Raw genomic sequence first — 72,089 nt, forward strand, 5'->3', positions numbered from 1 at the left:
TTAACTTAAAATTCAATGTATTAAAACCATTAGCCAAACTCATCAAGAAAAAAAGGGAGAGGACTCAAATCAACAGAATTAGAAATGAAAAAGGGGAAGTAACAACTGACACTGCAGAAATACAGAGGATCATGAGAGATTACTAAAAGCAACTATATGCTAATAAAATGGACAACCTGGAAGAAATGGACAAATTCTTAGAAATGCACAACCTTCCGAGACTGAATGAGGAAGAGGTAGAAAATATGAACAGGCCAATCGCAAGTAATGAAATTGAAACTGTGATTAAAAATCTTCCAACAAACAAAAGCCCAGGACCAGATGGCTTCACAGGCTAATTCTATCAAACATTTAGAGAAGAGCTAACACCTATCCTTCTCAAACTCTTCCAAAATATAGCAGAGAGAGGAACACTCCCAAACTCATTCTATGTGGCCACCATCACCCTGAAACCAAAACCAGACACAGATGTCACAAAAAAAGAAAACTACAGACCAATATCACTGATGAATATAGACGCAAAAATCCTCAACAAAATACTAGCAAACAGAATCCAACAGCACATTTAAAGGATCATACACCATGATCAAGTGGAGTTTATCCCAGGAATGCAAGGATTCTTCAATATATACAAATCAATCAATGTGATACACCATATTAACAAATTGAAGGAGAAATACCATATGATCATCTTAATAGATTCAGAGAAAGCTTTTGACAAATTTCAACACCGATTTATGATAAAAACCCTCCAGAAAGTAGGCATAGAAGGAACTTGCCTCAACACAATAAAGGCCATATATGACAAACACATAGCCAACATCGTCCTCAATGGTGAAAAACTGAAACCATTTCTACTAAGATCAGGAACAAGACAAGGTTTCCCACTCTCACCACTCTTATTCAACATACTTTTGGAAGTTTTAGCCATAGCAATCAAGAGAAGAAAAAGAAATAAAAAGGAATCCAAATCGGAAAAGAAGAAGTAAAGCTGTCACTGTTTGCAAATAACATGATCCTATACACAGAGAATCCTAAAGATGCTACCAGAAAACTACTAGAGCTAATCAATGGATTTGGTAAAGTAGCAGGATACAAAATTAATGCACAGAAATCTCTTGCAGTCCTATACACTAATGATGAAAAATTTGAAAGTGAAATTAAGAAAACACTCCCATTTACCACTGCAACAAAAAGAATAAAATACCTAGGAATAAACCTACCTAAGGAGACAAAAGACCTGTATGCAGAAAACTATAAGACACTGATGAAAGAAATCAGGGATGATACAAACAGATGGAGAGATATACCATGTTCTTGGAATGGAAGAATAAACATTGTGGAAATGACTCTATTACCCAAAGCAATCTACAGATTCAATGCAATCCCTATCAAACTACCACTGGCATTTTTCACAGAGCTAGAACAAAAAAGTTCACAATTTGTGTGGAAACACAAAAGACCCCGAATAGCCAAAGCAATTTTGAGAACGAAAAACGGAGCTGGAGGAATCAGGCTCCCAGACTTCAGACTATACTACAAAGCTACAGTAATCAAGGCAGCATGGTACTGGCACAAAAACAGAAATATAGGTCAATGGAACAGGATAGAAAGCCCAGAGATAAACCCACACACATATGGACACCTTATCTTTTATAAATGAACAAGAATATACAGTGGAGAAAAGGAAGCCTCTTCAATAAGTGGTGCTGGGAAAACTGGACGGCTACATGTAAAACAATGAAATTAGAACACTCCCTAACACCATACACAAAAATAAACTCAGAGTGGATTAAAGACCTAAATATAAGGCCAGACACTATAAAACTCTTGGAGGAAAACATAGGCAGGACACCCTATGACATAAATCACAGCAAGATCCTTTTTGACCCACCTCCTAGAGAAATGGAAATAAAAACAAAAATAAACCAATGGGACCTAATGAAACTTCAAAGCTTTTGCACAGCAAAAGAAACCATAAACAAGATGAAAAGACAACCCTTAGAATGGGGGAAAATATTTGCAAATGACGCAACTGACAAATGATTAATCTCCAAAACATACAAGCAACTCATGCAGCTCAATATCATAAAAACAAACAACCTAATATAAAAATGGGCAGAAGACCTAAATAGACATTTCTCCAAAGAAGATATACAGATTGCCAACAAACACATGAAAGAATGCTCAACATCATTAATCATTAGAGAAATGCAAATCAAAACTACAATGAGATATCATCTCACACCAGTCAGAATGGCCATCATCAAAAAGTCTACAAACAATAAATGCTGGAGAGGGTGTGGAGAAAAGGGAACCCTCTTGCACTGTTGGTGGGAATGTAAATTGATACAGCCACTATGGAGAACAGTATGGAGGTTCATTAAAAACTAAATATAGAACCACCATATGACCCAGCAATCCCACTACTGGGCATATACCCTGAGAAAACCATAATTCAAAAAGAGTCATGTCCACAATGTTCATTGCAGCTCTATTTACAATTACCAGGACATGGAAGCAACCTAAGTGTCCATCAATAGATGAATGGATAAAGAAGATGTGGCACATATATGTGGAATATTACTCAGCCATAAAAAGGAACGAAATTAAACTATTTGTAGTGAGGTGGATGGACCTAGAGTCTGTCATACAGAGTGAAGTAAGTCAGAAAGAGAAAAACAAATACCGTATGCTAACACATGTATATGGAATCTAAAAAAAAAAGATCATGAAGAACCGAGCAGCAAGACAGGAATAAAGATGCAGGCCTACTAGAGAATGGACTTGAGGACATGGGTAGGGCGAAGGGTAATCTGGGACAAAGAGAGTGGTAGTGTATATATGTCTATATATACACTACCAAATGTAAATTAGATAGATAATGGGAAGCAGTCGCATAGCACCGGGAGATCATCTTGGTGCTTTGTGACCAGCTAGAAAGGTGGGATAGGGAGTGTGGGAGGGAGGGAGATGCAAGAGGGAAGAGATGTGGGGATATATGTATATGTATAACTGATTCAGTTTGTTATAAAGCAGAAAGTAACACACCATTGTAAAGCAATTTTACTCCAATTAGAACGTTAAAAGAAAAAATAAGAAGAAAGATCGTACCGAAGTCCAAAAAAAAAAAAACTTTCATTGCAAAAGGGACCACATCTCCCAAGGTAATCAAACTTAAAACCTCGAAGCAATCCTTGATTTTTCATTCTCCCTCATATTCCGCATCTAATCATTCATGAAATTGTTTTTCCTACCTCAGAAATATGTCTAGAATATTAAAATTGCTTCTTTTGTCATCATTGAAATTCAAATAATTATCACTGTAGAAGTTTCCTAATCACTCTCTTCATGTCCGTGTTTGCCCTTTCTAATTCATTCTTGGCCCGGAAACCAGAGGAATCTTTTTTTGAAAATATAACTGTCGTTGCATTCTTAGAACTGTGTGGTAACTTCACATTGTTTTAAAATATACAAAATCCTTACAAAACTATCCACAGTCTGGTCCGTATAGCTCTAGCCTTATCTCACTTTACCTTTGTCCTTTATGCTATTTAAATCTTCTGAGATTCTTTCCGATTTCAAGCATTACAGCAAGTCCCCTACATATGAACCTTCAAATTGTGAACTTTCAAATATGTGAACATGCTTTCACATGTCCAGTTACGTAAGTTAGTTTGTACATTGTCATGTGTGTGCATCCTCTACAAGTGGTTGTGCTTTTGTGTACTTTACAGTACTGTATAGAGTATGGTAGTATAGTATCTTTATTTCAAGCCCAGGATGTCCGGAAGAAAGCGTAAAAGCAGCGATGATGTAGCTGGTACTACTGTACTTTTCAAGGTACTGTACTGTAAGATTAAAAATGTTTTCTTTATTTTTGTGTTTGTTTTTTATGTATTATTTGTGTGAAAAGTATTATAAACCTATTACAGTACAGCACTATATAGCCGATTGTGTTAGCTGGGCACCTAGGCTAACTTTGTTGGACTTAATGAACAAACTGGACCTACGTACGAACGCACTCTCAGAATGGAACTCGTTCGTATGCAGGGGACTTAAACTGTATTTACAGAATCTATTGGTTCTGGGATTTTGCGTGTGTGTGTGTGTTGGGAAGGGGGCATATATTTATATGAGATGCTATTACTCCTTCATTTTCACCCTATTCCTGTTCATCCTTTCCTGTCAGTTTAAGAGTTAGTTCTTTAAGGAAACCTTCCTCATTCCTAGACAAGTATAAATCCCCACATTTTGACCCAATGCTTTGTGCCCTGAACCTCTTCACACTTCAATTTCCACCTCAATGTTCATACCTGACTTTAAGCCCCAAGTCTTCAGGGGCTTTTTCTATCTTGTTCATACTTGGCCTCCTTATTTCTACTATAAATCCTGAGAGGTAGTAGAAGCATGATAAATATTGATTTATACAAATTGAAAGAAATGCATTAGGATGATAAAATCATGTATCAGCTTCCTTTCAAATGCTGAAGACTAGAGATTTCAAAGTATTATACCTATATCATGATCCACATTTTACTTCTCCTGGTTTGCCCATTAGCATTGTTTGTGAGTGTATATGCATGTGTGCTATGTATAGGTGTGTGTTAAAGGGTGGAGAGCGGAAAGAAGGAAAGTATGAGTGCCAAGAACCCCTCCCCCACCCAATTTTTTTGGCCAACAGTGTGAAAAGCACTGTGTGGGACAATTTGCCTTCCTTTTATCAAAGGCCTGCCATGTTCTAAAGTCTTTTCTAGGCTTCTTGGTAGAACATATGCCAAAACAAAAATGCTTATAAAATGCAAATAGGAATCCTCTGGAGAATAAATCACAGCCTACCCTGATACCTTTGTCTGCCTTTAAAGATGTGAAGATCTGAGAGAATATATAAAATCTAATCCCTTCCTGTGGTTTTAAGAAAACATTGAGAACAAAATACATGTAACCCTCAGCACATACTTGCAGTCACTCCAAGTAAATGTTTCCTTTATACCTTGTGGAAAAAGTGATTTTGTGACTTTCTGCTTTTGAAACTGAGCTAGATTTTTTTTTTTTTCAAAAAACCACTTTATTGAGAAGTCTATATACTTTGGAAGCAGCACCTTTCTCAAATTCTGTACCTTGGAGTAGTATTTCTCTTGAGATGTTTATAAGTTAAACAAGGAAACCCTACATCTTTGGGGGGTGGATGGGTTACATTGCACTGTATCATACTATTAAAATTTTGAGAAGTATTGCTGTGAAGAAATTTGAGCAACATAGATTAACCTAGATTTTCCAAATATTATATCATGCAGCCAAACTCTTTTTTGTTGTTTGTTGGGTTTGAATTCTTGTTAAAATCCAAGTCACTCAGAAAAAAATTGACGAAATTCTAGTGTGATGGGAAAGAAAATGAGTTCCACTCTAGCAACCTTATCAGTCTCTCTTACCCTTCAGATAACCTAACGTATCCTAGTTTCAGTCACAATTTGTAAAATGACAATAATCACACCTACTCCCTAGTAGTGTAATGAGAAAATGAGAAACATTTACTAGAATTCCTACTCAAAGATCTCATTTTCTCTTCTAAGTTCCATACCAGAGAAGAAAAATTGTGACAAAGCATTTTATACAAAATATATATAGCAGCATTTATTGTAACATATTATAATTGTGACATTTGTGTAAATCCTTAAACAGCAATGCTTTTTGCACTGGGGTAACTTTAAAAATGGAGGTTCTGTACAAATTCTGGTTGTTGCCATCAAAAGTCATATAGCGGAATGGCAGTACCACACGTGCACAGGGAGAACCTGATTGGCACTGCAATCAAAATGCAGGGAGATGCACTTTACAGATTAGCAAAGCAACTGCAGAAACAATGACTCTGAATGCTCTTTTATATTCATATCACTCTTGGCATGCCTGCAAATCATAAACAAACTTCAAAGAGTGAAAAGTCAGAAATTGGAGCACATAGCATACAGGTTTCTAGAGAAGTGTAGGTGATGAATTGGAAACGACTGAATTTGAATTCCTTGTCAAATTTGTGCCATCAAGGGAACCTGACCTTTATCCCCTTACCACTCCCTTCCCCACACCCAGGACCCATCACTTAAGTAAAGGCAAATTCAAGCTAAGACGAAAACTCAGACACCACAGAGTAAACACATTATCCTCTGCCTAAAGAGTCATACTTCAGAGACAACAAATGATTTTTTTCCCCCAGGAGAATTGCTGTTAGCAAATATATGACAGTTCACAGACTTTCATTCTAGTGAAGCTAACTGGAAATGGAAATTACTGAATCAGACTGGAAATGGAAATTATCTGCAGGAGTCTCAGTTATTTCAGCTTTCAATGATTTCCCCCACGTGCACTTTTACTGAATTCATGTATAAGAAATAGGAAAATCAAACCATGATTTCTCTCTTAAAAAGACAAGAAAGTAATACTAAATTTTAAGACTTTGGAATCATTCATTGCTTTGTCTGGGTAATTTCCAAGAACAGAATAGCAAATTAGCAAATAGCAAAAGTCATGGATAGATTTTCAGAATGGATTAAGAACATTTTATTTGATATTAAGGTGAGAGGAAACATGAGGCATAGGAAACATACTAGTACAAGGTGTGCTGGAGAAGAAGTTCAACTGGGCGATGAAATGCTTCAGCTTCTGAAGCTAACATTTTTCTTTTAGGAAGAATCACAAGTTCATTTATCTAAATTACCTTTCATTTTATATATTGATTTTTGGTATATGAGAACTATCATCATTGGTCCAAGTATAAGATTCTTTTTATTACTTTTTGATTTCTTCACATTTTTAGTTACTCATTTAATAACATAATGAACCCCTGGGAAACTACCTCCCAAAACAAACACAAAAGCCTTACAAATAAGTCACTTCTAAGGGCTCCTCCACTATACCATTCCTCTGTCTTCCCCACTCCCAGAGCTAAACATTATTTTGCGTTTTGAATTTATCATTTGTCGTGGATGCTGAAGTTAGCTGCCTGGATCATCTGTTTAAGATTGAGGAGCTTATCCAGCCAAGCGCCGGGAATGTCGGTGATTGGCAAGTCTTCCTGCAGCTCCCTCTTGGAATTACCTGAGACTCTTCCCATCCAAGGTCACTTCCTTTCGGAGACAGCACACATCCAATCAGTGTGAGTGAGTGAGTGAGTGAGTGTGTATGTGCGCATGCGCGCGCATGTGCTGTGTGGGAGGAGACTGGGATGGGTGTATAGGTCCAGGTCCCTCGCTCCAATGCAGGACAACTCTCTGGAACCATTCCACCTCGAGAGCTTGCGAGGGCTGCTGAGGCTCTTTTCTGAGACTGCATCTCACTTAGTCCAGCCTTTCCTCTTCCTTCCTTTTATACACACAAATTTCCCTCTCAGTTTCTGTTTTCCAGAGAACCCAATCTTTGACATTATTCCTATGCTGTTTCCAACAAATGATGCAGAAGCACTTGTACATCCATAAGTAAAGAAATAAATCATGACTTAAACCTCTTTCCTCATACAAAAATTAACTCACAGCGGGTAATGGACTTCAGTATAAAACTTTTAGGAAAAATGCATAGAAAACATTTGGCAGATAAAAAGATTTTCAGCATCATTAGCCATTAGGAAAATGCAAATTAAAACCACAGTGAGAGATCCTAACCACACCTATCAGAATGGCTAAAATAAGAAATAAGGACAATAACAAATACTGACAAGAATGCGGAGAAACAATCACTTGAACATTGCTGGTGGGAATGTGAAATGATACAGCCGCGTTGGAAAACAGTTTGACACTTTTGTATAATACTAAACATACAATTATCATACAGCAGAGCTATGGAAAACTCAGGCATTTATTCCAGAGAAATAGAAACTCATGTTCATTAAAACAAACAAAAATCTGTACATGAAGAGAAATAGCAGCTTTATTCATAATAGCTACAAACTGAAATCAGCACAGATGTCCTTCACAGGTGAATGGTTAAACTAACTGTGGTACATCCATACCATGAAAAACTACTCAGCAATAAGATGGAAAAATGACTAATAGAGGCAACGACATGGATGAATCAACAGGGAGTAACAGAGAAAAAATTCAGTCCCCAAGGTTGCATACTGTATGATTTCATTTACAGAAGATTCTTGAAATAACAAAACTATAGCAACATAGAACAGATCAGTAGTTATCAGAAGTAAGGGATAAGGTTGGGGAGGTGTGGTTATAAAGAAGAAATAGGAGGGATTCTTGAGATAGATTGTTCTATATCTTGACTATAGTGCTCCATATACAAATGTATACATGTGATAAAACTGCATAGAACTAATACATCCACAAAAATGAGTACAAGTTAAATTTGGGAAATACGAATAAGGTTGATGGTGTGTATCAGTGTGAATATCCTTGTGATATTGTGGTATGGTTTTGCAAGATGTTACTAATGGGGGAAACTGCATAAAGAGTACAAGATTTCTCTGTATGACTTCTTGCAATGGTATGTGAATCTATAATTATCTCAAAATAAAAAGTTTAAAAATGTAATGCTTGTTTTTAAAGTGTATAATAGTATACACTGCATACTATCTTGGGGGACTTTTTCTTTCTTTCAGATACTTTCCAATTCATTCTACATGACAGGTTAATACCAAGATGTATCCAATCTCTTGCATGCAGATTTCTTTCATTCCTTTTTTCTACTGTTTAATATTCCAATGTGATTATAACAAAATGTATGTGTATATTCCACTAGTGATTAGCATATGTGCTTTTTCCAGTTTTTGTTATTATGTATCGTCTTGCCCTGGTACACATGCTACTCATGTGCAAGTGTTTCTAGTTCATTGATCTGCTCCCATCATTCCTTCAAATTTGGAATTTAATCTGTGTTCCTTTTATGACTAATTTTCAACCGTATTTCTTTCCTAGTATAAAGATTTAAGGCTATACATTTCCTTTAAAATATTGTTTCTGCATTTTCCCACAGGGTTTAATGTACAATGTAGTTATCCTTAGTTAATTATTTTTAAAAATTTACATTGCCAAATTTTCCCACAAGTTGTTTAGATAAGTTTTTTAAAAACTTCCAAACATATGGGGGTTTATTTATTCATCTTTTGTTGTTGTTCTTTTGCATGTTTAACTGAATTGAATAATCCTGAGAGAACATGAGCTGCATGATATCTATGCTTTGAAATTTATTGTTTTCTGATTCATGACCTAGTAAATAATTTTGTGAATTGTGCCATATGCACTCAAGAAAAATTTGTTTACTCTAATTTGAGGGCCCAGAAATCTGTGTAACTCCATTAGAATAAAGTTGTTATTTTTACTGTTCATATCTTCAGTTACTTCTTGGCTATTTGTCTTTTCAACGATTAATAGAAGGATGTTGAATTCACCCTCTATATTAGTAGATTTACCTTAACCTCCCAGTAATTGTATCCATTTAAAAAAATTTATACAATTTGAGGCTAGCTTATTAGAGGCAAATGCAGTTAAAATTGTTACATCTTTTGGGTGAATTTAAACTTTGATCACTTTTGTAGAAATCCTAAAAATGTGTTTTGCTTTAATGTCTGAAATCATTATAGCTAAATCAGCTTCATTTTGTTTCCTAACCTAAAAAGTGAGCTAATTACTATGAATGTAGATTTTTATTTCATTCCTTCTGAGAATAAAAAACAATCAACAACCAGTACCTTGGATTATACTAGGATTATCACTTGTGGCTCAAGATGCAACATGACTTACTAAAGATTTACAGTAAAGTTACTTTACGTTAAACTTTATTATTTCTATATATTTGCTTGTAAGGACAGTGCATTAAAAATGTAGTTGGTTTTTATGTATTTCTTCAATCAATTATTTATAAATCATCTATGAAGCAGTGTTAAGTCCCCTTTTTTATTCCTCTCTAAGCAATTTTTTTTATTACATGTGTGAAAGCAAGCAACCCCCTCTTTTAAAAAAGTAAAGGAAATGTATAGCTTAAATCTTTAAAATCTTCAGAGATTTTGACTCTTAGAATGAAGAATCTCCTGAATAGGGAAAGTAAGATAGATTTATGTACAGTATCACATTCTACATTCTAATAAGTTTGATAACATCTTTATAATGTCTCTTAAGCAGGTCTTACCCTGTCCTATATTGCTGTGTACATTTTAGACAGATAAATATAGAAATAAAGATATATTTAAGGTCATTTAGAAGAAGAAACAAAAAATGGAATAAACATTTAAGCAGATAAGTAACTAATGCATTGAAAAATAAGGAAATAAAATGGTCATCTTTTCTGTTAGCATTCAAAAACAATGTTTAGGGCACTGTAAAATATTTAGCTGATGTCATTAGGACCTATCCCAGCTGTAGAATACTGATCCTTTTAGGAGTAACAAATTTGAGCCTCTTGACAAATGATCAGGATATTCTGAAGCTTTCCACTTTGGCAAGCTTTCAGGAAGGTCTCAGCAGAAAGTAAGGTCATTGCTTTCCGCATTTAGTGGATGTTTAAGGAGTCAATAAAATTTCTGTCCTTGTTTTATTTGGGACATTTTTTTCATTTGTTTAAACTATTGCATTTTAAAAGAAACCTAATGGAAAAAGAACTGACCATGGATATGTGTCTAGTTTAACCTCCTTTTCCAAAGCAAGATCTTTCACAAGGTTGACAACCGTTGCTAGTCACAGCCCTTCAACTTTGTCTCCCAGGCACGTAGCTGCCTCATCTACCTTTCAGAAGCGTGGTTCTAATCATGTAATACCTCCCACCTTAAAAAACATCAATGGCTATCCGTTAATTTCAGATCTATGCTGGCAGTGTTTGACCTGTATCTCTAAGCTAGATCACTTCCTAACCCAGTCTGAATTTACATTTACAATTTCATTTCACTATTTTCCTTTCATGTACCTATGATTCAGCCAAAGTCAGGGATGGTATATATTCTGTCCTTTAATCATGTTGGTTTCTTTCCTTATCTGGTCCTTTACCTCAGCCTCTACCAAGGATGGCTAACATCCTTTACTGTTCTGCTCAGATGGGATTTTACCTCTTTAATGAACCTACCTTAGACCCCCTCTGACCTAAAAATGCTCTCCTCCTTCTGAATTACATATTAGCACATTATGTGTGGAAAACAGAAAATATGACTTATATTGTATATCTGCATCTTCAATGTCCCAGAAACCTTTCAACAACAGTTGATGGAGTGAGTACTATGCTAAGAAATGGAATAGAATGGTGAGCTTAACAGCATTCCATGTGGACAAAAAAGTTCATGCAGGAAGTGTGGGAAGTCTAAATCTTCTCTAGGACAATAAAGAATAGTTCAAAATAATGAACGGTAAAATAGTAGGCTGGATCACAACAAACTGGAGAATAGAACCTCCAGTAAAAAACCGTTAACCACCATGGTCCAAAAGAACAAAGAAAGTTAAGGATGTGTATTCCCTAGGTATACTCTCTTCCAGTTTAGACTTTGGCTAAAGACTATTACAATGTTGACAAAAGCTTTTTAATGAGAGAGACTTTGTTTCTAAAGAAAAAAAAATGATGAAGAGTTATATACATATTTAAGAAACTGGCCTCATGAGTTCAAGAAGTCAAGATTACAAATTTGGACTTCATTTTGTAGACTTTTATTTATCAAACTGAGTGGGCTGATACATTTTCAGGTGTTCATGACTCTGAAAGGTTTTTAAAAATTAATTTTAAAATTTTGATAATGATCTAAAATAAATGAATATTCTGGCACATTTGATGACCACTTTAAATGCTGACAACAGTTGCAGCCTCCTTCTATCCTACAGTTTTTCTTCCCTCTTGATATAGTTAAGGAGTTTTTCCTGCTTCTATCATGGGCTAAATTCTTCCTGTGTGCCTGGAATATCATCCTCTTTTGCTCCCCAAGGACTTCTTTGCTGCCAGTAACTCTTTTCTTTCTGATTCATCAGTTTCTTCCTTTCTGTTTATTCATCTCCACATGTACACAAATAGTCTTTTGTCTCCTGTCTTAGAAAATGCCACCTGTGGTCCAACATATCCCTCTACATATTATTCTATCTCTCTGGTTCCATTCTATGAAAAAAAAACCCAAAAAACTAACCTCTAATGATACCTAGTTCCTGTCTCCACTTTATAGCCTTTCATTCTGTCCTAAATCTATTACAGTTGGACTTCCATACTCATAAGTCTACCACAACTGCTCTTTGGAAATCACCAATTACCTCCACATTACTAAGTCAGTGCTCTGTTCTTCACCGTATACAAACTTTTAACAGCATACAGTAGAGATGAGAAATCACTTCCTATTGGAACACTTTCTTCTCCTTGTTTCTATGAGGTTGTACTCTCCAGCCTTTTCTCTTATGGTAGAGACACCCTAATCTGTAAGAATTTAAATGCTGGTATTCCCTAGGGCTCAGTCTTTCTTGTCCTCTCTTCCCTGACCCTCTCTCTCTTCTCCTCTCCCTTCTCTCCTCTCTCCTCTTCTCCTATTCTTGTCTCTGTATTCTCTGACATTGATTTAACCCAGTCTCATTTCTTTAACATCATCTACATGCTGATAAGTCCCAAGTATATGCTTTTAGTCCTGACCTCTTCAATGAGCATTTACTTCATTTATGTAAATGTCAATATGTCACTTTTACTTGAATAGCTAATAGTATTTTTTGTTTTGTTATGTTTTTGTTTTGCGGTACGCGGGCCTCTCACCGCTGTGGCCTCTCCCGCTGCGGAGCACAGGCTCCGGACGCGCAGGCCCAGCGGCCATGGCTCACAGGACCAGCGCTCTGCAGCATGCGGGATCCTCCCGGACCGGGGCACGAACCTGCGTCCCCTGCATCAGCAGGCAGACTCTCAACTACTGCACCACCAGGGAAGCCCTTGAATAGCTAGTAGTATTTTAAACTTCACATTTCCAAAGCAGAACTCCTAATTTTCTCCCCTACAAACCTATTACCTTTTTTTCTACCTTCAAAAGGATGACCTCATTCATCCAGATTTGTAAGGCCCATTCTCCTTTTCCCCACTTTCTAAATCCAGTCCAACAAAAGGTTCTGCTAGTTGTACTTCCATAATATGACATTCATCCTTCCAGTTCTTTCCACTTTTTCCTCCTAGTCTGAGATTGAAACTCATTTCTGTACTTCCTCTTGATGCCCATTCCTCTTTTCCCCACTTCCTGCATACAGTCCAACAAAAGGTTCTGCTATTTGTACCTCCATAATATGACATTCATCCTTACAGTCCTTTCCACATTTTCCTCCTAGTCTGAGATTCAAACTCATTTCTGCACTTCCTCTTAATGCCCTCAATAAGGAATTTAAATTAATTTTTCACAAAAGTGTGATTTTATTTTTATAAAGGAAATCACATCATATCACTCTCCTACTTAAAACCTACTAATGATTGTGCCTTGTACCTAGACTAACATCTACAGTCTCCATCAGTGCCTACAAGACTGTCCAGAATCTGGCCCCATACACCTTTCTTTTCAAATCTCCCACACTCTCCATCTAAAATGTTATTCTCTCACTTTGCTTGAGTGGCTGCTTCATTTTAACCATTTCCTGCTTAAGAGTCATCTCCTCAATGAGGAGTTTCCTGACCATCCATTTGAAAGTAGAAGTGTTTGGCATTCTGTTAGCACTCTATCCCATGAGCCTATGTTTTATTCATAGTCGTTATGAGTATCTATAATTATCTTACTCAGTCTTCCCATGGATATATAAATTTCAAAAGAGTGGAGATTGTACCAATCACATTTCTGATGTGCTCCTAGACTACAACAATGTCTGGTGCATAGGAAATACTCATTGAATGCAAAACCAGATGGTGACAAGAATTTGCAATATTTCTCAAAATGGGGTCCATGGATCCCAGGGGCCTATAGAAATAGTCTTAAAGGTTTACGAGTTCTTAAGTTTGAGAAACACAGTTTTAGATCATGGAGATATAAGAAGAATTTATAGATTGAGAAGTATATTCATTTCATAGTGCTGTTATAACAAATTATCATAAACTTTGTGGTCTAAAACAACAGAAATTTATTTTCCCACAATTCTGGAGTTCAGAAGTTTGACATAAATGTGTTGGCATTTTGTCTCTGTCTTTTGGATGCAAACTCTAGAAGAGAATGCTTCCTTGCTTCTTTCAGCTTCTGGTGGCTCCTAGCATTCCTTTACTCGTGGTTGCATAATTCCGATCTCTGCCTCCATCTTCACATGGCCTTCTCCTCTTCTCTTTCTCCACTCTGTGTCTCTTATAAGGATACTCGTCTTTGGATTTAGGGCCCACAGGGATGATCCAAGATAATTTCATCTTAAGATTCTTAATTACATTAGCAAAAGACCGTCTTTTTTTTCATATAAGGTTATATTCATGGGTTTTGGGATGTAATCATATCTTTTCAGGGGCCCACCATTCAACCTACTACAGAAAGTGACATTATATGTTGGGATTTAGGCAGTTCAACCTGACCATAATGTGTAGTTGTCCCAACTGGGCAGTAAGTAGTGAAAGAGGCTACCAGGCTATTGCAAAGTGTCAGGCAATGATGGCCTGAAATAATCCTGTGGCATAAAACATGATAAAGGGAGGGACTGAATTTAAAACACATTTATTAAGTAAAAAGCAACATGATTTTTAGATCAATCTTACTAAGGAAATTTTCATGTCTTTTGGAAATTTTTATTCTTTCATTTATTCTATAATTAGTACCTAGTATCCCTCACCCTGCTACAAATGACAGCAGTGAAAACAAACCTAGGCAACTGGACAGAATGTAAAAAAGTGCAGCAAAGAGGATCAGGGAACCAGCACCACCAAAGCCAGTTCCTGTTTTTAGTAACAGAAAAAGACTTTAAATATTGAAGCTATTTCTCTATTATATTCAGGCCACACTTCCATTAGTGGATGTATCTCGGATAAACCCATTGCTTTGTTTTGTTTTACATACCATCCTTTTTTGTTGTTATGAAAGCTACACATGCAGATTGAAGAAAATTCTGTGAATACCAAGATTTTTAAAAAATTTGAATCACCAATATTACAACTACCCAGAATGAATCAATATTTTTATCTGTAAAAACAAAAATAAAGTCACTTTCCATCCATTTTCCTGTTCATTATCACACCATGCAAAATGGCTGTAAAAATGGGACCAAGTTTTAACTATCAAGGCATAAATGTAATATACTGTGGAGCACCTCAAGTGGAACATCTCAACTAAGTTCATCATCCATATTAGCTAAAACTTAGTTCAGATTTTAACCAAAATTGGAGGATATGTTTAAAATTGTCTGCATTAATACAATAATCAAGTGGGGTGTGTAACCTTGACTTGAAATCTCTGTGGCACTTTAAAAGCTAGGCCACCACCCCCCAGAAGCAAAACTGATATACAATGAGCAGGCTACCCATTGTCAATCAGGGGACACCACCATTTACAATAGCATCAAAAAATACTTAGGAATAAATTTAACAAAATAAGTACAAAACTTACTTATACTCTGAAAACTATAAAACTAAACTAAAATAACCAAAATAAATTGAAAGACATCCCATGTTCATGGATTGGAACAATTAATATTGTTAAGATGGCAGTTCTCAAACTGACCTACAAATTTAACACAATCTCTATCAAAATTCCACCTGGCTTCTTTATAGAGATTGATAAGCTGACTGATTACATTCATGTGGAAATTCAATGGAGTAAGAATAGAAAAAAAAAAAAAAGGCAACTTTAAAAAGAAGAACAAAATTGGAGAACTCAGAGTTCCCAATTTCAAAACTTACTAATCAAATTATAGCAATCCAGACAGTGTGGTATTGAAATAAAGATAGACATATAGATCAATAGAAAGGAATTGATAGTCCAGAAAGAAACCTTCATGTTTACAGCCAATTGAATTTTTTTTTTGGCTGGTGTATCCAGACAAATAAATGGGAAAATAACGTCTTTTCAGCAAATGGTACTGGAAAAATGGATATCCACATGGATCTCTACTTTATCCATAGGCAAAAAATAATTTCAAAATGAATTGAAAGCCTAAATGTAAGGGCTAAAACTTTAAAACTCTTAGAAAAAATATAGGCATAAATCTCTGTAACCTTAGATTAGGCATTTTCTTAGATATGACACTAAAAGCACAAGCAACACAAGAAACAATAGATAAACAGGATTATTATAAAAATAAAATTTTTTAAAAAGTGTTGTTCTTCGGGCTTCCCTGGTGGCGCAGTGGTTGAGAGTCCGCCTGCCGATGCAGGGAACACTGGTTCGTGCCCTGATCTGGGAGGATCCCACATGCCGCGGAGCGGCTGGGCCTGTAAGCCACGGCCGCTGAGCCTGCGCGTCCGGAGCCTGTGCTCCACAATGGGAGAGGCCACAGCAGTTAGGGCCCGCGTACCGTAAAAAAAAAAAAAAAAAAGTGTTGTTCTTCAAAGGACAACATCAAGAAAGTGAAAAGACAGCCCATAGAATGAGAGAAAATATTTGCAAATTATCTGTTGGATAAGGGACTTGTGTCTATAATACATAAAGCATCCTTACAACCCAATATTCAAGATAAATAACCCAATAAAAAAGAGGAAAATACACATGCAGTGACTAAAAAACACATAAAAAGAAGCTCAACATCATTATCTATCAGATGAATGCAAATCAGAACCCCCATGATACACTTTCACATCCATTAGGGTGGCTGTAATTAAAAAGATAATAAGAAGTGTTGGCAAGGATGTGGAAAAAGTGGACCCTTTATTCACTGGTGGTAGGAATGTAAAGTGGTGCAAGTGCTCTGGAAAATAGTCTGGAAGTTGCTCAAATGATTATATATACTGTTAATATGATCTAGAAATTCTACTCCTAGATATATACTCAAGAGAACTAAAAACTTATGTCATGAATACTTATAGAACCAGAATTGTAGATGAATGTTTATAGATACATGTTCATAATAGCCAAAAGTTAAAACAATCCAAATATTCCTCAACTGATGAATAGATTAAAAATGTGGTATTGTCCATATAATGGAATATTATTCAGCTCTGTAAAGCAACAAAGTAGTGACACATGCTACATAAACGTACCTTGAAAACATTATAAGTTAAAGAAGCCAGTCACAATGGAGAGTGATGGTTAAGGTGTGTAGAGTTTCTTTTGGGAGTATTAGACAGTTCTAAAATCAATCAACTGCGGGGATGGACGCACAATTCTGAATATACGAAAGCTGTTGAATCATATACTTTAAAAGGATGAATTTTGTGGTATATGAATTATGTCTGAATAGAGATGTTTAAAAATAGAGCAACAAGATAAAATAGCTGTCACCATTGACTGCCATGTGTGAGAAAATGTTCTCATATTTTAACCATAGGAGTGGTGTAGGGGGCTATTTCATTTCAGAGAGCAAAATCCTCCCAGGTATTTCAAGCGAAATGGATTTAATACAGGGAGTTCGATGCGCATAAAACTGTTGGAAGGACTAGGGAAGCAAATGTGAAGTCACAGATGCAACTATGATCCAGGAAGTCAAGAAGCTGCTGCCACTAGAGGTCAGGAAAATGCAGAAAATGATTGCCCGCATCTCAGCTGCCCCCACACCCCAAAAGTGAGTGATTGGCAGGGGAATGGATACAGACTGCCCTAGTAAGAATTCACATGTGCTAGAGCTATGTGGCTTTCACCTCTGGCAAAGGAAAATTGGGTTTGATGTTCTGCCTTTCAAATTGCATACAAGCCCATCTCGTTGGCAGAATCTAAACCGTATCCAGAAACATGGAAGCATGCTGTAGTCGCTAAATAAATAAATAAAATAAAATAAAATAAAATAAAGGCATTTGTCTAAAGGCCAGCGTAACACAGATGCCAGCAGAACTATAAATGGTAATTTAATTCCAAATTGAACTGAGGCTGTATTCATTTGAGTTATTCAGAGCCTTGTCAGAGGAGTTCACAGGCTAATTTTTTTCTGGGGACACAAAAGCCCCAGCTACAATCTAGGAATGCTTTACCCTTATCTTAGAAGAATAGATTTAAATGTCATTAATTTCCCCAGATGATTCAGAGTTGATTTTTATTTAGGTCTCAGTTAATGCCAAACAAGCAATCCACACTGGTCTCAGATCTGTCAGTCGTGATTTGCGTTGCTTTAAGTGGTGTTATCACCTGCAATAAACTATTCTTTTTAGTTCTTTGCGATGCCTGGGGGTGTTTGTATCCCAGCTGCCATCTGGCAATTATTGCTAAACCAGTGGCCCTCTTTTTTTTTCCCCCTCAAATTAGTCATCATAGGAAAGTGCAGTGTTCTTATGAATGCCTGTTCTATAAATGAATGAAAAGGATCAACTATGCTTAAAGTTTAAAGTATGAAAATGGATGAAATTACTCTCAGAAGAATTGAATAGGATTTGAATAAGAGAAGCTCCAGATTTACATATAACTTCCCAACTTTTACCTAATCACCAAATATTTGTGTATACTGTTTTATTTTCATTACCTTTAGGTAATTCATGGGCTCTGCGTCACTTGATTTCTATTTATTTCTTTCCTTCAGTCACTCACCCCTACACCCTCTGACCTTCTGTTTTTATGTCTTCTTCCTACTTGGGCATGTCTGGCTTCCTTATGTGGTTCTAATCTTTAGTAAGCAGATGATTTTCTCAATAGGATGCCTTTTAGTGTTTCCCTAACATTGTTTAGCATCCTCTCCAGAGTGTCAGCTTGCATCCTTGTAGCTCTAATACACAATAGAATATACCCTTGGGTGAGGTGGAAAGGAAACTCTTGTCTGGCAGAGACAAAAATACTAGGGCAGATTTAAGGGTGGTATGGAAGTTAACTAAGTGGTGCAGCTTTTGATCCTACCTGCTTATGCCAGGAAGATAATAAGACAAAAAAAATGAATGAAGCAGAAGGAAAATCAGAGTTAGCTCTGTTTGTGAAGAGGTGTTAATTAATGATTTCCTGAGTAGAGAGCTGGCAGGCAGAGCTTTTGATTTTGGCAGATCCTAGGAGCAGAACTGTGAATTAAAGTTTCAGGTTGTAAGCACCTAAACAAGGGCTACATCTTTGTGACTGGCTTTGTACAGCCTAAGGCCATGCATGTGTGGTCACTTAGTAATAACTAGTGACTGATATGGTAAAAGGCTTCCACTGACTCTAACACTACATCCAATGGGACCAGAATGTTGCTGAGACAATGCCCTAGGTTTCTCTCTCAGCCTGAGAGCAAATGATACCACCTGTATTTATATAAAAATTTATTTATGAGATTAAAATTGATAAAAATGAGTCAAGCTGCTTCCAGCACCAGTGAATAAAGGTATTACAGGTAATAAAGAAAACCAAGAAATCATATGAAGAAGGAAGTTGGACAAAATATGAGAAAAAATCTTCCGGTTGCCTATCCTATTCTTCTAACCCTAACTTATTCATCTATTGCCACATACTAGATTTTGTTATGTACTTGCTGATCACCCCTGCAAAGCTGTGACCAACTTGAGGTTGGAAGAAACTAGATCCATATGCTCTGATACTGACTAGAGAATTTTGACTAGACTAGACTATTTTAAACACAATCTATGCTAAATGCTAGTCATGGGTCCACAACAAAGAGCAGAACAGTGACAGGAATTTTGGAAAGTAGTACACATAGTTCAGGCAGAGATTTATCAAAAGATAAATCTATAGACTACAGGTCCCCAGTTTCTTTATTTTCTTCTATCTTCTCCCTCTGACCTGTTTTACCCTTGTTTCCAATATGCTGAACTCTTGGAGATAGGTCTTAAACAGTAGATAGGATTTTAAGAGGCAGAAACAAAGACAGGAAATGCTTTTGGAGAGAACAACCTATATAAAATGAGGATTGTAAGTGGTAGAGCAAGCTAGAATAGTGAAGGAAATTGGAATATGTGACCTTAAAATATGCCTCTGACATAAATATTATTTTGAGCTGAAGGCAATGAAGAAACAGAAATGCAGAAAAAGGTCTCTCTGCTCTCTCCCTTTTCTGCCTAAAGGCAGGATATAAATTCTCTTTTTACTGGAGATAGACTTTTAGCAGCCCAGAGGCACCAAAGGAATTTGCAAACAAACCTTACTACGTTGGACCCCTCCAATATATTTACCTTCCTGTAGTTTGCCACCCTTGGAGGAGTAAAACTGCTATTCTTTCTCCTGTCATTTCTCTACAAGTGTACTGTTCTTTGTTGAAGATGCTATATAGAAAGCCAGAGTTCTAGCCATCACTTTGAGCTACTTTTGTCAAGGTTTCTCCCATGTGATGTATGCAGCAAGCATTAATAAACTTTTTGTTTTTCTCCTATTAATCTGTCTTTTTGTTAAAGATCCCCAGCTAAAAACCTAAGGTGGGTAGAGGTAAAGTTTTGCTTCCCCTGCAATGGTCAAAGTACAGGATTTATAGGAAGGGAAAGAGGTATAACCTTGGCAAGGTGGTTTTGGACTATGTTATGGGGGGGGAAGAAGTAGTAGGGTAGAAGTTAAATTCTCAATTGAAGAGTTTAAGCTTAATTTAGTATGCAATGAGGAACCATTACATAAAGGTTTTAACTGTAGGGAAATGATCAGGTAAGAGTTGTGCTTTAAGAAGTTTACTCTGACAGTGGTATTTACTCATTCACATCTGCTTATTCACCAATTATTTTAATAATAAAGAAATATACATTAAATGCTATGAAAGAGAAAAAGTATAACATGATACAACTTCTACTTTAATAAGAGCGCAATTTAGTGAGCCATTACAAAATATATGCTGTAGCCATGCCACCTACTACAAGTAATAAATATCCTAAATGTATGGAAGGAATTGAGAGGAGTGAGAAACTGCTTCCAGCCATTGGAAAGACCAACTAGGAGGCTAAAGACAGAGGCCAAGCAAGAGGAATTTAAACCACCAAAAGTAACTGCAGTCAGAATATGGAGTGCAGAGAGAATAGATGCTGTAAAAGTAAACCTAAGAGACTTGGTCACGATTTTGATTAGTGAGGTAATGGAAATAAGAGTTCTTCAAGCCTAGATAACCAGGATTCATCCATTCCTTCTCCCATTCATTAACTTGGCACATATTTATATAATGGTGACCGTGTGCCAGGATTATTGAAGTTGTTAGGAGAGAGAAATGAACAAACTAGTCCTCATGGAAACTGTTCAGTAGGAGGTGACAACATAAATAGAGAAATAGTGTTGTATGATCAAAACAGGAAACTAGGGGGAAAGGTTCATTGTAAAAGAGGATTTAATTTATTTTATAATATTTTGAGTTTGAGAAGGTGATGAAGTGTGTGTTTAGAGAGAAAGGGGGACCAGAGAGATACACTGTTATTTGTCCAGTGGAAAGAGTTCAAACCATGATGATAAATGGGCTCACTAAAGGAGAAAGCAAGGAAAAGCAAAAAAAAAAAAAAAAAAAAGGGTTTAGCACAGAATCTCAAGAAGCACCTATATTTAGGAAATGGAATCTTGAATAAGAGTCAGTTAAGGAGACAAAAGAAGAGGAATGAAAAATTTGGAAGCAACCATGGATGCTACAAATAACAAAGAAAACATTTTTTAAAACCACAACAATTGAGGAGCTCACCTTGTTCCATGCAATAGAGAGTGTGAGGATATAGACTGACAAACATGGCAGTTATAATACTGTAGTGGGGGCAGAAGCCAACCTTAGGTGTGAAAGGAAACAGAGATGCTGGATAAGAGCTTGAGAGAGAGGTAAGTTATGAGAAAGTAGTTTTAAGACTAATAGTCATATATCGTCCCCAGTATATAGGAATTTTTAGAGCCAAAAAGAAGGAGAAAGCAAAGTGAGGAAGTAGCTAATCAGTGGGAGGAAGCGTGAGGGGGTGAGATTGAGCACACACACAGAGACTTGGCAAGGGAGAGGGGAACCCTTTCCTCAGAAGTGTGTCAGGTATGCAGAAAGAGATGGTAAACCCAAAATACAGGAACAGCGAGAGGAAAAGCTGAGGAAACTGCTGTTAAATAGTCCTGATATTCTGATAACGTAGAAGGAGAATGATGTAATGATTTGGAAAGTGTTGGGTGAAGCTTCTAAACATGAGTATGAAGACAATTTGAAATAACTGTGATAGCAAATAAAATTATGATTCAACAAGAGACGATTCAAATGATTGCTCACTGGTCAAAAGGCTCAGTTGAAATCAGAGAGCATTTATTTGGAGTAGACTGATATATATGATTTTATGATTTCCTCTAATAAGTACTGGCTGCTTGGTGGCGGAGAAAATGCACTGGGTGATCCCAATTCCCCTTTCTCATATTCTAACAAGCTTGCTACTGGCAGGGACTAGGGTGATCCATCTGGTGTCAGATGAGATACAAAGGGTTTTTCTCTTCATGTTCTCCATGGTTTGTTTTACCTCTTTGATGAAAAGAAGCTGTATGCCAAAGTGAAGAAAGCAGAGTCACCAAAACATAAGCACACTCATCTATCACTGACAGTGTTTCAGACTTATTCAGCCCAGTTGTCGTGCTGATGTGTGGGGATAGAATTGCCAGAAACCTGAGGACAAAAGTTCTCAGAAAGTTAACACAAGTGGGAGTAATTCATTTTCCCAAACATGGAGTGAACTGTCTCTCCAAGAGCAGTAGGAGGTCACACTCGACCTTCAGAAACTCTATGTATTGCATGTCAGGAGCCCCAAGTAATACCTGTCCCTTTTCTAACTCCCGCTGAGGAAGCCTGGAAGACTTGATGCCAGTCAATGTGAGTTGTTCCTTGTAGACATTCTCAGCTCTGGCCTTTGGTAGTTTATATAACATAAAGGTGTTGAGCTTTAATATGCATGATTGTGACTCAGATCTTAGGCTCAACCTCAGAACCCAACTGGGCACAGGGTCAGTATAGTCTCTGATTGTCAGGATTGAATGAGTCAAGAACATGTAATTCCTATAATTTTACTGTCTAGTAAAATAGCCCAACAAAATAGGTTAAAAAAAAAAAAAAAAAACTTTAAGGGAGACCATTTTGGCAATACCAGCCTGAAGAGAGGTACGTAATCATTGTAATCCAACCACTTAAAATTAGGAGAAATCTCTCACCAGAGAAGTTTTAAACTACTATAGTCTCTGTTTTTGCAATTAATTTTGCTAATGATCAAGTTCCTAAGTTAAGCAATATCATTCAAGCTCAGCTCTGTTCTTTCCCAAGCAAAGGGTCTGTTGAAAGGATGCTGTAATAAAGCAAAGATAGGGCTCCTTTGTGCCTTTTGATGAAGTGAGACAGAATGGCATCAGATTGGGGATAACTTTAAGCGCTATCGCTGCTATATGAGGAGATAAAACAGAAAGCAGTCGGTGTCTCTGAGTTGTTTTGAAGCAGAAGCCTGCACTTGAACAAGGAATATTTGTAACTGGAACCGACTATAGTCTGAACTAAGAACTGCCATTGGCTGTGAGTAATGAATTCTGTGCCCGAGGTCTGTGTTATTGCTTCTGCTATCCAATATCTTGATTCCAGTGAGTATGCTGTTGGATTTAAGCACATTTATGGAAGAATAGTGTAGTATAACTTTCTAGAACTGATGGAGACAAGGAAAAGGAAGGACTGCAGTGTGAAGCACTCCCAGCCGCTTCCTCAGAAGGGTGGAAAGGAAGCAATCTATTATGTGTTAATGACTTTTTGTGTGCCTGACTCTTTCTGAAATATTATATCATCATAACTTTTCAACTTAAGCTAATTTTTAAAATAATGAAACTAAGACTCAGTATTTACGAACCTTGCTCAATCCCACAGCTGAAAGTAGCATGCTCAGTAATTGAACTCATCAAATTTATCCTTGCTTAGTTTGTCTCAAAATGTGGACTTTGGACCAGCAGCACTGGCATCACCTGGAGATTTGTTAGCAATGAAAATTCTCAGATCCCATCCCAGACCTACTGAATCAGAAACTCTGAGAGTGGAGTTTAGCCAACTGTGGTTTAACAAGATCTCCACATGATTCTGATAAATACTAAAGTTTGAGAGTCACTTAACTAGTAAAAAGTCCTAGTTCTCTCCCAGTTTGCCACTCTCTCCCCACTATATAAGGATATTAAGAATTGGAATGTTAAACTGCTTTGTATTGAGGACACAATGCCCATATTACGTGTCCATAATTTCATCATCTTCTTAGCCATTTACTTATACATACATTCATTCATTCAAGTACTATATAGAGTGTTTAATACCAACAGTAAATAAATAAAAGATTTAGACAAACTCTCTGATGTTAGAGAAATAGAGTAGACACAGATAAGGCAGTTATATAACAACATGAGGCACTATCCAGTAACTGACAGAATGCAGAATCAGAGAATTCCTCAAGATTTTGGATGAGAAGATGAAATTGTCATCGTAGGACCTCATGGAGAATATCAGACTCTAGTTTGATCTTGGGAGAATGAGAATATAAAAAAGTGGTGGTAATGCTGAGGTGGTGATGGGGTATTCCAGGTGGATAAAAGCCTAAAAAAATATGTTTGATAATTTCCAGAGCAATATCCTGTTTTCTCAGATAAGGAAATTGCCACAATGGTTTAAGCACTTACAGGAGGCAGCTGAGCTTTAAAGAATCTTGGAATCAGAATGAGGAGACCTGGGTTCTATCTTCTCACAGTTGGTGACATTTGGCAAACCCTCCGTTTCCTTATTTGTAAAACAGGACTTTCAGTATAGTACTTTTAACAAAATTGCTGTAAAGATTAAAGGAAATAATCTCTGTCAGGGTTTCTCAATCTGGCCTTTATGTATGTGCTAGAAAAAAAAAAAAGTTCAATTTTCAAATAAATTTGGGAAACAATGGTTTAAATTGTGTGTTCAAGAGATCATAACTTTTTCAGAGGAGAAATCAGTATGTACTATACACCAACTTATTGTGCCAATGAATTCCTTTATTTAAGGATAATTTTTTGACATCTTCTAGGACAAGCATTTCAGAGAGTACAGTCTGAAACATGGCACAATCAACCTGCTGTATGTAGTATATACAGTGTAACCATGTCGCCTGGATATCACTGTGAAATTTCAAAATTCTGTGGTCTTTTCTCAAAGTCACAACTAAATAAAAAATGAAGTCGACAGGTCAAAAGTATTTGAACTTGAAAGGGACTAGAGTTTATAACCCCAATGGTGAAGGAGGTTATGGACAAAAGACATTTAAATAACTGGAAATGTTTCATTCTCTTAAAGTGCTATTTCAGTTAAAAAATAAGCACAATGGACATTTCTTCTTAATTTAATATCCTCTTACTGTATCTCTTAACACGACTTTCTCACTCATTTGAATTTCTGCCAGTCACTGTCTTTGGCTCTGTATTATCTTTGCTACTGAACTAGGAGAAACTTCTAATCTTTGCTTTTCTCCCCAAAATGTGAATACTGCACAATCGTTGTGTTTCCTCTGTATGGAGGATAGGAAGCAAGGAGTCTGCAGTAAATACTTCTAATTAAATCTTTACTCTGACATATAGGAAGGAGCACTTTCCTGACTGTGTACCCAGGGCCATTTTTATCCATGTAAGGCAGTAACCAAAATCTCATCAAGGATCTAATACAGATGTGCACTTCCTACCTGAATCTGAGATGCTATGCTGGGGTTTGGACATTTAGATCCAGCCACTATGGAACTGTGTTTGGAAAACAAAAATTAACATGATAAAAATCAATAAGACCTGGCTATTGTAAATAGAGCTGCAGTGAACATTGTGGTACATGTATATTTTTGAATTATAGTTTTCTCAGGGTATATGCCCAGTAGTGGGATTTCTGGGTCATATGGTAGTTCTATTTGTAGTTTTTTAAGGAATCTCCATACTGTTCTCCATAATGGCTGTATCAATTTACACTCCTACCAACAGTGCAAGAGGGTTCCCTTTTCTTCACACCCTCTCCAGCATTTATTTTTGTACATTTTTTGATGATGGTCATTCTGACTGGTATGAGGTGATACCTCATTGTAGTTTTGATTTGCATTTCTCTAATGATTAGTGATGTTGAGCATTCTTTCATGTGTTTGTTGGCAATCTGTATATCTTCTATGGAGAAATGTCTATTTAGGTCTTCTGCCCATTTTTGGATTGGGTTGTGGCACATATATATAATGGAATATTACTCAGCCATAAAAAGAAATGAAATTGAGTTATTTGTAGTGAGGTGGATGGACCTAGAGTCTGTAAGTAAGAGTGAAGTAAGTCAGAAAGAGAAAAACAAATACCATATGCTAACTCATATATATGGAATCTAAAAAATAAAAAAATGGTTATGAAGAACCTAAGGGCAGGACAGGAATAATGACGCCGATGTAGAGAATGGACTTGAGGACACGGGGAGGGGGAAGGGTAAGCTGGGATGAAGTGAGAGAGTGGCATGGACTAATATATACACTACCAAGTGTAAAATAGATAGCTAGTGGGAAGCAGCCACATAGCACAGGGAGATCAGCTTGGTGCTTTGTGACCACCTAGAGGGATGGGTTAGGGAGGGTGGGAGGGGGACATAAGAGGGAGGAGATATGGGGATACATGTATAGGTATAGCTGATACACTTTGTTATACAGCAGAAACTGGCACACCATTGTAAAGCAATTGTACTCCAGTAAAGATGTTTAAAAAAAAAATCAGACCAGTAGATAATATTCTATGTTCTGTTTCAGTCTTGGTGTTTTAGTTCTAGGGTGTCTCTTTCAAGCAAAAGAGTTACATTAGCCAGGAATTACTTCCTGTAAACATAATCTAACTACTTCTTTTCACTGACTACTAACACAGGACATCAACCCAGTTCAGAATCTCAACAGTTAGTTTTGAGAGGCAGCAGGGATGGCTCATGTATGCTCACCAGCACATCTGGCCAGCTGCCATGTGGCCGCTCCTATTTCTTTCCTTTTCTTTTGTCCAAATCACCTTTCACTGAGCGAGTTTGTCATCACCACCTGACGGTCACCATTTTTGCCATCTCTGCTGGGCATCATTATTTTTTCTAGTAGGATCTGCCACCCAGTATTTTCCTCTATATAGAGTGTCAGCTTGTCTTTAAATCTTTATCTTCTCTTTGAGCTTTTATTTCAAAGAGGAAATAGCTTCTCTAATTTCACAGAGAATGTGCAGTCAAAAATGTAATCTATTTCATGGAGGAATTCCTCTTGTTTTCTTCTATTTCCTGCCTCTCTCATATTTGTTATTTTTCTTTGTTTCTTGTTGTGTATTTTTTCTTGACACATCAGGTCCTGTCAGCAATGTTTTCTAGCTATTCTGATCATGATGTATAGGGGTTTTATTTCAAGACCACCTATTGACTGGCAAAGAGTTGATCTGGTAGGAAGCTTGGATATAGATCTCTTATCTCAGAATACTCCCTCCCTAACTTTACTCTGTAATTTGGAGCAAACAGATAGATGGATGTCTGGCTTGCAGTAAATCCCAGAATGGTACAAGCCCTTCATGCAGAGATTTAGTGTTTACTTCCTTTCGGAAACTTTGGAAATTGTTCTCACGTACAATCACTCCTTTATCCTGCCTCACTAATAGTCTGTTTTCTGCAAAATGCTTGTTTGAATGAATGAATGAACAATGGTCCCATGGGGATGGCAGTTTGATATATTCCTCAGAGACATGGTTCTCCCAATCGTTCAGTATTCATCTGGTTATTTTCTAACCTAAGGAGGCACGATAACCTAGCCCCTACCCAGTGTGGAACGTTTTAAACCTCATGTACTGCAAATTTAAAACAAAACTTAAAAGATGGAGCTACAGCAGCATAAAATAAAGGAGAAATGTTATTTGCCAGGATTTCTCCCATTTTGATCTTGCGTGATTTAGGTTTTTAAATTAGCTTCCTGAGGCTTTTCTGGGTCCTGTGTTCACATAGTCTACCAGTAAGCATGTTGAATATCCTAGATGACTTAACATGAAACTTTGAATGATATGGCCTTTTCAGTGTTAAGTAGAAGGTCAGCTAATGATACCTTGCACAAACTTGCACTAGTTTTCCTATCAAAGTCAACTTTTCCAAGTTTATCTAGAGCCCTTTGTTTATGCTTACATTTCTTAAATCATTTATAAAGCATTATTTTAGACACACATCTTTCTGGTCACTAGCTCAATATCCATACTCAGGAGTAAATGTAATCATTAGATAATCTTTTCTCAATGCTCATTTTTATGTCAAGGAATGAATAGGCAGATAATACAAAAACAATTTTCTTCCTATATCCAACATTTTAGTTTGGTTATTGGTATAGCAAGGGAATCATATAACCTGGGTACAGTTGGACTCAGAATACTGCTTTTGTCAAATACCAACGTGTCCAACATTCACTTAGGATTAACCATGTGGAAAGCAATGTATTGGGTGCCATGAGAGAAGGGAACTCTAAAATGAATCACCCTGTTGGGCTCATATTCAGTCTAGAAAGACAGACACATAGACACAGACACAAATATGACCCAGTGTGATCTAGAACTGCGACTCTTAGGTGTACTTCATGCCAGGAAGGTTCAGTCCTGAAGGAAAGGATTTGTGCTGCCTGGGAGTTGTATTAGGGAAAGTTTTACAGAGGGGGTGACTTTTGAGCTAGAATCTGAAGGATGAGGAAGAGTTTAAAAGACACAAAGAAAAGTATTCTAAGTACCTCTATAAAATGTCATTAAACAAATTAGGATCATCTTCCAGAAAGTATGCCTCTAAACATAGCTATCTTGAGAAAAAGTCAGATAAAACATGATTGAAAAACCAATTTATGAATTTTATAAAGAATTTAGATTTCTATACCTGGTGTGAACATTTCTAGATTTCCTTTTATTTTGATAAAACAATTTTAAGTAGAAACTAATGTGTAGTGGTTCAGAGCGCATGCTCTAGAATCAGAGAGAGATGGCTTTATTTAAATCCTGGCTCTGCTACTTAAGTACTGTTGGGTGAGGTGGCATACATTACTTAACTTCTCTTAGTGTCAGTTTCTTCTCCAGAAAATGGGGAGAATAATACTTGTCTTAGTGCGTTCGTTGGTACAGGGTTTGACTTGTCGCTGGTTCTTTAAAAAACTATAAATTAGATTACTAATTAGCAGATTTTTAAAGTCCTCAAAACAGGGAAATATGTCACATCTTTTTAAAATGACTATGCATAACAAAGTGGTCAAAAAGTACTTAATATAAGAATGAATGAGTTGATGAATGAAGAGAGAGTGAGGGAGTGCATGAATTTGGTAGTGCTTGAATTCTGCCAGTTATCTTCTTCAAAAAAGGAAAGTTTAAAATCAGAAACTTAGTTTCTGGTCAGTACAGACTGCTGTGCTATGAAGGTATGGTATTATTCTGATATTGTGAGAATATCTGGCCAGACAACCAGAACTACTCATAACCTGTCCTGTTCCATCTATCCTCTTTTGGAATTCCCTGAAATTTTAGATAGATGGATGTATATGTATAATTGAACTATGTATATAGTTCAATTACATATACATAAAATTATTTGAATATTTTCCTTTAAAACTTTATATGGATTTAAAATGAGAAGGCAGTGAATGAAAATGAAAGGTGACATTTGGGGATAAAATTAGCTAATATTCTAAAGTGGCATATATCAAAAAAGTGGAATCTGCAGTAGGACATAGAATCCTGACAAAAAGAGTTTTTTCCAAGGATAAAGTGGCTAATTGCTTTTCGGAAAACATAGCTGGTACCTCAAAAAGGTCTCCTTTAAGTCCTAAAATATTATATTACAGTATTCCCCAAGGAGCACTGAAATATTTAGACTTAAGCATATAAATTTAGTGGAGAGCTTACTTCCCTAATTGTGTATATTGCTATTATACTATCTCTCTTTTTTTTAACCTTACTTTCCCCCCAAAACACACACAAACACACACCTTTCTTAATCATGCTGAAAGGAATGTAAGGTGATACTAATTCTATGCTACAGCAGACAGAAAGATAATGGGAAGGATATTGGCATGAATGATAAGGAATGAGATTTATACTGAGTATGAAGCTGCTTACAGGAGGAAGATTAGAGCAGCTATGGATTCATTTAAGAAAGTAACCAAAATTATTAAAGATTTACAAAAGTTAAACAAGTTGAAAGAGTGAAGAAATTAGATAAAGTATTTGTAGAGTAGATGCTGAGTTGAGAATTGATGGAAAGAGGTTAAGACTTAGGTGGCTATGGAAGAACAACATTATCTGTATGTTGGGGGTTATATGTGGAGCCCTGTAAGGAAGGGTCCAGAGTGAGTGTATCTAAAAATCAGGACTAAAAACAAACTTGCCACAATGAGAGCCGAAATAAATTGAACGATTAGTGCTAAGGTTTACCTATGGAATTCAGTGACCAAGCCAGATCCATGAAACTAACTTATTTGTATAGAGCATGCACTCTACAATTAGTGGTACCTTAGCTGATTATATTGTCCCACCTGAAAAGCACACAATATGCTGATGACACTTACAACCCTGGGTAATGTGCTGCATAAAAAGGAACGACAAATGTGTTCTTACCAAGGGTGAATATCCTTCTGCATGCCTTCTATGTGTTCTTGAATGTCCTCCTCATTACAAACATGGGCAACAGGCATTATTATTTCCCCATATTCCTGATTGAGGTTGAATTAAACAAGAATTAAACAACCATCCTAGGTGATCTAGGTAGTTAAGGAGCTGGTCCAACTCCAGGCTTCTAGGTAGTTAAGGAGCTGGTGCAACTCCAGGCTTCGGTGCCTTAACCACTAGCAGAGGGGTACCTCCCTAAGGCAACACAACTCTCCATTCATTTTTGTAGAATAAGAGACTGATCTTTGTACATAACAAGAGCATCTACTAGTGCATGTGTGCAAATGTGAACTCAGACCTTTTCTCTATGTTTCCTTTCTGAGAGTGTCATCACCCAGTTATTCAGTGTCCAAAGCCAAAGGGAACAGCCTTTGTAAATACTTCCTTCTCAGTTTTTCACGTTTAATACGTTACCAAATCCTATCAACATTACTTTAGATCTACTGAATCCACCCACTTCTCTGTTTCCACTGCTTCAAACTTTTCTCACTTAGACATCTGTGATAGCGTTTCTGTTTGTTTGTTGTTTCCTAATTCTTTCTCACTCACCCCTAATATATTCTCTACTTTGCAAACAGTAGATCACACGTTTGTGTATCACATGGCTTATGCTCCTTTATCTCATAGCTCTTATCACAGTTTTAATTTTTCCATTTTGTGAGTGATTATTTTCAAAATATTGATTTTATCATATATCTCTCTGTTTAAAATTTTTTAAATGACTCCTCATTACTTATGGTATAAAGACCACACCCCCTAGCCTTAGTTAGGATACACTATCTTAGAAAAGATCCTTCCAACATTCCATGACTTAAAACTGAACTTTCATCCTCTCCAATGTGACAGTCCAGGGCGGGAGCTCCAGGTTGGCAGAGGATCTCCTGCAAGCAGTCATTCAGGGTCTCAGACTAAGGGTGGTACAACCACCTTGATCACACAGCTTCCAAAGGTACCCTACTCTCACCACTGGAGCCCACAGAATGGGAGGTGAGCATGTGGAGGAAACACACCCACTGACTTTTAAAATCCTGTCTGGAACGTAGTGACACCACTTCTGCTTGCATTCCATTGGAGAGAAACACATCATGTGGCCACACAAGGCAAAGGGCACTGGGAAATGTAGTCTCTGGTGGGACAGCTCCACATGCTACTCTGGAAAGGAGAACAGGTTTAGCTCTTTCTGACCCACCTTTTGCCCAGCTTCATTCTCTACCATCATCCATGTCACCCTCTACTCCACCCACAACTTGACATTTGCCGGTGAAAATATTAGCTGTCCCTAGTTATCTCATACTCATGATACAGGTGTAAGGGCAAATATGACTTCTCAGGGAGGCCATTCCTCACCAGCAGATTAGGCCAGGTCTGCCTGTACATCACATGGCTCATGCTCTTTTCTCTCATAGCACTTACCACAGTTTTAATCTTTCCATTTTGTGCAGGATTGTTTATTTAATATATTTCTTTGTCATAAGCAGGGACCCTGTTGATTTTGCACACCACCCCTCATAAGCAGGGACCCTGTTGATTTTGCACACCACCATATTCCTGTTTAGCATAGTAAAGGACTAGGTACATAGCAACTTATTGTTTCAATATTGTTTTTGACGTTTCCCTTAGTAGTTTTGTCAAATGACATTGTGTTATCCTTCTCCTTATATTACATTATCTTTTACCACAACCTACATTCACTTGTTCAATAAATATATGTGTTATACGACATTAGGCACATGGATGGTAAGTGTGGTGAGAAATGGAAAAATGTGGCCTTTGATCTGAAAGTTTTTATTTTGCATTTGGGGAAAAGGCACAAAAGGTCCTTGAGTAGAAGACACCTGAAAAAAAAGGTATTGCAGAATAGTATAGGATTAAATACTGAATGAGTAATATTGACACAAAGTGTTATATAATCTCAGACATTCAGATGAGTGAGGGTTGCTGTGCTGATGAAAGTTTCCAGAAGGAAGTAAAGAATGGAACTAGATTGTCACCTGTAGGTGCAAGAGTAGTGCCTAGACATTTTGAATACATGTGGATTTTTAGAGACTAGATAAACATCAAACCTGGACTTATTCCCCATAAGTCCTTAGGAATCAGGAAAGTCCTCAGGGAACATCCTCTGACCTCCTGTGACCTTTTCTAGGAAGCAGCTCAGAGTTTGGACTAGGGCCATAACCACAAATTGTTCTGGCTTGTGCCCAAGCAATTGTGTGCAGAGTGGTTGGCATTCTGTGCTGTTTAGCCCAGAGGCCCGCTCTCTTGTCCTTAGTGGCATATAAAATCTCCACAGTGTAGTGGGTTTGTTATAGCTTGGCCAAAGTCTGCAGCTTAAAGGAACTTTCATCAACATGTCTGAAAATTTTCAACTCTGGGGGAAGATCTGTGGCCATTGTGGTTGCTAGAGGGTGAGACCAAAAAATGCAACATGCGAATGGTGAAAATACAGAGGTGCTTATAAGCCTAAGGAAACACCCAAAAGATGAGAAGAAATAAAGTTCCCACCCGATCAAACCAAGATTTAGCAATGGATAACTAACAGAGGCTAATTGTGACAGACCTTGTTTGTTCACTCTGCATCCATCCTCCTGACATCCATCCATCCTTCATCTCTCCTGGCAAAGCCCACCTCCCAGTTTAGAGGCTGAAAATGCCAGGCTTGCAGCCTGGGAAAGCTTGCAGCTCTGGCATGATCAATGCCGACCAACTGGGACCTGAGTACAGGGGAGGTTTTGGGAAAAGCTTTCCTTAGTAACAAAAACAGAGACCCATAGAAGGTATCACCTCTTTCTCCTGCACTGGAGAGGTCATGTCTCCCTGTGCCTTGTGGAACTATCACAGATACATTGAAAGCATTGAATCCTAACCATCGGACCACCAGGGAGCACATTATGACAACTATATTGAAATTATGAACTTTGACAGTGTTCATAATGAACATGGCATGGAACTCAGATGAAAAAATTATAATGACATTAGTGAGCCAGGCCTTCATCGCTGAGCTGTCTAGCCCTGTCTGGTACCCTGTTAATGTGAGATCGTAAATGCCCTTATAATTTATGCCACTTCTTCTTGATGTCCTGTTACCTGAAGCCCAAAGCTCTTATCTGATTGAGTATCTAATTAAATAAAATATAAAATGAGTTAGTCATCTGCCTTCTTTATAACAATTTCTTTGTAAATGATATTATTTATGCAATTTGAAAAGGAATCAAAATTACAGATGCCAAAACAGGTGCAGGACCTTGTAAGGGCCAATTCAAGTGAGAGACCCTGAAGCTTCAATAACTTCACTGTATGTCCAACTTTGATAATCAGTTTTGAATATAAAAAATATCTATCAAAAGCTTCAATCTAGTTCTTTAGATATTGATATCAAAATTCATGTCTTAGGTTCCAGTTCTGAAAAACCAGAATAAGCATCATTAACCTCAAAACCTGATCTTCAGGAAAAGACTGTTGGGTGAACCAGGCGTAAGGCAATCTTTCTTCTTTTTCTAAAACTCTGTGCCTGTAACTTTTCTTCCTACAATGTCTTCTGTCTGACGTTCAGCCATAAAATCTGTTCCCGACAGAGGAAAGAAATGAGGACATAATGGTATGATCTGTGCTTCCTGCCAAGGTTGCTACTTCGGTGATGGAGGTGCTTTGTACCCTGTTGGTTATTGGATTACAGCCTCTGTTCCTGCCCGCATCCACCAGGGAGCCCGGTGCCGTGCCTTTACTTCTTGACCTTTGTGTTTACACTGTTTCCCCCTCTGTGCTATGTTTTCCTGTGAGCTGTCAAATACTTCTAATTCCTATCTGAAGCTTCGGAGCTTCCTGCCAACTCCCAGAGGCAATCAGGACACTCCTGGTTTCAGCTCTACATGCCACACTTCCTGCCCAACATTTAACTGTTTTTCTACATATATACGCAATTTCTATGTCACTACCTATACCATCTTTTCTAAACCTGAAAAGCTTTGAAGCCATAAATGTTTATCATGTCTCTTACTCCCCAACCCCCCTTTTTAATGCATGTCTTTTAACTCATTTAGAGCAGCCAGCCTCAGTGCCTGTATTCTTCCAACATAATTCATTTCAAAGTGGAAAGTTTTCAGGAAGTCTGGGCTTTACCTACTTGTAGACTCAAACCTCATATATTACTCATTTTGAATGGGCTTTTGAAAAATGAGTTACTAATTTATTAGGCTTTTTGAAAGTGATTTAAATAACTGTATTTCCCTGTGTGCTCCCCTAGCGCCCCAAGTACTTATCACATTGCACTTGACTTGTTGTTTTCTCATCTCCCCACTTATAAAAGAAAAAAGTTATCTAGTTTCTTTTTAAGGACACTTTTCTTAATTATCAGAGAAGTTTGTATTATAGAGATCAATTCTTGAATTACAAAAAATTTAAATATTCTGTATAATCAGAATAATTATGAAGATTTTCCCCATATATATCTGAAGCCATAACCCACATCTCTCTACACTCACCTAAACCTCAGCTCTTTTCTTTCTTCTCTCTTTAATTTTTATTACTAGTATCACAGTGTTAAAGTAAAATATATGCATTTCTTATTTCCAACAGGTGAGTCTCACTTGATGTATTTTTAATTGTTAAATTCAAGCCTAAACAAAAAAGTGGATGGATACAAATAATGAATCCCTTCTATTTTTTACATACACATCATGAATTTCCCTGAGGTAATTGATAAGCAGAGCAAGAGAGTAAGTTCCATACATTGCCCTCTGAAAGAGAGGGGAATTAGAAAATTTTAAACACACTTGACTTCAAATCCCTGATATACTTCAAGCCCTGATATTTTGTCACTGGTAATCTTCAGCAGTTACCTAATTTCTCTGAACCTCAGTTTTCTTGTTAGGAAAATGGAAAATGTAATGATCTTAATTTGTTGTTGAGAAATGGTATTAATATATAAGACATATATAGACATAATAGATGATATGTCAATATGAATTCTCTACCTTTCATTGTATCTATAGAGTTTTTTGAAAGTCAGATAGACAAGTAACTATAAATACCAGAATTTGATTATAAACTGGAAAAGAAAAGCTATATTTCAATAATCTATTCTGCATGGTTTGTTTATCTATAACTAACCTAGGATATTAAGATTGTTCATAAGTTCATGTTCTTGTGTAAAAGTTTGGTACTTTATAGATTAAAAAATGAATTACATATGTACTAAGATATTATTTCTATTTACAAAGTAATTTGTAAAACTGAAGAAATTGCTTAGGGAAACCAAGGAGCAAAGTCCACTCCTACTTATATTAGATGGAAGGTTCAGGCACAAACAAAACCTCTATGCAGTTCATTTCAAACAGGCAGTGTCAGACGTAGAAAATTCGAAGTTCTAGAAAGCTTAGACATTTAAAAAGAATTTTGGCTCTACGTTATTGTTTTATATTTTAGCACGGATAAACCTGGTTTTAGCTTATGACTTTTCAACTCCATGAGTGTGGCAAACGCTATGGATTGACTGCTCCAAAGCCATTTGCAGCCCCTTTCTTTTTTTTTTTTTTTTTTTTTTTTTTTTTTGCTGTACGCGGGCCTCTCACTGTTGTGGCCTCTCCCGTTGCGGAGCACAGGCTCCGGACGCACAGGCTCAGCGGCCATGGCTCACGGGCCCAGCCGCTCCGCGGCACGTGGGATCCTCCCAGACCGGGGCACGAACCCGTGTACCCCGCATCGGCAGGCAGACTCTCAACCACTGCGCCACCAGGGAAGACCTGCAGCCCCTTTCTTATCTTCTGCTACTATAGAAGCTCCAAAGTTAGGGTTCCAATATTCATGCTCCTACACTCACTTCCTCTTAGGAGTGACCACATGACCCATTTCCACACAAAAAGATTAAATGGAGTCACTGGGCTTGCCTGCTGAGAAACTTCTAAAAAGGAACATTTGAAAAGGGCACTGTCCCTTGGCTTCTCTCTCCCCACTTCTTCCTGCTTCCAACTGGAAAGCACACACGAGCCTCCTGAAGCATCAGACATACCACAACCTCACGGAGACAACATCGGTGAGGACCTACCTGTACATGCTGAGAATAACTGAACAGAACATACAGAAAGTTCCCTGGAGCACTAGACTACTGCCCCCTGACTGCTGGCTGTCTGAGATAAATAACCCCTCTTTGTCTAAGTCATTGAATAGACTTTTGGTTGCTTAAATCTGAATTCAATCCTAATTGATACAAGTTTCCACTTGAACAAAGATAGAAAATGATTTAAAGAGTATTTTCTCAATTCTCTCAAGGAAGGTACACAACAAATATTCTAGAGGCATTGAAGTGAAGTTAATTTATTACATAATATGAATGATTAGGGCAGTAGGACTTGCCTCCCTTCCACGTCTGGTTAAGAAAAAACCTGCACTAAACACTTGCTATATGAAATATTGTCTGAAGACCAACAGCATAATCATCATCAGATAACTTATTAAAAATCTAGAATCTCAGAACTCCTCCTCTTCACCTACTACGAAATCTGCATCTTAACCATGATCCCTAGGAGAGTCATATGTACATTAAAGTACATTTTAAAATGCTGGGTAAATTCTGGGCTCTTTGGAATGAGAGCACCAGTCTGGGGTTTGTTTTTTTTTTTAATCTTTTATATCTCTATTTCCTGATACAGTGTCTAGATAGAACATAATAAGCCCAACCAAATATGTGATGAATAAAACATAACACTGGCTCAGTGTCAATCATTAAATTTCATTATATATTTGATTATCAGAAATCTAACTATTATTTGCAAAGTAGAACTTATGGCTATGAGGAAATGAGTAATGAGCCAGACATGATGTGAAACAGGAAGACTGGTTGAAAAGTTACAAAGCTTAGAATGGAATAAACAATAGGCTCTAGTTGTGCACTGAAATGAAAAGTTTTAAAGAATGTAGGCCCCTCTAACAGAAAGAGTTAAAGATAGAAAAGGAAAGGGTAAGTCATGGAGAAATGCCCTTGCCAACATTTTTATTTTGCCTGGACCAATCTGATATATCTCTTCTAGGTCAGTGATTCTTAACCCCACCTAATATTGCTAGATATTCCATTCCTACAACCTCCAGGTATTTAAAGCATGTACCTAGGGATGTTTCACTGAAATATAAACAAGTCTTTTCAGCTGATTCATAGTATGAGCCATTTTTTTCCTACCTTCCAGATGTGGCCACTCTCTGCTGCTCACACTGTATCTTCCAGACTCTGCTTTCACCTGTGCTGGGTGTCCCCACTAATCCTGCTTGGCATTTCTACCTGTACTGTGCAGACCAGCCCCTCTTTATAGCTATTAGCATGTACACCGTTTAGCCTCCTCAGCTAATGCCATTGCCATTCCTGTTGGGAGGCTTTGACACAAGTAAAGTACTAAGATTTCCACTGCATCTGAAGCTTAAACATAAACAAGACTGTTCCAGAACATCCATGCGATCGAGTTGTACCGTATTCTACGTAAGAATGCAGAGAATGCCTCCATCTCTGCCTTCTCTCTCAAAGAATAAAATGCTGCAGTTAACAAAATAATATTTAATTTAGTTCACTGTAACTTAAGTGATATTCATATGCCATAAAAAATAAAGCAAGAAGGAGACATCTAAATTAATTAAACTCATATGGGTGTTGAAATTTTTTTTTAAATGTTAGGGATCACTAGGTAATATGATAATATCATACTATTTTCCATATTATTTCTAACATCATGAAACATCATATAAAACAAAGTTTATAGTCAAGTCACAAGCTTTTAATCAATTCAGACCACTTTTCAGAATGCCACTGTGAGCTGTCTGCAACAGCTGTTTTGCAGCTGCAGTGAATTTGACATGTTCTGAAATCACCATGGAATGCTCCAGATCCTTTGGAAATACAGAGCAAAGCCTAAGGAATAAAAATTGTAGTCTGCCATGCTTGACAAAATCGGGGAAGACATGTTTTAGAGAGTATGAGTGCATGATTATTTTAAAGAATTCCAAATGTGAGTAGCTGTAGTACTTAGAAGGTTTAATTATACACACATATATATCACACAATGCTACTGATACCATTTTCAATAATTTATTGCAAATTTTTTTCAACATTGAGAAAAATTGAAATAATTTTACAGTGAATACTTGTATATCTGCCACCTACTACTACTATTTTATCATACTCTCTTTATGAAATATCTATCCAACTATTCATCCTTCTATCAATCCATTAATTATCTCATTTTCTATATATTGTTGATACTTTCTTAACTACCTAATATGGAAGTACCCAATTTAAAAGAGCCAAATGTAATCTTTCAGAGTATAACTGTCAGTTTCTCATCTGAGAATTAGGGATTTTTAACACTGGAAGAGACCTTTAAATTCCTTTATTGCAATCACCTTATTGTTTAGTTATAGAAATTAAGCCATGCTTATTTTAAAGAGTTTGAGTAAGTATGCCTAACTAATTAGTAACTAAACCTAGATTAGAAATCTTACTCTGTATTTTACCTACACATTGACTTGGATAGGAAGAGAAAATTGTAAGATGCTAGTAAGATGAGGAGAATCAGGGAAGTGTGCTCTTTGTTAGAAGATTGAAGTGACTATCTTAATAGAGCAATGCACAGCCGAATTAGCAGTGAGGTTTCAGAAGGAACTAGAGTTAAGTGAGTTAAGAGCCGAACATCTCTGAAAATCCTCCCACCGTGTAATCAAAAGAAAAAAAATCTGCTGGAAAAGCCTTAAGGCTAGCAGAAATCTTGTATGTGTGCCCAGTTTCTAAAATTATGGAATGTCAAGGGGATGAAAAATCTAAGGGTAACTGAATATCGGAAGAAGGGAATCTGAGTGGGAGACACAGAGCATCTGCTGCTTAAATTCAGTTTGACAAACTCACAGATTGTCCCAATCAACGCAGTTTAGAGAGCATAGGAAGAATACATACTGTGGCTTACACATCCTCTTGAATAAGAGATCCATTGCTAGAGGGGTGCTTAAAATTAACTTTCATCTTGCCCACAATTAATATGCATTGTTTCCAGGCATATGCTTAGATAAGCGTTGCAACTCAGTTCAGAGAATGAAAGTGTCACCATTTACTCTCTTTGTCACGTGTATGTTTCCATGTCATGACACAAGTTTTAAAAGATAATTTAAAATCAATGGGTGGATGAATGTTAGAGAATTGCTAAAATTTAGAAAATGTAAAATTCTTTACATTTTGATTCATACATGAAAGTTGGTAAAGCAGAAAATGCAGGATTTTACTCTTTTGTTTTATTTCTTTCTCTCACATCCTGTAAAACCTATCTTTTTCAGGACTGTTTTCTTAGACACCAGCTGAATGACTAAAATATTTCCCTGAGACCATAGTTGTAGTAATTTAGAGTGCTTAAGAACTTGCTGGGAAATGTTTAAAATTTATCTTCCTGAGCCCTAACATAAAAGAGTTCAACCTTCTATATATATATATATATATATATATATATATATTTTTTTTTTTTTTTTTTTTTTACGGTACGCGGGCCTCTCACTGCTGTGGCCTCTCCCGTTGTGGAGCACAGGCTCCGGACGTGCAGGCTCAGCGGCCATGGCTCACGGGCCCAGCCACTCTGTGGCATGTGGGATCCAGGACCGGGGCACAAACCCGTGTCCCCTGCATCGGCAGGCGGACTCTCAACCACTGCACCACCAGGGAAGCCCTCAACCTTCTGTATTTTTAAAAAACTCTCCAGGTGGTTCTTTAGGGGACTGATATTTGAGAACTACTGGTATGAAGAGTTCTACATTAGAAGTCAAAAAGTCTGGTTTCTAGTTCTGGTCCTATAGTGATTATTGATTTATTGAGTAACCCTGCAGTCACTTACCTCTAGAATTTATTCTCTGTGATGCTGTAGATGCTAGACCCATCTAGGAAAATAAAACATTTATTTTTCTTTTATGGAACTCTTCTCTGCACTACAAACAATACAATAATAATGATTGTAGGACATATGAAAGATTTAAAGTCATGTATTTAAGAACCAAATACAATATCTAATACTAAGTAGTGCTCAATAAATTATGGTTATAATTATAAAATTGTTAATACTATTAAGAAAAGGCATTAAACTCATCTGTTATTTAAGACTAGCCCTATAAGGTGCTAAATTGATTAAAGTATGTCTGAACAGCAGGGTCATCCTCTCTTAATGCTCCACTGATCATAGTTTATCAGATGACTAACTCAGTTTAGGGTACCATAAGTGTGTGATCTACTTAGGGAAAGCAAAAGGTAACAAAGGAAATGTTTGGGTCTATAGGCCCTGGAGAGACACCACAGGAAATGAATACATTTAGCCTCAAAAAGATAAGGTAAATGCTGTATCAGTCTCTTTGACTCTCAATTTCCTCATCTTCATAGTTGAACTAATGATTCCTATTCTCAGGCTGATGAATCAAAAACAATTGTAATCAAATTCTACCATGTCCTAGTTTTGCAAATTTGGCCCAACTAATTTACCTCTCTGAGCCTTAATTTCTTAATCTGTAAAATATTAAAAATATTTTACTGGGAATATTGCTAGGAAATACCTTATAGACTATGAGAATTCTTGGTGCATGATACCAGCTTAGTACTCAGGGAATATTTGCCAGTGCCGTGGCCTCATCTCTTAGTTTCCTAGGAATGCCACAACAAAGGATCACCAACTGCGTGGCTTCAAACAGAAGTGTATTATCTCATAGTTCTGGAAACTAGAGTTTCAAAATCAAGGTGTCGACAGGGCCATTTTCCCTCTAAAATTTGTAGGGGAATTCTTCCTTGCCTCTTCCTAGCCTCTGGTGGTTTGTCGGCAATCTTTGATGGTCCTTATCTTGCAGCTGCCCAACCAGTTTCTGCTTTTACTGTCTCATAGCATCCTCCCTGTATGTCTCTGTCTTCACACGACCATCTTCTTATAAGGATATCGCTCATGCTGGAATAAAGGTTCACTCTACCGTCCAGTATGTCTTCATAGTAATGATTATATCTGCAACTACTCTAGTTCCAAATAAGGTCACTGTCCTAGGCGCTGGAGGTTAGGACTTCAACAAATCTTTTTTCAAGGGGAACACAATTCAATCCATAACAATGCATCACTGTCTACTTTACCAGGGTTACAGTGAGCATTATGACAGATGAGAGCACTCCATACACAAAAATATAAATGTTACATACAGTTTTTTTCATCAACGCCTTCACATAGATGAAGAGAAATTCTTGGAATGAGGAGGAATAGCAAATATTAACATATTTAAACCTAACCAAAAATAATTTAAGTGACACTTTAGAAAAACATAATAGCAATGATGTTTCTAAAATGACAGAATATACTCTTTAGTTGTCTTCTTTGGAAATACTTTGTAGAATGCTGGAGTTAAGTGATTTAATATTGGGAGATTGTGTTGGTCTAGAAATTGCAGGTAAGACACTTAATACTACAAATTGTAAAGTTCATATCTTACCCTACTAACTATATGTAATAAATAATATTTTACAGATATATGCCAATCATTTTTCTTGTTAGTGATATAAACAAAATCTCCTTTGTGCTACAAAGGGTAACTATTGGCAACCTATCTTTCTTTTTTCTATAAAGATGGGAAATCTGATATGAAAAACCTTGCCCACAAGTCCATGGCTAGTAAATAAAAAGGTCAGAGTTCAAGCCCATCATTTTGAATGAAAATCCTATCTGTTTTTCTTTGCTTGTTCATCTGTTCCTACTTTTTGTTGTTGTTGTTTTCTTCTGTTCATGACACTGGTAGTACTAGATGTGAAGGACAGTAGTAGCAATGACAGAGGATGTGACCAAGATGCTCATTGTAATTGTCCATTGATCAGAAATCCACATGGGAAGATAAAACTATCATTTGTAGTTTCCTTTCTGAAAATAAATGTTTCCCATTAATTTTTTGTTCTTACTACATTTCCTCAATTAATATCCAATTACCTTATAAGAAATAGAAACCATTATGTGACAACAGTTTGTTCCATTGAAATGATGAAACATACAGCACTAACCATTTCATTTGTGTGCAGCAATCAATTATATATGACTTTGGCTTTACTCGAATCCAAATATAAACTCATTGGGATACAAGCTGAAATCAGTAAATGTCATGTGCAGATAAAGGAAACAGCATGTCAACTTAACTCTGCTTGTTCTACTGCTTCCCTGGAGAACGCTCAACTAGACACACCATAATTTTACTGTAGTGGGTTGAGTTACAAAGATTTTTTTCCTATACCAAAACAAAAAAATTATGTTCACCTTGGGAAAACATAAGATTTTGTCTCCAGAAGCTATTTCCAGCTGGCCTTCCCTAACCAGATCCCAGTGATTGGACCTAAGACATGTGTTATATGCTAAGATCTAGCAGAAGTCCAAACTTTCAAAGTAACATCTGCAGAAAAATTACCAGCCAACATAAAAACATGTTCATTGTTATTGAAATTGTGAAGCTTGCATCCTTTTGAATTTTTCTGCTTCAATGGGAATTCTTTATTCATAACCGCTCCAAGGCATTTTTTTTGGAACACAAAAGGATGGCTCATATTCTACTTTTTTATTCTCATAAATTATTCCTTAGTTGTCAAAGTCTAAAGTTCTACAATGATGCTTTATTTCCTTTTACACCCACTCACCTAAACCTCCATTTCCAAAAGAGAGCACCTGGAAAATTTATACACTACACACTTTTTTACATTCCTAAAGAATTGGTTATAAAAACACTGATTGGATTCTTAAGGTCAGTGTGATATGTTTGACTATATGTGATTCAGATAATCATGCTTTGCTAAAATGTCACAGATTAAAAGATGTGACCCAGAAGACTTAGCTTAGAAGAAACCTCCAGTCATGTAGATCTAGTTGACTGGCCTGTCTTCAGATGGTCTTCACCGAAGTTATTCCATTTGACTCACTTTAATTTATTCAACAAGTGTGGACTTTGTGCTTACTAGGTAGTGGGAGCTATGGAGACTGTACAGGAAGTAGAAGTCTTGGTGCTGGTCTTAGGAAACTTAAAATTTCTGTAATCGTTATTTTCTTTCACAGTCAAGACATGTAAATATCTTGAAACAAACAAACAAACAAAAAAAACCAGTTGAAACGCTTATGAATATCAGACCCCAATGATGAAATGCCAAAATGCATGACACAGTAATAAATGTAAAAGAGGATTGATATTTCTTAGTTCTAATGCAAAACTTCAGTGGTTTGAGTCTATTTTTATATTCTAAAAGAACATGTGAAAGATAATTCATTAATTATCTTTATCAGAATGCTTCCTTTTTAATATTTGATTTATAAACTTATTTGGGAAAATTTTCAATATTGAGCAGGGACAAAAAACATTTTTTAGCCCTATATTGAGAAATGAATAAAAATTCTCTCTCCACTTGTATGTAATTTACTTGTATGTAATTTATGTGAGTGAAGGGGAAGAACATAGGGAGGTTTAAATTAAGTCTTCTTGAATCTGTGATATCTATAGTTTTCAAGGCTTTCTGCTGGGTTTTCACATTTCACTACAAGGGACAAGTCCAAGATATAAACAATCTATTTCTTTTTTGTTTTGTTTTGCTTTGTTTTATTTCTTTTTTTTCACATCTTTATTGGAGTATAAATGCTTTACAATGTTGTTATGTTAGTTTCTGCTGTACAATAAAGTGAATCAGCTATATGTATACATATATCCCCATATCCTCTCCCTCTTGAGCCTCCCTCCCACCATCCGTATCCCACCCCTCTCGGTGGTCACAAAGACCCGAGCTGATCTCCCTGTGCTATGCAGCAGCTTCCCACTAGCTATCTGTTTTACATTTGGTAGTGTATATATGTCAATGCTACTCTGTCACTTCATCCCAGCTTCCCCTTCCCCCACCCTGTGCCCTCAAGTCCATTCTCTACATCTGCATCTTTATTCCTGCCCTGCCACTAGGTTCATCAGTACCACTTTTTAAAATCCCATATATATGCAGTAGCATACAGTATTTGTTTTTCTCCTTCTGACTTACTTCACTCTGTATGACAGATTCTAGGTCCATCCACCTCACTACAAATAACTCAATTTCATTTCTTTTTATGGCTGAGTGATATTCCATTGTATATATGTGCCACATCTTCTTTATCCATTCATCTGTTGATGGACACTTAGGTTGCTTCCATGTCCTGGTAATTGTAAATAGAGCTGCAATGAACATTGTGGTACATGACTCTTTTTGAATTATGGTTTTCTCAGGGTATATGCCCAGTAGTGGGATTGCTGGGTCATATGGTGGTTCTATATTTAGTTTTTTAATGAACCTCCATACTGTTCTCCATAGTGGCTGTATTAATTTACATTCCCACCAATAGCACAGGAGGGATCCCTTTTCTCCACACCCTCTCCAGCATTTATTGTTTGTAGATTTTTTGATGATGGCCATTCTGACCAGTGTGAGGTGATACCTCATTGTGGTTTTGATTTGCATTTATCTAGTTATTAGTGATGTTGAACATCTTTTCATGTATTTGTTGGCCATCTGTATGTCTTCTTTGGAGAAATGTCTATTGAGGTCTTCTGCCCATTTTTGGATTGGGTTGTTTGCTTTTGTGATGCTGAGCTGCATGAGTTGCTTGTATATTTTGGAGATTAATCCTTTGTCAGTTGCTTCATTTGCAAATATTTTCTCCCATTCTGAGGGTTATCTTTTTGCCTTGTTTACGGTTTCCTTTGCTGTGCAAAAGCTTTGAAGTTTCATTAGGTCCCATTTGTTTATTTTTGTTTTTATCTTCCTTACTCTAGGAGGTGGGTCAAAAAGTATCTTGCTGTGATTTATGTCATAGGATGATCTGCCTATGTTTTCCTCTAAGAGTTTGATAGTGTCTGGCCTTACATTTAGGTCTTTAATCCATTTTGAGTTTATTTTTGTGTATGATGTTAGGGAGTGTTCTAATTTCATTCTTTTACATGTAGCTGTCCATTTTTCCCAGCACCACTTATTGAAGAGGCTCTCTTTCCTCCATTGTATATTCTTGCCTCCTTTTTCAAAGATTAGGTGACCATAGGTGCATGGGTTTATCTCTGGGCTTTCTCTCCTGTTCCATTGATCTATATTTCTGTTTTTCTGCCAGTACCATACTGTCTTGATTAGTGTAGCTTTGTAGTATAGTCTGAAGTCAGGGAGCCTGATTCCTCCATCTCCATTTTTCTTTCTTAAGATTGCTTTGGCTGTTTGGGGTCTTTTGTGTTTCCATACAAATTGTGAAATTTTTTATTCTAGTTCTGTGAAAAATGCCACTGGTAGCTTGATAGGGATTGCATTGAACCTGTAGATTGCTTTGGGTAGTGTAGTCATTTTAACAATATTGATTCTTCAAGTCCAGGAGCATGGTATATCTCTCCATCGTTTATGTTATCTTTGATTTCTTTCATCAGTGTTTTATAGTTTTCTGAGTACAGGTCTTTTGCTTCCTTAGGTAGGTTTATTCCTAGGTATTTTAAACTTTTTCCTGCTATGGTAAATGGGATAGTTTCCTTAATTTCTCTTTCTGATCTTTCATTGTTAGTGTATAAGAATGCAAGAGATTTATGTGCATTAATTATGTATCCTGCAACGTTACCAAATTCATTGATTAGTCCTAGTAGCTTTGTGGTGGCATCTTTAGGATTTTCTACGTATAGTATCATGTCGTTGGCAAACAGTGACAATTTTACGTCTTCTTTTCCAATTTCTATTCCTTTTATTTCTTTTTCTTCTCTTCCTGCTGTGGCTAGGACTTCCAATACTATGTTGAATAATAGTTGCAAGCGTGGACATCCTTGTCTTGTTCCTGATCTCAGAGGAAATGCTTTCAGTTTTTCACCATTGAGAATGATGTTTGCTGTGGGTTTGTCATATATGGCTTTTAATTTGTGGAGGTAGGTTCCCTCTATGCCCACTTTCTGGAGAGTTTTTATCATAAATGGGTGTTGAATTTTGTCAAAAGCTTTTTCTGCATCTATTGAGTTGATCATATGGTTTTTATTCCTTAATTTGTTAATGTGGTGTATCACATTGATTGATTTGCATATATTGAAGAATCCTTCCATCCCTGGGATAAATCCCACTTGATCATGGTGTGTGATCCTTTTAATGTGTTGTTGGATGCTGTTTGCTAGTATTTTGTTGAGGATATTTGCGTCTATGTTCATCAGTGGTGTTGGTCTATCATGTTCTTTTTTTTGTGATATCTTTGTCTGGTTTTGGTATCAGGGTGATGGTGGCCTCGTAGAATGAATTTGAGAGTGTTCCTCCCTCTGTAGTTTTTCAGAAGAGTTTGAGAAGGATAGGTGTTAACTCTTCTCTAAATATTTGGTAGAATTCGCCTCTGAAGCCATCTGGTCTTGGACTTTTGTTTGTTGGAAGATTTTTAATTACAGTTTCAATTTCAGTGCTGTGTTTGGTCTGTTTATATTTTCTAATTCTTCCTGGTTCAGTCTTGGAAGGTTTTACTTTTCCAAGAATTTGTCCATTTCTTCCAGGTTATCCATTTTATTGGCATATAGTTGCTTGTAGTAGTCTCTTACGATCTTTTGTATTTCTGCAGTGTCAATTATAATCTCTCCTTTTTCATTTCTAATTTTACTGATTTGAGTCCTCTCCCTTTTTTTCTTGATGCGTCTGGCTAAAGGTTTATCAATTTTGTTTATCTTCTCAAAGAACCAGCTTTTAGTTTTATTGATCTTTGCTATTGTTTTCTTTGTTTCTATTTCATTTATTTCTGCTCTGATAGTTAAGATTTCTTTCCTTTGACTAAGTTTGGGTTTTCTTTGTTCTTCTTTTTCTAGTTGCTTTAGGTGTAAGGTTAGATTGTTTATTTGAGATTTTTCTTGTTTCTTGAGGTGAGTCTTCCACTTCATTCTCCCTTTTATCATCCTAGCACTTGAATTGCTATGAACTTCCCTCTTAGAACTGCTTTTGCTGCATCCCATAGGTTTTTGGATCATCGTGTTTTTGTTGTCATTTGTCTTTAGGTACTTTTTGATTTCCTCTTTGATTTCTTCAGTGATCTCTTGGTTATTTAGCAGTACACTGTTTAGCCTCCATGTGTTTGTGTTTTTTTACTTTTCTTTCCCCTATAATTGATTTCTAATCTCATAGCGCTGTGGTCAGAAAAGATGCTTGATATGATTTCAGTTTTCTTAAATTTTCCAAGGCTTGAGTTGTGACCCAAGATGTGATCTGTTCTGGAGAACATTCCATATGCACTTGAGAAGAAAGTGTATTCTTCCGCTTTCCTGGTGGAATGTCCTAAAAATATCAATTAAGTCTAACTTGTCTATTATGTCATTTAAAGCTTGTGTTTCCTTATTTATTTTTTGTCTGGATGATCTGTCTATTGGTGTAAGTGGGGTGTTAAATTCCCCCACTACTATTGTGTTACTGTCAATTTCTCCTTTTATGGCTCTTAGCATTTGCCTTATGTATTGAGGTGCTCCTACGTTGGGTGCATAAATATTATATAATTTTTATGTTTTCTTCTTGGATTGATCTCTTGATCATTATGTAGTGTCTTTCTTTATCTCTTTTAACAGTCTTCATTTTAAAGTTTATTGCTACTCCAGCTTTCTTATGATTTCCATTTGCATGGAATATCTTTTTCCATCCCCTCACTTTCAGTCTGTATGTGTCCCTAGGTCTGAAGTGGGTTTGTTGTAGACAGCATATATAAGGGTCTTGTTTTTGTATCCATTCAGCCACTCTGTGTCTTTTGGTTGGAGCATTTAATCCATTTACGTTCAAGGTGATTATTGATGTGTATGTTCCTATTACCATTTTCTTAATTGATTTGGGTTTGTTTTTGTAGGTCTTTTTCTTCTCTTGTGCTTCTCGCTTAGAGAAGTTCCTTTAGCATTGGTTGTAAAGCTGGTTTGGTGGTGCTGAGTTATCGTAGCTTTTGCTTGTCTGTAAAGCTTTTGATTTCTCCATTGAATCTGAGTGAGATCCTTGCCGGATAGAGTAATCTTGGTTGTAGGTTTTTCCCTTTCATCACTTTAAATATGTCCTGCCACTCCCTTCTGGCCTGCAGAGTTTCTGCTGAAAGATCAGCTTTTAACCTTATGGGGATTCCCTTGTATGTTATTTGTTGCTTTTCCCTTGCTGCGTTTAATATTTTTTCTTTGTATTTAATTTTTGCTACTTTGATTAATATGCGTCTTGGCATGTTTGTCTTTGGGTTTATCTGTATGGAACTGTCTGCGCTTCCTGCACTTGACTGACTGTTTCCTTTCCCATGTTAGGGAAGTTTTCAACTATAATCTCTTCAAATATTTTCTCAGACCCTTTCTTTCTCTTCTTCTGGGACCCCTATAATTCGAATGTTGGTGCATTTAATGTTGTCCCAGAGGTCTCTGAGACTGTCCTCAATTATTCTCATTCTTTTTTCTTTATTCTGCTCCCTGCCAGTTATTTCCACCATTTTATCTTCCAGCTCACTTATCCGTTCTTCTGCCTCAGTTATTCTGCTGTTGATTCCTTCTAGAGTATTTTTAATTTCAGTTATTGTGTTGTTCATCATTGTTTGTTTGCTCTTTAGTTCTTCTAGACCTTGTTAAATGTTTCTTGTATTTTCTCCATTCTGTTCCCGAGATTGTGGATCATCTTTACTATCATTACTCTGAATTCTTTTTCAGGTAAGTTGCGTAGTTTGTTTTCTTTTTTTTGGTCTTATAGGTTTTTACCTGCTCCTTTGTTTGTAACATATTTTTTTGTCATTTCTTTTTTTTGATGGGTAGGGCTGTATTCCTGTGTTACTGGTTGTTTTGCCTCAGTGGTCCAGCACTGGAGTTGCAGGCAGTTAGATAGAGCCAGGTCTTGGTGCTGAGATAAGGACCTTTGGGATGCCTCACTCCTATTAATATTCCCTGGGTTCTGAGTTTCTCTGTTAGTCCAGCAGTTTGGAGTTGGAGCTCCCAGCACAGGAGCTCAGGCCTGACCTCCACCCTGGGAACCAAGATCCTGCAATCCATGTGGTGTGGCAGAAAAAGAAAAAGAAAAAAAGGAGCAGTACAATAAAAAAGAATAAAAAACAAAATAAAATTAGAAAGATAAAAAATATATTAGGAAAAATAAAAATATAATTGAAACAACTGGTGGCTTGGGGTTCCTCCCACCCACTTAGGTGTCCAGGGTCCCCCACCGGTGCCTGGCAGGTGCTTTAATTGTGTGGAGATGCGAATTCCACACCTTCCTAGTCCACTATCTTGACTCTGCCCTCCCATCTATTTCTTCTAATCACATCTTAGCATGTTAGTAATTTAGTCTGATTCCTGATATGAGGGAATTGCTAGAGGTTGATTTGAGAGGTAGCAGGGAAGCAAATCAATCTCTGGCCGTTGTTTTTGTTAAGTCTTATATTTATTTTCAGAAGTATCTGCAAACTTTAGACACTCTTTTAGTTTTGCCATCCTCAATGTTCTGTTTTATTCAGTCTCACTCAAGTCCAAAGTCAACCACTTCTATTGTGCTTGTTTTTGGTCAGATAAGATTGTCAAGTAAAGGAAGAGTTTATCTCTAGACCTCAAATCTCCTTTTCCCATAAACATACACACACACACACACACAGACACACATGTGTGCGCACACACACACACACACACACACACACACACACACACACACACCACTCATATACCAAGAGATGATTTTAGCATTTAATCATTTTCTCTCCTACACCACTCTTGAAACCTTCCCTAAGGAAAAGAGCTCCTAACTTTACTTCCAGTAATACATTATTGACTGAAAAATCCAAATTTCTACTACTGAATCACTAGATTTGAATTATGCTTCTTAGGACAAGGATCTTGTCTCTTTTACTCACTGCTGTATCTTCAGTAAATAGGACAATGACTGGCATATAATATATACTCAGTAAATGTTTGTTGAATGAATGCATACATTGCAGATAAGGTCTTCAGCCAAACTAATTGAACAACTGCAGGCATCAGGGGAAATTTTTAATTTCTGTCTTTTTTCCTGTCCCTGAAATACCTCTCTCAAAGCTGCTTCCAGTTTTATATAGTGTCATACATGTAGCATTCGTCCCTTCCTTACTTCCTTATCCTGATAGTAAAGAGTAGAAATCTTGACCTCTACCTGAATCTACACACAAACATTGGAAACCCCTCTGGGAATGCAGTGTGTTAGGTGAGTTTTGGCAAAGACTGAATTGCTAATCTTCTGAGTTCCCCAGTCCCACCAAGCCTTCAACTGCTGAGGATTAGGCCCTTGTTCAGCACAGCAAAACCTCTGTGGGGTGCATGAGATTGATAAAAGAAAAGTAACTCTGTGGCCCTCCTAGGACCACCTATTAGAGTCTTCAAACTATTTAATTAACTGCACTGCAAAGGGACCACACTGAGGCAGAGAAAGTGGGATTTAAGTATTTCTTTTTGTGCCACTGGTTCTTCACTCCTGAATCAGAGGAGCCTAAGGGAAGGAAGTGTCAAGAAATCTCGTGGTGTTGATCCAACCAGTTGTATGAGAGGAACTTTTACCATTGTCATGTAAGTGGCAGTAAACAGTCATGGGACTGGCACGCACTCACAAACTCACAAAGCAGTCCTTTATTTTCCTACTGATTTCTGGGACTAAATTCCCCCTCCTGCACCACCGCAGGACCTCCAAGAAACAGAGATAGTAACATTCAAGTTCAGTGTTTTCTGGCTCAGATTACAGCCATGTAAGCCAAGTTTTCTTTTCCATAACAAATTCTAATCTTGAGTGTCTATTCATCTTAATATACCACACACACACACACACACGCACACACATATTTATGAGCCCATGGAGTTAAGCCTTCTGCCCAAGCTAGCTTTTAGTCAGTTACTGACATCCTCCCTCCCCTTGCACTGTCTGAGAATTGACAGCAGGAGCTCTTAAATGAAACCATTTCACACACACAATGGAAAGCCTTGAAGTCCCTGAGTGTCTGTGTCTGCTTTTGTCAAGGGGAACACAGCATGTTTGTAAACATGTGGCATGGAAAGAAGATTCAGGCAATGACAGCAAGCCTGTGGCCCACTGATTTCCTGTTTGTCTCTGATAGTGTGTTACCCATAGCAACGGATGGGGAAATAATCTCTGAGAGAACAGTCAACACTCCTTTTCCTTATTAAAAATTCCAAGTTTGGCAAGTAAGGTAAAATAAAACCTTCTAAGTGCGTTCTTAATTGCAGGAATTTTGTGTACCCCTCTTCTTGTCTTCATTCACTTCCTTCTCTCTCAAGAAAGGAGAAAAAGAGAGATAGGGAGTGGGAGAGACGGAGAGAGAGGGAGATGGAGGAGAGAGAGGAGAGGGAATTCTGCTTCAATATTTTGATCAGCTGAAAACTGTACTGCATTGAGTTTATATAGGAGAAACTTTTGAACAAGATCACAGGGTACCTGCAGAGCTACAACAAATAAGCTCCACCTCCACATCATAAAAAGTAGCACAGCTGGGTAGATCGGTGTACCTTGGATGCCTTTTACTTCTCATATAGACAGACAGAAACAAGTCACATAAACCCATTCATTCATTCAGTTGGCAGTTGCCGTGTAGGAAGCACTGTGGTCACGTACATTATTGTATCCCCTTTGCAGTAGAGTTTAACCCACCGGGAAACAGAACATGAAGAGGTGAGGTAACTTGCCCTTGGTCACACTCTGGCAGATTCGGGACCTGGTCTGTTGGATTCCAAAGCTGGCATGGTACCCATACTATGAAGTGTCTCCGTACAGAGATGCCTAATGTCTGAGGTAGAGCAGAAATTAGATAACACAGATTTTGAAGGGCATAAACCAACATAAGGAAATTATCACTGAGAAAACTGAGCAATTAAATACTTGACTGTCTTGTTCACTGCTTGTTTAATGACAGGCAAGAAAAAAAATTTAGTCAGAGGGTGATGGCTAATGACCTTTCAGAATCTAGCACATGTATTTAGTGTAAAATGGAACGAGTATTCAGTAAAAATAATCATTTGACTCATTCTTATATTTATATTCATAGTCACACAAAACAGTGCGCAAAATCTAATTTTGGAGTAGTGATTTTCAGACTACTGTGTCATTAAACATTTTATATTATCCATCTCACGGCAGCCATTACTTAACAAATGGCAGCCAAAAAGACTTTACCTATATGTCAATTTCCTCTTAGTATATGTCATGTCTTTGCAGAAGTCCTCAAACAATATTGCCTTATATATTTTGGCCTATTTGATAGCTGCTGTTTGTACTTTTTTTTTTTTTTTTACCATCAAAGGGTTATCTTCATATTCTGAAAACTGCTCAGATTTCTCATTATGCTGGTCAAACACTTAAACATTTTATTAGTTAATGGGTCATTTGCTCCACAACCTCAGCTGTAGGTAGTACCTTTTAAATTTTTAAAAATTACTAAAAATTTAATTTGGGGAATTTATCCTTATATTAGAATCCACTGAATTTTAAAAAATATTACCATTCCTTCATAAAAATCTTTTCTTAATATTATTAACATTACCATTCATAGTTTATATTGCTATAATACATGTTACTAAAATCAACTCAGGTCATTAATTATATGTTACATAACCAAAGAATGTCTATCAGGATGTATCTTAATTATTAGTATTAGTACTCTAAATTTTACATAAATCTGTAGCTTCATTAGTTTGTTAAATTTAGTGGAGGCAAATTGACCATGATTTAGCCTTTCACTTACACAGCCTTCTTGCCAGAAGGATTCCTAGAAACATTCACAAAGCCTTAATAATTTCTGTGCTATTTGCCTTGGTAAGACATTTTAACCACAATTGATTAAGACTGCTGTTTCCTTCCATATTAACTTTCCCCCCAATGTCAGGCAGTGTTGGAGTGGCCACAAACATATTTGGAATCTGGCTAAAGAAAAGTTACCTTGAGGATACTTTGTGTTTAGTGGGATAGATTTATGTGGTTCACGGTCCCTTAAGTGTTCAGGTAAATAATCACTAACAATATGGATGCAGAGATGACTTACGGGAATCCTCTTAATGCTCCATGCCTCAAAGGGACAGAGTTAGAGGTCCTTTGACTGTGGCCAATTCAAAGAGCTTCATGACTACACTGCTTATGGAAACTTGAAATGCCCTAAAATTGTAAGGTCTTATATGAGAGACACTGAGTAGAAATTTCTCCCTATATTTGACAGCAATCTTTATAATGTTATTAACAGTGATATATGGAACTAAGAGAAATTTTTAAACTATCAAAAAACACATCTTCAACTGTGCTAAAACAGAGACTAAATTATCTTCCTATTCTCTCCAGAAAATATTACAAAATTATTGTCATATAAAGAGTACATCAAAAAATTAGGGACAGACAATAAAGTAATAAAACTATTATGCTTTTGAGGGATTTTGATGCTTATTGTATTTGTAATCTTGGAAAAATTGGGGCCTTATTGTGAGTCTTTTCTTTACATATAAGTAATTTTGCATTTGCAGGTTTGTGTTATCTTTCTTTGAGGCATCTCCAATTGTATAATCTTCCATACCTGCAAAACCTGGATTCAACCCTACATGACAGGAAACCAAAATAATTCAACATATTTTCCTAAGAAGATTACATATTTATTTCAAATTAAATTTAGTTACCAAAAATAAAGTTTTTAAAAATTTTTCCCTCTTTAATAGAGTTTATCAAGATGAAGGATATTTATATAGTTGCTCTTCATATAGCACTTCTGTTATGTTGTTTCATAGCCTGGCAAACTAATCCAAGCAAATGGGTTAGAAATTTTCAAAGAAGGACTCAGTATTGTTATCTGATAAATGGGTAATAAGTTAGATTGCCTACTTTCACTTCCCTCTGGTCTCTTTGGTTATGCATTTTGCTACATGAGAAAAAAGACAAATATCTGTCACAAATAATATACAGTAGTGTATTATGATATATATTAACTTAGGACAGGTTTCCAGTTTCTCTGTGGTTTAACGTTTTCAAAAATAATGTGGGACATGGGACTTCCTTGGCAGTCCAGTGGTTAAGACTTCACCTTCCAATGCAGGGGGTGCAGGTTCGATCCCTGTTCAGGGAGCTAAGATCCCACATGCCTCGTGGCCAAAAAACCAAAAAAACATAAAACAGAAGCAATATTGTAACAAATTCAATAAAGACTTCAAAAATGGTCCACATGAAAAAAAATCTTTAAAAAGAAGAAAAATAATGTGGGACAATTGATACATGCCTCACAGGGGAGCTTAGAGGGTTAGTAACATAATACCAATATAAAAGGCTTAGAAGAAAAGTGGCCCCTAGGAGTGAGGTAGAATTATACATGATGTGTCCTGAGCAAATTGGCTTATTCCAGAATGGCTATAGGCCCTAGTTTCATGAATAATCCTTTAAAAGCAAAGAGATAAATCCTGGAGGTTAAGTTACAGCTTGATGAAATATTTGAAATGACCAAATTTGGAATTCAGACTTTGTTGTACTTCAGAGGTATGGAAGAGCTACAACTACCATTTCTTACAACTTGTCCAGAATAATGTCTTATTATTCTCTCCTCTCTCCATAAATTGGTGTTTATTAGGCTAAGCAACTTTTTACATAAGTTCTGCAGGCATATACAGTGGCTGCTACCAGATAAAAGGGGTGAAGACATTTTAATGCACTGCTGGTCATGGCCTTAAATTCTTCATCATTTCTATTTCTTTCCTACCCATCCAATATCTTTGTTAAAATAACAAAGCACAGCAGTTAACATTGTAAACATTTACTCATATTACTTATGTATTATAAAGTGATAATACTGGGAACAAATTTCAGAGAAGTAAAATTTTTCAGTACATATTAATTCTTACCAACTATTGCAAATTTAAATCTTGTTCTAACTCATTCAAAGCATTTTCCTAAATTCAAAGTCATTCATTGACACTCTATGGACTCCCAGAACTAGTAACTTTGGTGCTTGAGAACAGCCTGGATAGAAATAGCCCTCACAGAAAGCTCTCTTTAAATTTTTTGGGGAGAATAAGTTTTATCTTTTATAAATACCACTCACAGCTGATCAGAAACAAGGTATTAACATGCTTTTTTAGGACTAGCTGTTAGTTCACCTGGACAGGATTTCCAGATTTTTATAGCTTTCTGTTCCATGTGGCCTCAGTAGAAGAAAAGTATTCACCTCAGTTTCTAAATCTTTTCAGGAGGCAATACCATACCCTACATTTGCCCAAACCTCTCAGAGAGTCTCTTTCAGGTAAAAAAAAAAAAAAAAGTATTTTTTTTCTCTAATTTCTCTGTTTTTCTAAGAGATTCCTATCCTTTAAAATGACCAACTGGCATAAAAGCTAATATATACTAAAGTACTCTCTTTTATAAGTTCTTCAGGATTTTGCTATTTCATAACTATTCCTTTCTAGAACCTTCTGGCACCAATTTACTTCTTAAGGGAACCTTAGATTTTTATCATAGACTTTATTTTAAAGATGACTTGAACAGCAAACTCAAGTTTTGAAGAGTTTATATAAGTTTCCTCGCTTAACTAAAGAGCCCATAGTCTAAACAGAAACTCAAATACAAAGGCTCTTTTGAAAACCAGAGAAATGATATTGCTGGAAATTGTTTAAATTCTACTGATAATGCAACCCATTCCCAGCAAAACAAAATGAATGTTCATATGGATATTTTGTTATGAAAATAGGTTTCCTTTTGTTTTCCCTGGTATTTATTGTTTTGACAGCTCTTGGTAAGAGAAGCACAGCTACATCTATGGATATCATTTTCTTTGATGTAAATTTCTCTTCTGTTATTTCCCTTACCTCCCATTTGCAATTTTGTGTTGCTTTATGGAGCATCTGTGATGCTGTTAACTTTATTTCTTCAAACAAATAGGGTCATTTAGTCTAGATCTGCTCCAATAGCTTAAAAAGCCCCATTAAACACCCAGGTATTCCTAATTAAAGAAAATACCGAACTCTTAAAGGGCCATTGGAAAATTCCACTGATGTTTGATACTGTGGGCAAATCAGCAATGAGGGCTTCTGCTTAAGCTTCTTTAAACTACAAAGGCATTTCTTAGAATGTAAGCCAGGTACTTAACTGGTGCAACTTTTCCAAAGCATTCCAGAAGTAACTCTTAGCTTCTTGAGTTGATAAATCAAAAGCTATAACTAAGACCTTATCTTAGGAAATTATTACTGGACGCTTAACTGCACAATATTTTGTTGTATAAACAAACAAACAGTTTCAAAGGAAAAAACATCCTGAATTCGAACAAACCTTAGTGTGGGTATTGAAAATGGTCTATCCTGAAACTCTTAAAAGAGCAGCATCTCAACCGGTATATTTTTATTGATTCAAGTAAACATGACCTCTGGCATAATCCTGATTATACTCCCATTAATGGAGACAGCCAGTTGCTTTTGAATCACCTCTTCACTTAAGGTAATCATGAATAATGCCAGAGAATAATGTTTCTCTTCGGGATGTTAACAAGTTTTCCCCCAAATGAAGAAAACCTGATTGCTGGAAAGGCATTGTGCTGATGTAATTAAATGCCATTTTTCTTCAACGTAGGTCTATTTCAAAGTAACAATTAAAATAATTGTAACAAAAATGTGCACACACACAATACTAAAATAAAAATAGATAAAAAAGAGTGGCTTCGTCGGTTTGGGCTGGTATAACTAAGTACTATAGACCAGGTGGCTTACAAACATCAGAAATTTATTTCTCACAGTTCTGGATATTGGAAGTCCAAGATTAAGGTGTCAGCATGGTTGCGTTCTTCAGAGGGTCTTCTTATAGATTGCAGAGTGCCAACTTCTTGTGTCCTCACATGGCAAGCAGAGAAGGGGAGCAGGTTCTCTCATGACTCTTACAAGGGCACCAATCCCATTCACGAGGGGCTCCATCATCATGCCCTCATCTAATCCTAATTACTTCCCAAAGGTCCCACCTCCTAACACCATCACATTAGGGAGTAGGGTGTCAACATATGAATTGGGTGTGGGGTGACACAATCAGTCCCTACCAGAGAATAAAGTAAAAATGATGTCTACCCCACTTTTGTCCCCCATTGCTCCTTCCTGGAGGCAATTTTACCAGTTTCTTATGTATCCTCCCATAGAATTCATTGTCTCTCTCTCTCTCTCTCTCTCTCTCTCTGAATTGATCATGGTGTTCTGCCTTAAACTTAGAATGTTTGCTTGATTTGGAAGAAATGTTGGTTTTCCTTAGTTCATGTAACTACCAACAGATTCCTAAATCCATCAAATATTATCTTCAAAACAAGTAAATTTTCAGAGTGATGTTATACATCTTTGTCCTCACTGCTTCTGTTCACACACATACAGTGAGAGGATATTTGCCCTCTTGCAGAATCTCTGTAGCAGACAGAATAACAAAAAACACTGGAATTATCTCTTGAGTGTCTCCAGCGTAGCCGGTATAGCATTGTATCAGGCAATCTCTATATGTTATATTATTTAATCCTCACAACAAATATAGAAATTATTGCCTCTCATCCCTAGATGCAGATTGAGGTTTAAGATTGAAAGGCTGGCCAGTAACTGAAATGCAGTTCAACACAGGTTTATCAGATAACAATTTCAAGTAGAATCTGAGGTTGTGGAGATTAAATGACTCTATTATTTGGCTCTATCACTCCCTTCCTTCTTTCGTTCCTTCCTTCCCTCCTTCCTTCTTTTTGCAGTTAATCAATATCATTATGTCATTTAGAAATATTTTAGGTTACTACAGAATTATTATAAAAAATACAATTCAAGGAATATTTCTAAATAGTTTGGGAAGAAAAAATCCTAAAAATGTTCTGGACAAAATTATCCTTAATAACTCACTCCTCAATTTCAAAATCTCTAGAGATAAATTTTAAAAGTGTCTTGGAAATTCAGATGCAGTAAATATCACTTAAGAATTTTAGGGTTGTAGGCTTGTCACAAAAGTATCATGAAAGCTGATTCCTTATGAATAACCAAAAATTGATTTAAAAAATCAATAAATACTCAGAAAAGAAAAACTAGAGTGCAATGCAATTGACCTTTTGACTTGCCTGAGTAATTGACCCGGAGTACTTTATGAGCTCTTCTTCATCTCTTTCAGTTGTTCTGTTAACATGTTGAGATATATTTAAAGTTTTGTTTTTCTTATTTAAAATTTAACTGCCATAACAAAGTGAGGCATAAACCTAGTATTGATGTCTCTATCATTTCTCTCTTTTTAAGCGTGAGGCAATAATTAAACGATTATATATTGATTTAGCAGATATTTAAAGAGACCAAAGACAAGAAAGTATACTAGAAAATGTGTTGATTCAGTCCCAGAATGACATGAATTAAGCCTTTATTTCTATATTCCTTTAGTCTGCAAATTCATTCCATATATAAATAGGCTAAATCTATTTAGAATATGACATAGACTAAGTCATTATATATCATTATCACTGTTATTATTTTGCACCTTAGTCTCTTTATCTATAGTGAGCATTGTGCCAGCTGAGCAATCTCCAAGGTCTCCAAGGACAAATGTTGCATCCTATTTTTGTTTTGAGAACTTGTGTTTTTAGACTCTGTGAAAGTTGGGACTGCTGGGAAGAAGGAGGATTTTATCAAAGGTGCACATGGAGCTCCCTAGCGGAGAGACTTCCTAGCTTTACGGCTTCCTTGAGTTCTCAGATTGTGCTGGTTACTGAGTCCTCTTTGCTGCCTGGTCTCTAATTAAAATAAGATCTGTGATATCAGAGGAAATGAGGAACAGCGGGTTCTGGCATGAAAAGCGTTTCACATTTCCTTTGGACATTTGGGACTTTGAGTGAGTTGTGGGACCTCACCTCTGGTGACTTGATGACACCATCCATTCTAAACAATGTGCTCTCTTCTCTTTATAACACGGAACTACCATTTCGGACATCGTTGTCTTATCTGAAAGATAGCTATGACTACCAGGATTAGCCCTGCTTTGTTATAGAATTTTTATGAAACGTGTTAAATGTTTAAATTCAGATATAATGGAGGCTTTTCTCAAACACCACATCTGGTTGCTAATCAACTAAGAAATGTTGATGGCAAAACATATAAAGCTATTATTAGTGTAATAGTTTATTCTAAATAGTTTGCATAAGAACAGTTAATGGGGAGGAATCAAGGCATTAATTTGAAAGACTAAAAAGAGATTTGACCATTTTGTTTCTCTGAGCTGAAGAAACAGCCAGATGCCTAGAGGAGAGGCTGTCTGCTGTCCTCCTGCCATTGTGTCTTCCTACTGGAATTTCATAATGAGAAATGGATCTATGCTTACCCAGAAGACGCAGAACATCCAGAATCAATTCCTTGAGGATAAGATTAATTTGCGACATGTCAAACTCTATCACTGGAAATTTGCCACAGACATGGGATCTTTCTTCACATATTTCATACTATCTTTTATCCATAGTCTGAATGTTCTGCCAAGTATTTATTCAGTATCATTACATTGATAAATGGTCTTCAAGATATTTTCCACAAGCATTCTGTAAACTCTGCTGAAATAGCCTTTCCCAGAAGGGAGAGCTATGAAAGGCATTAGAATGCCAGTCAAATGTTAAGATTTAGCCAAAAAAGAGTTACAGACATTTAAAGCTATGAATTCTACCAAAGGCAATCTTTTCACTTTTTCCTTTGGAATTTTTAGTTTTCTTTCTGAAAGATGCATATATTAAAGTTGTACGAATGTAATAAACTCAAGTCAGTGTGGTGATATAATGGAATTACGCTTTAAATTTAATAATTGACTGTTCTTTGTGGACTCACCATGACAAACTACAGAAACTAGAAAGCTGTGTTTTTTCTATTGTGTTTCACTATGTTTCCTCCAGTGCAGTTTGATTTTTATCCATAGGGTGTTGACATCATTTCCTTTCTAAGTGGCCATTGTTTAACTCTGGTGGAGAGGGACAGGAAGAGGGCAGTATATTTATTTATATAAAAGGTTCTTGTCAGGAAAATGTTTTCTTGGGTACTTTATTTCCTCATTGTCAAATGTAAGGTTCTTATAAAAAGATAGTGGCAGTGTTTTACATCTAATACAGAAGCATGGTAGTTTGTTTCTGTTTGTGGAGCTTTTCCTTACCTTCATATCACTTTTACTAGACATGTTTTATTTTGGATATTACTTTTTATCCTCTCATAAATTCCAGAAAGATATTTTGACACTAAGATCCCCTGAAATTAAAAAAAAGAAAAGAAAAAACAAAAATCAAATACACTCATGTTTAGTGAAGATTGAGTTGTCTTCCATAATTCAACAGTCTATTCTTAGAGCAAATCCAGCTAAAATGGAAAGGATTAAACTCTGAGTTGATCAAAAGATTGGAGGAAGCTTGGGGTTTCAGTTCAACTTAGAGGCTGAGTTCGAAACCAGTGAGAATGGAATAATAATGGAAAAGTATATGATTCCCTGAAGTATGCTTTAATCCCTTTTTTCCTTCCCTTTGCCAAGGTCTTTTTTTTCAGAAATGGGGTTTAGAAAATAAGGACAAAATGTGATCTTTTGGATCAGCATAGAGGTCATTTTTCTCTATATTTTTAATGATAGTGTAGGAAGTATTTCCTTGGGCATTAGTAAATCTAAGGTTAATTTTTTCAAAGAGTAATATAAACTTTACCTGACGCCTAAGGTGTTTTAATCACTCAACTAAGTACTTTACTATCATCAGTCATTATATCCTCACAAGAACACTGGGAAAGTTTGGTTCAATTATCAACCCATTTCAGAGGACAAGGAAAACTCAGGCTTGCCTAAGATTTTGCAGCTGGTAAATTGTAGAGCTGGTATTTTAAACCCAGGCAGCCTGACTTCAGAGCGGGCACTCTTAACACAGTTATACTGCTTGCCTAATGTGAGACACTATTCACCAAGCATACTTGTTCTCAGTGAACATTACTTTAAATATATTTAAGAGAACATAATATAAAAATATATGTGCTTCCATCCTTACCATCACCTCTACCTTTAAGAAAACAAAACATTTATCACCAGGGATCCAGGCACTGTGCTAAGCCTTAAGAAACACAGAGATGAATCACATAGAGATTTTTTTCTCTTACATCTCAAAGCCTGGTGATGGAAGAAACTACTCTGTTTACTTATTTGTTGGACTGTATGTTCTTAAAATAATAACTGCAGGTTCATCTAAGATAATAAATTCAAATAATTTCAAGAATAGTTCTTAATTGACTTTACATGTGGCCAACATGAAAATCTTATTTTTTTATGCAATAAACATAAGTGATGTCTATGCATGATTATGTAATGATAAATTATTCATATTGTTCCGTAAAGAAAATGTGCCATTTCTTCAAGCAAACTATAATGTCTGACTGACAGGTGCATGGTAATTTTAGTTCTTATAGCATCCTAATGAACTTTTCCTTAACTCATAGTCTTGATGACACCACAGGTACTGACAAAGTAGCCTTATGATGTGGAAGACATTGCAGTGGAATAGGAAAACAAACATAGGCTCAAGGATCAGAAAGTAGTGTTTTCATACCACTTCTGACCTTACAAGTACTGGGACTTTAGACTGTGTCTTCATTTGTCAAAACATAGATACATGTTTCCTATCTCAAGGACTAGGTAGTTTTAAGATTAAATGAGATATAAGGAAAGCACTTTACAATATAAGGGGGCTAGCACAGTGGCTGTCATAGCTTGGGCTGTCAGTCAACACCATTCACTTTTGCTAAGCCCCCAAATCTTTTAGTAATCATGGCAACAACTAGGCTGACTAAGTAGAGTTTCTACAAGGAATACTACTGTCACTATCATAGTGGAAATGTATTTGATGGGAATAATATTACAAAGCTAAAGTAAAGCAGACTAGTCTCATCTCTCTTGTTTTGTATTCTCTCCAGATGCCTAGAGGAGAGGCTGTCCACTGCCCTCCTGGCATTGTGTCTTCCTACTGGAATTTCATAATGAGAAATGGATATTCAGCTGGTTATTCCTAGCTTTCAGGGCACACGGACAAAGACTCTATTTGGATGTTTCCTGTGCAGATATTGTGCCTATAAGGAGAGTATTTCAAAAGATTAAAATTAAAGAACACACACAGAAGAGAAGTTCTGGCCTAAGCCCTCATCAGTTCATTCTCTTTCCTTCTCTCTGACCACAGAATCTTTTTCAGAGGTTTTAAAATCCAACTTCTCATGAAAGTACAAACCCAGAAATAGAAAATGACTTGTTTAGAACCTGGTGTGCAACCCAGGTGTCCTCACTTCCAAACCATCCTTCTTCCCAGGCAACACAGTGTCAGCAATGTCTACATTACTGCATACAGCTAAACAGACCTGTGGTCTAATCTCTGTACTGTTCACATTTAACAAGATATCAGCCCAGGGACTTCGAGCAATCATCTCTACCTTTACTGTGATTTTCCCTTTGGAAGAAGTTCAGAGGATTTATAGGACATTTAAATCAACACATCTTCTTAAATATCATCTGGAGATATTTCTCCCATCTCCAAAGTTTAATTTTTATGACAGGAGCTAAAATTCTGCACAACCCCTACCTGCCATCCCCATGTATTGGGTTGGCGAAAAAGCTCCTTCGTTTTTTAAGTAAAAATAAAAGATACATTTTTCATTTTCACGAAGAACTTTATTGAGCAACATATTCACCGTTTCGTTCCACTACTTTGTGCCATTTTTCAGGCAACTTCGTAATTCCATCTTCCCAAAACTTTTAATCTTTTTGAGCAAAGAACTGTTTCAGGTGCCTTTTACAGTGTTCCAGGGAATTGAAATTTTTTTCCATTGAGAGAATTTTGTAAAGACCGAAATAAATGGAAATCAGAAGGTGCGATGTCTGGTTAATATGGCGGATGAATCAGAACTTCCCAGCCAAGCTGTAACAGTTTTTGCCTGGTCATCAAAGAAACATGCAGTCTTGCGTTATGCTGATGGAAGATTATGCGTTTTCTGTTGACTAATTCCAGACGTTTTTCGTCGAGTACTGCTTTCAGTTGGTCTAATTGGAACAGTACTTGTTAGAATTAATCGTTTGGTTTTCTGGAAGGAGCTCATAATAGAGGACTCCCTTCCAATCCCAGCATATACACAACATCACCTTCTTTGGATGAAGACCAGCATTTGGTGTGGTTGGTGGTTGTTGATTTCACTTGCCCCACGATCTCTTCCATTCCACATTATTGTACAGTATCCACTTATCATCGCCCGTCACAATTTGTTTTAAAAACGGAACGTTTTCATTATGTTTCAGTAGAGAATTGCATGTAGAAATACGGTCAAGAAGGTTTTTTAGTTTAGTTTATGTGGAACCCAAACATCAAAGCAATGAACATAACCAAGCTGGTACAAATGATTTTCAATGCTTAATTTGGATATTTTGAGTATATCAGCTACCTCCTGCATAGTATAACGTTGATTGTTCTCAGTTAATGTCTCTATTTGATCACTGCCAACTTCAACTGGTTTACCAGTTGAGCATCATGGAGCATCGTCCAGCAAGAAATCTCCAGCACGAAACTTTGCAAACCACTTTTGACATGTTCGATCAGTCACAGCACCTTCTCCATACACTGCACAAATCTTTCTCTCTTTTTAAAAATATTTTTAAAAAATACTTATTTATTTATTGGCTGCACCGAGTCTTAGTTGCCGCACGAGGGATCGTCGTTGCTGAGTGCAGGATCCTCGTTGCGGCACGCGGGATCTTTAGTTGCAGCATGCAGGCTCTTAGTTGCAGCATACGGGATCTAGTCTTGCGTTTCAGTTGCGTTTCTACCTTTCTTGAAATAATAAAGCATAATATGCCAAAAATGTTGCTTTTTTCTTCCATCTTCAATATTAAAATGGCTACACAAAAATTTACCAATTTTGATAATTTTTTTTTAAATGCATGCTGGTATGACATCTGTCACAATACAATCTACTAAAATTGTTTTGGATGAAGTTAAAGACAACTAAGTGCTACTAGAACCATGTTACGGAAAAAGACGAATGAACCTTTTGGCCAACCCAGTATATAGCACCTCATTGCTATTCTTCTCCATCCCCTTCCATTTACTTTTCACTCTTAACTTGTCCCACTCCCTCTAATGGGAAAAGTCATCCTTCTCTGAATCTAATGCTCTTATAGCAAGGAACACCTCCTCTATAATCAGGGGAATAGTGTCCTTCATCATCTTGTTATGGTGACTTATAATTAGTACTTATTTCAACTCTCTTCTATAAACTCTTAAATATTAACATGGAAAATAAAACTAGTCAAGTAATTATTTTCTCAGGCAATGGTCAGGGCAATGTAGGTTGTTCCAAGGAAACTCCCTCCACTGACCTGGAGCCACTAAAACCTCACTTTGATTCATTGTTGACAAAGAAATAAAACATAGCTTATAAGAGTATACTCAGGGTTACTAAGGCATATCTGGCTTGGAGTCAATACAACTTACTTTGTTTTCTCTTTATTTTTTGACTGTCTTTCTATGTGTTTGTTTCCTCTGCTGGACTGTGAGATCCTTGGGGCAGGACTGTATCTTATTGGTTGTTTTGTGCCACAAGCCTGGTATTTTACCTACAATAAATTGGCCACTCACTAAATGTTCAAGAAAGAATAAATGGAAGAACAAATGAAAATCTCTACGGAAACTAAAATTTTGTAGGTATTGAGTACAGGGGAGAGCAAAAGGAGAAAGGATTGCCCTCCCAACTTGCTAACCCAAGCTGATGCCAGAAATCTGAGTTGAGCTGTGTTAAAGATATCCCTCCCTCCCAGACTCAACCCACTCATCTTCCTTTAAAATCCATACAGGGACTAGAGCAGAGCCGTCTCATTCACTGTCTGGGAACATCAAGGCAGCTTTCCTTTGTGGTCTGTGGTTGGCGACAGCAGAGGCTAACAGATTCCATCTGCCTGGCTCTGGGCTGTAATCCCCTTTGCTGGCCTCTCCACTGTGAGGACACGGCCCAGCAAGGCCAGCGGGGAGCCTTCATGCCTGCTCGTCTCTGCTGCCTGTTTCCCTGACAGGTTTTTATTACTTCTTCTCTGCATAAATAGCTAGTCTACCAGGCCAGCAAGTTCTTTAGATTTTACACATTATGCAGTGTCAAAAGTAGCATAAATCTGAGTCTCCCTCACCTGAACTCCCCCCATCCCCCACCCCCACCATCACCAGCTAACACAGGGTCTTTCTTTACATTGAAAGCTGCCAGCTGTGCAAAGGGAGAGAAATTAGCAGCTCTCCCAGCCAAAGACCTCGGTAAGGATGAGTGCATATTGATAAGATGGGCTGTGGCTATATCACCTAGATTACACATCCAGTTTGGAAATTGCAAAGGTGCCTTAATACCATAAGCAAACACTGTAAACTTAAAAAAAATTCCATCTCTCTTATCTGATTGAGACCGATCCAGGTTATCTCAACAGCTAAATGGCAATGCATTTTAAATGAAACAGGAGGCAAATCTAGGTACTTTGTGTAAGCAGAAGAACAGAATTGGGGGGAAAAAACACTAGTGCCTTATCTCACAGGGTCCCTCGGAAAAAATAATGCTATTCTCAAAGAAAAATTTTAGCTGACAAGAGTGTCCAGTTGATAATTCCATGGCCTTTAATAATTTATGTACCTAATTTTATCTTTAAAATGCAATAAATTTAATTTTGAATTTGAGTGTAGTTTAAGATAAACTAATAAAACACAGCAAAATAACTCCCAATGCTCTCAAAATTGCTTTTCCACTGATATCAAAATCAAAGTGAGATTGAGCATTGGATAAACTAATTTGAATTTATAACATTTTGCTCCCAAAGAGGCATTCTCCTTTTATAGATGAAGGACTAACAGCTGCATATTTATATTGTGATGCGCACTGATGTGATTTCAAGGGTTTCTCACCTGGATGCATAGCAGACGTACCTGGCCCATGAAAATTCCCAAGAAATAGGTTTTTTGTCTCCTGTCTTTTTTTCCCAGTCTAAAATTAACAATGTTGCATTTTTTACAAAAGCAGTGGTTCAGTGAAGAAGCTATTACCTACATTCAAAGCAAAGTGTTATTGAAGAATTAAATGTATCATTATGGAAGAGACAGAATCCAAAAGCCAGTCATTTTCAATGCTAACATAGTCGCGCTCTAATTTAGATTTGTTTATAATCATCTGCTATGATTCATAGTCATTTAGATAACATATCACATTACTAATAACTTTATAAATCATTAAATGTACAGCATAAAGAAAACCTATCTAATTGAAAATAGAATTAACAAAAAGCAAAGGTATTTTTAACTGTTGGTGTAAAGAAATTGTGATCATTTTATGTTTTTTAAAAAGTCATTGGAAGCAGAGGTCATTTGTAAGAGCAATTTTGTGCCATACGCAGTGAACATGAATAAAAGGAAAGACACTTGATTTGCATGCAGTATAGATCACTAAGTAATTTTAGAGAACTTCTAGTCTCTGGTGCAATAAGAAAATGAGCATTACAGTCTTGAATGAAATTCACAGAAATAGTCTCAGGACAGTAAATTGCCTATAAACTCTTGCCTAGTAGAAAGCACTCTGAAATACTGAATAACATCAAAGAAATATGTATATATCATGAGTTCTCCATCCAAGAATCTAAAATTGACCTACTGATCAGTTCCATAACTCTTTCACTTGATGATAATTACTTTTCACATTAACTTAATTCTTAACTCTCATCTTCAGGTCTTTTCATCTCTGTCTGCTCTAATTTCTTTTAAGAGAGTTTTTCCAAATCATGTCTCTGTTGTATTGTGTTAAAGTAAATAACTATTCACCAGCCAGCTGTATGGCATTACATGATGCAGTAACTACCTGGACCAATGTTTCTGGAGGTCACTGCCATCCCTAAAACATCAACTGGCAGTTCTACAGCTTTTCCATAATATTATTCTTCATAATGATACCCTATAGGTGGTACAGGATTCTCAAATATTTTTATTCCTTTTCCAGTAAACATATGTCAGTTACCTGATGTGCAAAGGCATAATATTGGTATTATCACAGAAAGACTAAATTACTTTTAAATTAATAATTAAATAAGTCTTATAATTTGTGGAAAATGCAAAAACATGGGGAAGGTATCTTTGATTTTGATATTAATCAAATAATTTCATATTTTAAAAATGAGTTGCTGTTGTTTAAGTATTCCCAGTGATTAAACAAAATGCTACGTTTAGGAGCATTTGAGATTATTATAATTGGCCCAACGTTCTTGGAGGAGCATTTGGTTGTATGTTTTAAAGGCACGAAAATGTGTGCTACCCTAATCCACAGATCCCATCTCTAGGAATATTTTCTAAGGCAACATTAATAGGTATGAAAATATATATTTATAAGAATTTCATTAAAGTTTTATTTATAGACTATAAACATGGATATATATATACATGTGTATATATATCATGCTTCATTCAAATAATAAAGTGATGTGATGACAAGATAACAGTCTGGAAGTTTATACATTTATTGGTAAGGAAGGATGTTTATGTTTTGTTTTGACTGATAAGAGTGGCTAATAGCAGTTGGCAAATTATAAGCAATTTGTGTAAAAATTGTTATACGTATAAGGGGAAGTGTCTAAAATGTATACACTAAAATACTTACAATGGTTTTCTCTGGGTAATTGAATTATAGAAGATCCTATTTTTTTCATTTCTGTTTAATAATAGTTTTGGATTTTCTACAGTAACTATGGATGGTATGATTTTTTAAAACATTCTAAAATAAAAATTCACTTAAAAATAGGAATTTATTACTGGCATATTTGTTCATTATCTACTCATTAAAGATAATGAGCAAAAATATTTCATTTCTCAGCTAAGCTTGAAAAAATTTCTGTATATACTCATTACATGATATTGTTCCACCTGGGTGACAACCACATCCCTTACTTCTAATGGTTATCCTTAAATTCTCTTCTTCCAGGTAGTCTGTGTGGAACCATTTATAGGAATCACCATTTGTAATTGGAAGGGCAGGCAATAGCAAAAGTAGATCAACTCCAAGGAATATGAGTGTTTTGAAGGAATTAGTGCAGGGAAGAGAAAACATATTTCCAGGGCTGTAAGGAAACCCTTCAAGGCTGCAATCAGTGCTACAGCGACTCTTCAACATATTTCAGTAGGAAATGGGCCACTGTCACTAAGGGACATGGTAAGGAAAAACAGTCCAGTCATCTGAGAGTCCTTGGTTGATTAGCCCAAATCCATCATCTTTATTAGTAAAATGAAAGCACATCCTCTGCATGTGGTCAGCTTGACCTGTGAAGTACAGCATAGCATTCTTTCCTCAAGCATTGCTCCCATTGTCCCATTCACTGAGTGCTGGACATTTTCTCATGATGAGACATGTTTTGTCTTTCTAAATAGAATTCATGGAGAAATTTATACATAAATGCTGAGCACTCCTTGCGTCTATGTCACGGCACTCTTTGTCCAAGGCAATGCCCCTGTTAACTGCAATCTTATAGTTAGATTATTCATCAGAAAATATGTAAATTCTACAAGAACTGGAACCATGTCTTATCCACCACTTTATATCTAGCACTAGATACAAAGAAGACACTCAATTAATGCTTGTTGAATGAATGAATGAATGGTGAATAATGAATGAGAACATGAGTTAAACAATAGTAATTGAAAGTCAAGTGTTTATACATGAACAGTCATGAAGAACTATGAAAAGTAAAAAACACCAGGTAGACTTAATTATATGTGACCATTTAAAGCATGATGAATATGATATCAGTAAATCACAGGGAATATTAAAATTATTTTCTAAAAGGTGCTAGGTTAACTAGATAGCAATTAGATAAAGCAGTTTAATCCACATTATACACCACACAACAAAATTCCATATGATCTAAAGTGCCACAGAAAAAAAGAATATTAAGTATTCATCAATTCTCTGAAGAAGAGCTAATGAATATGTAAAATGATAATACCTAAGCTTCCTAACATAGAAGCAGTAGAAGAAATGCTAAACTAAATAATCAACATTCAGTGATACAAGAATTCTAAACTACTGTAAAAGTTTAAAAGTAGTAAAACTTTGTATTTTTAAATAGAAATTGATTGGAAAAAAAATTCTCCAGTGACTAGGTATAAAATATGATTAGACAATTCCCTCAGGAGAAAGTGCACTTAGAAAACCAACATATTGGGGGCTTCCCTGGTGGCGCAGTGGTTGAGAGTCCGCCTGCCGATGCAGAGGATACAGGTTCGTGCCCCGGTCCGGGAAGATCCCACATGCCGCGGAGCGGCTGGGCCCGTGAGCCATGGCTGCTGAGCCTAAGCGTCCGGAGCCTGTGCTCCGCAACAGGAGAGGCCACAACAGTGAGAGGCCTGCGTACAGCAAAAAAATAATAATAATAAATAAATGAAAACCAATATTAAAAAGTCTGCAATCTCAATAATAAGGAATCAGTAGAATTAGAAAAAAACCAGCATGGCACCATTTTTCACCTGTTGAATCAGCCATTAAAAACTGTTAACAGCTAATGCTGTTTCAGAGCATACTAAAAATGGTAAAGTAAGTCATACTTTGCCCATAGCAAAGTAAATTAACACTATCCTTTTGGAAAACAATTTGGCAATATGTTTCAAGTACTATAAAAATGTTTGCATGCTTTGTTCTAATATTCCCATTTTGTAAGGCTCAGCCATTTGAAAATAACACACAAGAAGTACCTCTCTGTATTCATTGCTTTTTATTTATAGAAGTGAAAACTGAGCCAAAAATGTCCAAGAATAGGGAAAAAGTTAAGTAATTTTGGAACACCCATTCAAAAGAGTATGAAGGAGCAATTTCAATGAGAGCTATGGATATGAAAAAATTATGGATAAGAAAAAATACAACATTATATACATAATATGATTGCAGCTGTGTAAAATACATGCATCTGGGAAAGGTGGGATGGAATTATTTTCATATGAGGAAGGGGGAGGACACTTTTATCTCTTGCTTCTTCCATCCTGTTGTCTGGAATAGAGATTTATGAGTTCCAGAGGCTTCTGTCACCTTCATGTAGAGGGTGGCACTGAGGAACAGTCAAGCCTCAAGCTTGAAGTCTGAGGCCCTGCAGACACAATGAAGCTGCCACATCAGCCCTGGGTGGAATACTTCAGATTATTTATCTCAGCTTTTATTATTTAAGCCTCAGCTGTTTGGGGTTTTCTGTTACTGTTTGTTAGTTCGTTTTTGCTGAATGCATCTGAGCCTAATCGTAACCCATGTGTAATAAAAAATGTCTAGGATTCATTCTATATTTAGCATGAACAAGCAATTCCAAGTTCTAATTAAAATTTTAAGCTAAATATTAATATTTTTATTCTGAACATAGTCTGTTATACTGCATCATTGAATATCATACATTATGTTTTAAAATATCAAGGTGTTTACCAAAATAAGAAATGGTACACTGCAATATTTTGTCATTATTAATAATCATTAAATTCAGAAGTTTCATAAGTAGTTAATCTGACTTGATTCCTATCTTTTCTTGTTTCCAGTTTACTTCCCACCCTAACAATGAGAGCAGTTCTCTGTTTCCAGTTTTTTTTTGCTTTGTTTCAGAACCGTCATATTCCTCTCACGGGAACTGCCTAACTCTGTTTAGTTTTGGCAGCCACAAAATATGTTCCCAGGACAAATGGCCCATGTACACTGTGAAGTGTACACAATTCCCAGGTCAGAATAATGCTACATGCTAACAAGCAGATGCATACAGCTGGCGTTTTAAAAGACTTGGCAAAATTCACTCTTTGTTCAGCTTTCTTACAATCCTTATAAGATTTTTCTGAATATTTTATACTGGCCTTATTTTATAACATCTAAATTGAGAAGAAAATTGAATACAAACACATGATACATATACAGTGATTAACTTCCAGGGCTTTATTTTATTTTTTTTTCACTTGGGTCATCAAAACCTCAGTGTCATCATTTTTAGAATTAAATATTGTGGATGATACTTATAACAAATTAGGTGTAATGAGGCATTAAGAAAAGTCAGAATTGTTTATTAACATAAGTGCTAAGTCAATGAGATAAAAAGCAAAAAGTATATTTTATTTTGGCTGGTCAGCTAGAAAATATGTGAACTGAAGAAAAGCAAACTTTGCAAAGTTTCCATTTAACTATACACAAAAAGAATAGCATGTAGGGCTTCCCTGGTGGTGCAGTGGTTGAGAGTCCACCTGCCGATGCAGGGGAAACGGGTTCTTGCCCCGGTCTGGGAGGATCCCGCATGCCGTGGAGCGGCTGGGCCCGTGAGCCGTGACCGCTGGGCCTGCGCGTCTGGAGCCTGTGCTCCGCAGCAGGAGAGGCTACAGCGGTGAGAGGCCCACGTACTGCAAAAAAAAAAAAAAAAAAAAAAGAATAGCATGTAATTTAACATATTATTCTGTACCAATTCTATGCTACATGGTCAAAAGAAAATAGCTTCTACTTAAGGATTTATAATCCTTAGGAAGGAAGGAAGAAAGAAAACAGATAATGCTATGTTCAAGAA

Source organism: Orcinus orca, chromosome 4, assembly GCF_937001465.1.
Source record: "Orcinus orca chromosome 4, mOrcOrc1.1, whole genome shotgun sequence".
NCBI lineage: Eukaryota > Metazoa > Chordata > Mammalia > Artiodactyla > Delphinidae > Orcinus > Orcinus orca.